The 63,913-nt window shown below is 40.7% G+C and overlaps 1 protein-coding gene across 1 annotated transcript; it reads left to right on the top strand.

The window, feature by feature from the left end:
- Positions 1-10,119: 10,119 nt before the first annotated feature.
- Positions 10,120-49,929, top strand: si:ch211-159i8.4 (matrix-remodeling-associated protein 5). The gene is made up of 17 exons (XM_038295943.1): positions 10,120-10,529; positions 24,452-24,577; positions 24,839-24,975; positions 27,627-27,756; positions 31,286-31,524; positions 31,653-31,804; positions 35,205-38,252; positions 38,351-38,589; positions 40,320-40,569; positions 41,765-41,956; positions 42,064-42,582; positions 42,664-42,835; positions 44,269-44,535; positions 44,641-44,767; positions 45,545-45,625; positions 46,720-47,866; positions 48,943-49,929. The coding sequence occupies exons 2-17, from the start codon at positions 24,491-24,493 to the stop codon at positions 49,494-49,496; spliced, it is 7,341 nt and encodes a 2,446-aa protein (XP_038151871.1). The 5' UTR covers positions 10,120-10,529; positions 24,452-24,490; the 3' UTR covers positions 49,497-49,929.
- Positions 49,930-63,913: the final 13,984 nt, after the last annotated feature.

Genomic DNA, 63,913 nt, shown 5'->3' with positions numbered 1-63,913 from the left:
AACTTGCAGGGCTTCTTCAGCTTCCTGTGACCATTTTCTTACAGTTACTTTTAATGCAGATCTCCTATAATCTGAGCAGAGAAGAACAACATTGCAATCCTATATCTGATTCCCCAGTAATATCCTGTTATTCACAAAACTATCACCTTAAAAATGTAATTATTCTGTTTCACTGTTTATTCTGCTGCAAAAACCATACACTTTAAATCTTTACTAAATATGACCTTTACCACAAAATGTCCTGTAATAAAACTTGAATGCATCCTCTTTATACCAAAGTGTAAATCTGCACATGTTGACCAATGACATTCTTTAAAGCTCTTCAGGTAACAGACAGGAACAGGATAAGTGCCGTCTTGCAAGCTGCTCAATGCTGGACTGTATTTTGGATTTTCTGCTTGCTTCCTCTCCAGCCGTCTGTCTGCCTGCTCCATGTCTTCACCTGCATCCAGACAGCAATGATTCCCTGCAGTGGAGGCTTTATGTATTATTTATTACAGAAGATTATAGGTCATAGTGAGTTCAACACTGCTGAGCAGTATACCCTGCCTTCCCATTGTCTCTGCCTAAGAATTTTGTGTGCAACTTTACCAGCTAACCTGTATGTAAAAACTCACCCAGACATAGACGATTGAACAACAGCTGGGCTCTCATGGCAGGAGGTTCTGAAGGTCTGCAGCAGAACCGTCATCCATGTTCTCCTCATCGTCAGTCAGATTTCATCTTCTCCTTTGACTGTTTTTTGTTTCACTCATACACTCATACACATGCCGGCAGTGGAAGAGCAGTGCTTGGAAGCTGTCAGTTTTTTAATGCATAGCAATCAGCCCATGCATGTGCATGTGTGGAAGCTTCATCCTTTGTTTTGGCCTCAGGGCTTAACTTCCTCTGACAAGCTTCTGTCTCCATCAGCTTGCTGGAAACACACACACTTACCATTTGTGGACAAAGTTTTGGAGGCAACATAATGTTATAGGATTTTAAAATATCTATTTTATTATTAGGCCGTGTGATCACATGCTAATTTTATGACTACAAAAAACTGCAGTCATTCGCCCCCATCTGAAAAAGCCCTCACTCGACCCTGAAATCTTGGCCCACTACAGACCCATTTCAAACCTGCGATTCCTATCCAAAGTTCCAGAAAAAGTTGTAGCAGCTCAACTCCACAGTCATCTTCACACCCATAAACTATATGAAAAATTTCAGTCCGGTTTTCGATTAGCACACAGCACAGAGACAGCCCTGGTCCGCGTCATGAATGACCTACTCATGACTGCGGACCAGGGCTCACCATCACTCCTCCTCTTATTGGACTTATCATCTGCCTTTGATACCGTTGACCACACCATCCTACTCCATCGTCTTCAGTCCACAGTTGGACTCTCTGGAACCACACTCAACTGGTTCCAGTCATATATCACGGGAAGGTCCGAATTTGTTGCCATAGGACAGTCCAATTCATCACCCCATACAATTACCTGCGGAGTGCCTCAAGGGTCGGTCCTTGGCCCGACCCTTTTCACCATCTACATGCTCCCACTCGGTCAGATAATCAAAAAACACAAGGTCTCTTTTCATTGTTATGCAGATGACACACAGTTGTACATAAAAATGGACTCCACTTCTCCTACAGTTCTGCCATCTGCTTTTCACTGCTGCCTGGGGGAGATAAAGACATGGATGGCTGAAAACTTTCTACAGCTCAACAGCAGCAAAACAGAAGCCATTCTCATTGGCACCCCACACCAAACCAAGTCCTTCTCCCTAAACAGTATCCCTATCTTCGATCAAAACATCCCTCTGTCCTCATCTGTTACAAACCTTGGTGTCAAATTGGATCCACACCTCACGTTCGACTCCCACATACGTCACCTCTGCAAGCTCTCTTTCCTCCACCTCAGAAACATCGCCAAACTCCGCCCCTCCCTTTCCCGACCCGACGCAGAAAAGTTAATCCATGCCTTTATCTCCTCCAGATTGGACTACTGTAATGCCCTCCTCGTCGGGGTCCCTGGCAAAAGTCTACAAAAGCCGCAGCACATCCAGAACTGTGCTGCCCGGGTCCTGACGAGGAGGCGCAAACACGAACACATCACTCCAGTCCTCAGGTCCCTTCATTGGCTGCTCATCCAACACAGAATACATTACAAACTTTGCCTCCTCACTCACCAGTGCATACATGGAACTGCCCCTGCTTACCTCAAGGAACTCCTCACACCTCACACCGCCTCCAGAACCCTCCGCTCCACCACCTCCACCCACCGACTGCACCAGCCAAGAGTCAAGCTCTGCACAATGGGAGATAGGGCCTTCCAGGCAGTTGCCCCACAACTCTGGTATGGCCTCCCAGAGTCCCTTAGGGTCCCACAGAGTGTGGAGGCGTTCAAGAAAGGCCTCAAGACATTTTTATTTAAAATGGCCTTTGAACATTAGTACTTTATCTGTGTGGTTTTATGGTTATTTTACTGTTTTGTTTTTACTACGCAAGTTATTTTATTGTAATGTCTCGTTTTAACTATGTATGCTGTTTTTATTGTACGGTTTTGTTTTAACTATGAATTTTGTAGCACTTTGAGATTTTGTTGAAATGTAAAGTGCAATACAAATAAAATGTATTATTATTATTATTATTAAAAAACTGTATTGGTTTAAAAAGTGTACTTTTAGGGTTTCCTCTATAAAAGAACAGTTCCCACACCTTCAAAATGAGTAAAGAAATATGATTAAACGATTTAAAAGGGCCAGTTGTGCAAGTGTTAAGCAAGTGACCCACCTACTGAGGCGCAGCTTCCAGTCCAGCTTGGTGACCTTCGCTGCTTGTCTTCCTCCTCTTTTTACTCCTTCTTCTATGTCTGCCTACTATCAATAATAATGACTAGAAATCATCTTTAATATATATGTATATATTTATATTGTAAAGATACTATATAAAAACTAAAATAATGTGAATAAATTATGCATATTCTGATCAAATCAAGAATTTGAAAAGTACAGAGCCTGTGAAATAAAATATGAAAATCTCTCTCTGTAAAATAACACCTCCTGTCGTCCAACTGACAGTTAAATTCCGGGAGGAAAGATAAGAATATGTTAATTTGATTAGTGCAGAGTTATCCAATTAAGCAGATAATAAATGCATTCATTACTCATCTGACAGTATCATGCACGTCCTAAAGGCAGCTGTTTTTTAACAGTGTGGCAGATATGATCACTGTGGAGAAGAAGCAAGCAGAAGAGAAAGGACCTTCTCTTTAAGGGTTAACATTAAAATGACAGAACAAAATTAACAGCACCTGTCCCCTAAAATGACTTGGAGCCTCAAACATGATAGGATGACTTGTAGATCATTAGCTAGATCTGAGTTTTATCAAACATTAAGAGTTTATTTCCATCTGCAGAGGCGGTTTAGGTGCATGATCTAACTGATCAGTTATCAGTTAGTTTCCTTTCTCTTCCTTCTCTACCATTTCTTACTCTAACCTTTGTCGTCAGTAATCATAGCAGCAGCTATCTAACCAGAGATTATTTCTCCTCTTGTTATGCAGGATGCCTCTGAAGGCTGACAATAAGTTGTTCTGTGATAGCAGATGCTTTTTTTTCTGTGACCTGGAAAGGCGCAAATAGAATAAACTAAACCCAAACAAAACAGGCGAGTTTTATGTTTGTTTGTTTTCCGAGACCAGATGTGGTCAACTATTTAATAAAGGCACCATATCTGACAGGGTGCAGCAATCAGAGGTTAATGGGAGAGGAAGATGATGACCTGCAAGAGAAATGGGAAGATTTTGCAGTCGTGTGGCTCAGGACGCACTGTTGAAAAAAATCATACTAAAGGGCCTTCCTGGGAGCCAAATTTGTGTTAAAGGGCCCTCTATGCTATATGTGCCTTTTTTTTTCTGCACCTGCCTGTGTAGCAGTCTGTGCATGCCACCGCAGTGTGCCCCAGGCCTGCTGTGGCTTTAGTACATCTTACCACCATTAGTATGTGGCTTTGTGTTTCAGTGGTTAAAATACTAATCCTACTGCTTCAGTGTCCTTGGTATTAATAAAGTGCCATGTAAACAGAGACCATTTTACAGACCCCCCCCCCCCCCCCCCCCCCCCCCCCCCCCTTTGAATTTTCAAATTAAGTAGCCACCTGTGTTCTGCTTTTTCGATGTCTGTTATTAAAAGGAAAATCAAATGACCAAAAGATACTCTGCCAAGTCAGTTCTTCTGAATCGGTACGGAGACGTGTGTCCGTGTCAGTTATATGTATAATCCTAATGTCGGGGTTATGATGATGAAAGCATGCATAAGTCATAGGTGTAAGTGTATATATGTAGGCCTACATGTACTGTACAACTGTAGCACACCCCATTTAGCCAATCAGTGCAACACTAACCAGAGCTGACAAATAACTAAGAATAAATACTTTGTTTCTGTACTTAAATGGCTTTATTTTGGGTATAACCGTTTTCCTCATTTGAAGACAAATATCTATACTTTCTCTATTTCTAACTTTCATGTTGATAAATGAGGACATAACAGCTGCAAGAAAACAGGGAAAATAAGGAAGAGAATCTATCCAAGACAGAAGGCTGGATATTCTGGGGCACAAACATTTCCCCTCTTTTCGATTCGAATTCAGTTTCTATTTTATCTGCAACTTTATTGCTGTGATCATCAAAGCTCTAAAGGTATTTAGCTGCTAATGAAGCCCTTCTCTTTAGTTCAATATATTCTATTCTGTCTGAAATTGTCATTTATAGCTTTTATGGCCTTTCTACAAAAACAGTGAAAATCAACCTTTTTTCTCTTCATAAAACAATTTTTACTAGAATATAGTTTTTAGATTATTTTGTATTTTTAAGAAAACATCTTTATTTTACTTTTTTACTTAAGCACAATGTAGACATACTTTTACCTAAGTAAAGGAGTTGAGTCCAGCCTATTTTTTAAACAGATATTTGTACTTTTACTTCAGAAAAGAATGCAAATATTTTTGACACCTTTGGCACTAAGGAATATTTCAGAAGCCAAACAAAATCCCACATGAAAATGTCAACAACTTCACAGTAACAATATATTAGCTTACCAAAAGCACCGTTTATACCATTTAAATTGAGAAAATTTGATTTTGGGAGTTAACATTTTTAACTAATATTTTTTTTTTTAAAAACCTTATCACTAACAAAAGCATATCATGTTTAAAGATCTTTGTAAAAGTATCGGCAGAATTTTAGCTGGCTAAACAAGCAACAGCCTCCCTCTTATGGCTTAAAGGCCATGTTAAACTGCTAGCACACAGTTTCTGTGCCATCTTTACTACAGCTTATGTAAATGAGAGGGAAGCTAATTCAAGGGCTACGTGGTTAAATCTAGATTAGCTGAGCCACAGTCAACAGACATCTGATCCAGCAGCTATGTGGAGCTAAACCTCCAGATTTACTAAAACTACAGAAGAAACCAGGACGTCTTTTCAAAGTGAGACCACAGAATCTCTTTCTCAACCCACAGGCTTCAACTGTGGGCTTAAGGGCCAGATTTGGCAGATTATAGAAGGAGGGATTAAACACAAAGTGAAAGTTTGAGCTACAGAGTATGTGAGATCGGAGGACCAGGAACAAAGAACAAGGATAAGACAGAATAACATAGCTGGACCTCCAGATGAGTCAAATAAACATAAAGCCTGTGTGAAAACCTAAAGAAAAATAAATATTCTCCATACATTTTCTGACACGCTTAATCCCAAGTGGGGTCGCGAGGGGTGCTGGTGCCTATCTCCAGCTGTCAACAGGCAGGAAGCTGGGTACGCCCTGGACAGGTCGCCAGTCCATCGCAGGGCAACACAGAGACAACCATTCACGCACACACTCACACCTAAGAAGAATTTAGAGAAGCCAATTAACCTAACAGTCCTGGTTTTGGACTGTGGGAAGAAGCCCCTGGGCCAGAATTCGAACCCACGACCACGACTGTGCCACTGAGCAGCCCACTATATTCTCTGTAGTTGATTTGTGATTTTCTTTTTTGAGTCTGCAACCAAGAGTTCATAAAGCATCTGCCTCCACCTGCACAGGTGCTTTTGATAGAAAGCATTTTTAAAAATCACTGCCTGTAAAATAATATGGACAAGAAGGTTGCATAGAATAGAATAGAACAGAACAGAATCTAACTAAAACATAAATAGAATAGAATAAAAAACAGAAACATTTTGGGGAAAAGTAAAAAAGTGATAGGAGTTCAAAGCAAGAGGATTCATGTTAAAATAGAATTTTAAATTGCATAAAAACAGAATAAAGAATAAAATACAGTAATGACAAAATTTGTCAACATAAATACTGTGCAGTTATTAAAACATTTTCAAATGTACAACTAGTGAAGGTTATTTAGAGAAGACTTCTTTTAGAGTGTAGTAGAAAAAAGGAAACTAAACAGACCCCAATTTTATGGCATTCATGCTGATTGATGGCATCTGTAGAAAGGGCTTCATAATAAAAGAGGTGTGAAGGTCAGCCTGGGAGGTCATGCACGGTGTGAAAAAGGAAATATTGCACATGCTGGCAACAGTTCATTACTTCAAAAATCAGATTTAAATAGACCCTTCCAGACAGAAGAGTTTAAAACTGATGGAACATATAAAAAAGAGTAAAAATTAGAATTTTTAATTGGTTCTCATGAAAAACAAGAAAAACAAGAGGCCTGAATAAAAGAAATCTTCCCTTCTCATGGACTGAATATCAGAGATTACGAAGAATTATCCAACGATCAGTGATTCAAGAATAAAGCCCTGCTAAATTGGAATAGAGCAGAGTACATATGGTTTTTCAGATGGTCAAAGCAATGGGATTATGATGGGATTAGAAAAGAATTACTTCAGTCCCATTTTTTTAAAGTTTTACGTTTGGGTGTAAATGTTTCTCTGCTGTGATAAACCAGCAGTGGTAAAAGTATCTGTTTCTACACCTGCATACAGTGACATGCAACGTTCTTTATATGTGCAAATGTTCATCTGTAGTTACTCAGACGCTGAGGGGTTTGGCATGTAGCCTGCTGCCTGGAGAAAATATCAGCTGCTTTGAGATTTTTGGCTGTATGAAAAGCATGGTGGCTCTGGCCTTTTACATAAAGTACAGTGCAGTAATAGTTTTCAGCTGATCCAAAACGCTACAGATGAAAACTACAGAGATCATATTTCTACATTTTTAGCTTCCGTTTATTGACTTCATGTAAAATCTTTAATATTTCCCCCTCTCCTATGTATAAAACCCTTAACAACCATCATATATCAGACATCTGATTATTCAATATGTTGAAACCAACTCTGGTTTTAGTCCATGAAGCGTACATCCTGTCTACTTAAGCTCAAGACTTTCTTTTTGGATAAAGCTAATAGTTAGAGTGTCTCAGGTTATCCTAAGATATCTCTATAGGTATGCTGCTAAAGGCTTAGACTGCTGGACGACAAAGGGGCCACTTTCCACTCTCCGCTTATTCTCCAGGGGAGCTTTATTTGCAGTTATTTCAGCTTATAACTTAATGTTTTATTTTTCAGTTTGTTGTCTCTTCATTGTAGCTACCTCTAGCCTGGCATTCTGTGTAGCTCCAATACTTTCCAGGTGGCGACCAACCAGAGATGGCAAAAGTACTCACTTTCCATACTTGAGTAAAAGTACAGATACTTGTGTTAAAAAATACTCTGGTAAAAGTGGAAGTACTGATTAAACTTCTTTACTCAAGTAAAAGTAACAAAGTACAGGCTCGTAAATTTACTTAAAGTATAAAAGTAAAAGTAGAAAGCACTTTTTTCATGCCGTTGCCTACATTTTAAATGGATGTCTGCCAATAGGACTAGATCTCCATTGTGTTCATTTTCAATCATCTCGTCGTCCATGCTACTATGCTAACGCCACCGCTACCAAGCTACAATGATTTGCCGCCAATGAATACCGCCGAATCTGTCGATTCATCTTTTAGTGGTGCGTCAAATGAAACGTAGATTCCCATCCCATTAGATTGAATTTGGTATTGATGACGTGAAAAATAATAACGGTAACTCCATTGAAATGATTCAAAACTAAAGTAACGAGCCAATTTTTTAAAATGTAGGGAGTAGAAAGTACAGATAATTGTGTAAAAATGTAAGGAGTAGAAGTAAAAAGTCGTTATAAAAATAAGTAGTAGAGTAAAGTAAAAATATCAGAAAAATCTACTTGAGTACAGTAACGAAGTATTTGTGCTTCGTTACTCCCCATCTCTGCGACCAACTAACTATAAGTGCTCTCCTTTGAACCATACAGCCTTGAAACCGGTTGAAACTACAGCTTATCTATTATTCTGTGTTCCTCTTTAAGTTAAAGCCCGTTAAGTAGCCACTACCATCATCCAGGTTTTAGTTTTCTCTCCCTTGGATTACTTAAGCTCTGGATTCAGGGCTTAAGTATTCCTTAAGTGTCTCCGTTCTGTTTTCTCACACCCCTAGTCATCGAGAATCAGGTCTGTTAGTTTTTGTTTGTTGGGCTGGGTTGTTGTTTGCCTGTCACTCTTTTTGCCACTCTTCTAGTTTTCCTCATCACTCCCAGCTTTTATCCTATATATACTGTACTTGCCTCTCAGTTATTTCCTGCCAGAATGTCACATCTTCTTTGCCGGTCAGTGCGCACCGCCTGCTTTCCTGTATTCCTGTGCTCGGCCTGCCCTCCCTGAATTCTCTTCAGCTTCTGACTATGGTCACAATCTGGAATGTTTCTACCTTTCACCAGTTTGCTCAGCCTGCTCCCAGTCTGCTAAAGGCCTGTCTTGACTTTCTTCAGTCATCTTCTGCCCTCTCAGCTCAGAAAATCAGCCACTTCAGCCTGTTGACCGCGTGTCCTGCCTTCCCCTGCCTTCTCAAGCCTGTTACCCGACTTTACTGCCCGTTACCAACATGTTCAAGCGTCATCCCCCAGCTCAAGCTTGCCTGCAATCTGCATGCCAGCATTCATCAACGTTCATGTATAAAATCTCTGAAAAACTCACTCTGTGTCTCAATCCGAGGTTCCCAGATAAACTTTTAATAACCTGTAGAAATATATTAGAATGTTTTCCAGATAGGATTTCATTTTGTGTTCATTTGTTTGAAGTTCATGTATCTTGGGGAAAAAATGCCTTAAGGAGCTTCTTTTTTAAACTGGTTTATTTGAATGCCTGTGATGCAGCTCACATATGAGATGAGGATGTTTTAAACAATAAGTTATAAACTTTAGATTTTTTGGGGGAAATTAAGTATTTTAAAGTAAACAGGTTTAAATCCAATTCAAATCCAGAGTCATTCATTAAAAAGTCAAAGTCAATAGAAAAGTTTATGACCATTTTTCTAGTCAAATCTAAAGTAATCTGACTCAGGTGAATCGAATCGAGTCGATCAAGTGATTCGATGGTATGTTTAATTCTAGAAGTTAAACAGTGGAAGATGTTTCACCTGGAACTGTAGGTTTCTAAGTCTTTTGGAAACAAGAAAAAAAAAAGAATTCAAAAAATATGCACAGTTGGTCTGCCACAGCCGCCTCTGTTACACGCTGGAGCTTGTAAAATCAAACATTAACGGCCTCCTCTCCTTCTGTGAGATGAAGTCAATGAAACATAATTAAACAGTGAGGTGGGGCAGGCTAACAAAATGCTCCTGTAACAAAAGATCTATTCACTTGGGCTTCTTTAAAAGTTTGACTGGCTGCTGGAGGAACAGATCAATTCCTAAAGTTTTCCAACTACAACAAGGAAACCTAATCTATTAAAGTCATGCAGGACAATGTGTGTTTGTCAGCCGTAATGGTTAAAAAAAAAAGGATTTTACATTCCCTTCCCATCTGCATTGATGACTCTGCATTGTTCCAACAAAGGGGGCTTAAGGTGCATTGGTACAGTTAAAGCCTACCCCTCCTGCTTCATTCACAGCAACTTTTACCCAGACAGATCAAATGAATTATTCTGACAGTCTTCCAAAGGATGCAGAGAACGCGAATGCGCTTGTAGCCGCAGGCTCCGGCTTTAAAACTATACATGAATTATGATAACTGACTGATCTGTATTCACATAGTGTATAGTAACCTCTGGAGGGGGAAGTGTGTGGGAGGGTTTGAAAGGTGAAAGAATGGGAGGAGAAGAAAGGAAGTGACACAGAAAGAAAAGAGGGACAATAAAAAGAAAAGAGAGTGATTATGTTTCCACCAGGATGGCCTGTGAGGTGAAAGGAGACTCTTAGAAGGGAGGCGAGGATGGAGAGGCATTCCTGGCTGCGCGCTTCAACGGCGAAGGAAAAGGAAAAGCAGCTAATCTGAAATCCAGATGCCTTGGGGACCAGCAGAGGGTCGAGCCTGATCCGCTCCATCCCCTCACGCTTTCTCCTCACAGTAGCTCAGAAGAGGACATCAACCGGATACTTGTTAACTCCTGCTTTTCTCCTCAAACTTTAAATCCTCTAAGAAGAACTCAAGGAGTTTGTTGATTGCAGGAGTTTGATTTCTGACTTTAACTGCTTGTTTTTCTTCTGGAGGAGGAATTCCCAGGTGAGTCCCTTTTTAAAAGCTCCCAGATGTAGTTTCTACTTTAAAGATGTTTTGTTTTTTTCTCGTATTCTTCCTTTATTTAGATAATCTCTTATTTTATAAATATATATATATTTCTAAATTAGGTCCATGCATCTTATATACTTTAGGAAAAACAAATATACAAAGTAATGTTTGTTGTTCTCATTAAGCTTCAGGGTTAAAGAACCTTTGCTAACTGGGACTGAAGTTTTTCAAAGTGATGGATCTAAATGTACATTTTCAGCTAACGATATAGGAAATATAGTGCTACTATACTATATTTATTACCAGGTGTCATTGACATTAGATCAATAATGTAATAAGCAGCAGCATTAGCATGCAAACATCAAACTCATTAAAACACATAACACAGAATCTAAAACATTTACACCAGAATAATGTTGAGCAAGTCTCCAAATTTATAGTTTTGTAGGGAGTGTACATCCAGTCATGTTGTTGCCTGTGAACACTTGAGGCAAAAAGAAGTTCTGCTGAAATAGAGCATTTAAAATTTATTACACTCTGCCCTGTTTTAATGCCCTAACAGGGCCAACCTCCAGTAATAACAAGCAGCAGGTAGAGAAGGCCAACAGAGGATGGTTGTGTTTAAGCTGCAACTAATGGGGATCATTATTAACTGAGCTAAAGTACAAACACTTGAAGATTTTAATACTCAGAGGGAACATTTTACAAAAGGAATCTGTGCTTTAAAGAAACCCTGATCATCAAAAAAAGTTTCTTCAACTGTGTGCCAAGCGCTGAGACGTGGAGAAAGATGCTGTCCAGCAAAGGAACGTTAGAAATTCTGATGAGGATGCAGAGTTTCATGGAAGACATGTGGGATGGCTGAGCATCAGCGCCATGCTCGCCTTTAAAAGATGGGCTGGCTTTGTTCCCACATTCTTTGAAGCAATCTGCTGGTTTTCAGACTCAAGAAACTAGAAGGTCATTAGATGGAGCTGGAAGCATATGGAGCGAAGTTTGTGCCAGTATTGTTACAAGCAAACAACACATTCTGTAAATAGAAATGTGAAAAGGCAGGCCAGAGATATGAAAAAGGTGTTTGAGAGTAACTTTGCTGTTTTCTCAGATTTTGTTATTTCATTTTTAATATAATGATTTCATTTTAAAAGCTACTTTTTCAAAAAAAAAAGTACACATTTCTATTTATCAGATTACGTTATAGGAATTGCATTCTTTTCAAATTGAGTTTCACAGGTCACATTCTTTTCACAACACTCACTCTTGCCTCACACATTGACCAATAAAAATGTTGTTGCAAACATCCAGCAGACCAAGAAATAAAAAAAAGAAATTTGATCTGGAAAACCCAATTTAAAGAGAATGCAAGTTGTAAAAATCAATCAGAAAAACTTCAATTCTGTTAAAAGTAAAATTTAGGCCAAAAATCATTTAAAAAATATTACATATGAAAAGTGAATAAAAACAAATCTAAGAAAACAGCAAAGGGGATCTCAAAACCTTTGATTAAAATATTTTTTAAAGTTTGATTTCTTGTTTGCATCTTTTTTAGTTTGTTTTCAAATTTCCATAAAAAAGCTGTTCTTAGCTTGCAACAATATATATATATATTTTTTGACTTAAAATTTAGTTTTTATTTTCTTCTTGCTTAAGTTTATAATACCGATTTCCCAGATTCTGATTTGGAAAGACTTTTTTAAAATTTATTTATTCTTTTTTTATTTATGCATTTTCAGAGTTAAACAGACAAGACAAAAAAGAGAAAAAAAATACTGCAAAACAGTAAACAAGTACAACAAAAACAAAAAACAAGACAAAACAGTGTCAGCAAACTGAAGAACTGATAAGAGAATAATTATATTATTATATTAATAGAGCATATTAAAGCACGAGGCAGAGTCAGAGAGGACAACAAATAATTCTGCAGACATTGTGTTAAGTGGATCAACATAAAACATGGGATATCAATAAAAAGAAGAGTGCAATAAAGGATGACAGTATTGAGATAATAATAAATAATAATAAAAAAGAATAAAAAAAAGAAAAAAGGTCTAGAAAAGAGTCATTTTAACCCATTATTTTGAATATGTCTATTCAATGGACCCCACACATCTAGGAACTTATCATCTGTCTGACAAAGAGTTTGAATTTCTTCGAGATAGATACAGGACACCATATCATTGAGCCATTTTTTAAAGCATGGAGGTGTAGAGGATTTCCATTCCCTCACAATAACCCCGTTTTGCAACCACCAGACCAAACATTAGAGCCTGCTGCAGAGACATGGGAAGAGTAACAGAGAATTTAGAGTTACCCAGAACTATCAAATGGTTTTCCGGATATAGAACTTTGCCATAAGCGTTACTTTAAGATTTAAATATTCTGTATCAAAAGTCCATAAGCTTAGGGCAAGAGCAAAACATATGACCTAAAGTCCCATTGTCTGATTTACATTTGTCACATATAGGAGAGACACTAGGAAACAGCTTATTAAGTTTGGTTTTAGAAAAGTGCAAACGATGGATAAGCTTGAATTGAATAAGTTGCAATCTGGAATTAATGGAACAGGTTTTGATCCTTGACAGACTAAAATTCCATGTCTCATCTGAAATTTCGACTAGTGTATCAGAAGCCCAGGCCTCTTTTATATGATTAGTAGAAGGAGATAAACTGAAAAGATTAACAAAGTGAGAGATTAGCTTTCTAGAAGTAGGGGGCTTTTTTATAAGCTCGAAGAAGCTATGTTGCACTGATATGGTTTCAAAGTGAGGGAAATATTGTCTGACAAAATTGCGAACTTGCAGGTACCTGAAAAAGTGGCTAGAAGGAAGACCAAATTTGGATTGGAGTTGCGTAAAGGAAGCAAAGCTGTTATCGATGTGTAAATGCTTGACAACAGCTATGCCTCTATCTAACCAGTGCTTGAAAACTACATCCATATTCCCTGGCTTAAATGCTGCATTCTGAAAGATGGGGGCATAAAGCTTGCAACAATAATTCAACAAAATTCACTACCAAAAAGAAAAGCTTGCTGGATCTCCTCCTTATCAAAGGTTTACATCCCATTAATTTGGGTTTTTCTTGATAGATTGACACAGTTGTGTAATGAACTCAGAATGTTGGACCCAGAATTCAAGGCAAGACAGGCAGTGGGAAAGTTCAAAGCGTTTATTTAAACAAACAGGAACGCGGGGCTGCTCGTCAGCTACAGGGTGACTCTCTGCAGAGATAGGAGATACAGGTCAGTGACTGGATTGTCGGGCTGATCACGACAAGGAGCAAAAGTCACGGACCTGATTCAAAGTTCAGTCTGATCCCGCAGGAAAGAGTTGAATCTAAACGGGAGGCTACTCCCCACCTTGCGGCGGGCGCTGCCCCCCCCAGAGTTCCAATAGAGAGAGAGCAGAGTAGGTGCCAGCCGACGCCAAGTAGCAACAGTGCCCTTAAGGGGAAATCCAAAGCCAGAGTCAGAAGACAGGTCCAAGTTCAGAACCAGGTAGAATCCAGGAATCAGTCCAGGACAGATCAGACTAACAGAGCAGACAGGGGCAAAGCAAAACTCAGAATCCACTGGGCAGAAACTGGTCACAATCAGGAAAAACAGAACAAGATTCAGATCGCTAGAGTTAATCTCACCAAACTGCTTAAATAACCTGGCGCTGATGGAAGGCAAGCAACATAAATAGCACAGGAACCAGGTGGAAATGATCGGGGTTAATCAGCTCCTGGACCAATTAGACAGGTGACCAGGAGTAAAGGAAAAAACTGAATAATCAGCGCCAAGGACATGAAAAGTTGATGAAATCCAAAAGCAAGAATAATATAGACATGTTTCTAATTTGTTAGAATCCAAAAACAGGATTAAGATTTTTACTCTGGGATGCTGCTAATGTATGGAGGTAGGGTGCATGACCCATTTGCCAACGGTCAAAACGGGACAGAAAGACCCAGTATTCAAGCCAAAACAGATAGTGGGATAAATCAAAGCCTTAATTTAAAAACAAACAAGCGGATCTGTGAATCTGCCGCGGCCTGAGTAGAGCATGGCACCGACCATCACTGGATACTCTGGTGGAGAAAAACACAGGTAAGTGACCATGATAATATGACGGTAGATGATTATCCATGTGAGTCACCTACCTGTTTTATCAGTTCTGTCCATGCCCAGAGAACACTACAAACCCTACAAAACACTACAAAATGCTAAAATCACTCTCTCCACAGAGCCAAGACAGAAACAGGGCACGCTCAGTGGATAAGAGGCAGAACATGATCAGGAAATCAGAAACCCCATGGAACGCTAAAAAAACCACTCTTTCCTCCGGCCTCCAAAAAATATGGCATCAGCTATGATCTAAAATTGTGATCTGGCTCCTATGGATGGGGCTTAGCCGTATATATGGAAGCAGCAGCAGGTGGATGACATAAGCAGTACCTGGAAAGAGTTAGGCAGGTGAATGAAATGAGCAATCAATGATCATGACAGCCACAGGCTCGAGTCCCGGTCCTGCTGACCTTTGCCAAATGTCTCTCCCCTCTCTTGTAAACCACTTTTCTGTTTACATACTTTCAAAAATAACAAAATAAAGACCACTAGAGCCTAAAAAAATGTATAAACTAATATTTAAATAAACGTTCCTCCACAAGGAGTAGAAAAATCTCAGTTTTTCTTGATGTAAACCAGCTTATCCTGATTCAGGTTGGATATTTAACCACTCTTCTCAAATTTATTTAGATTGATCGTTTGGTTTTTTTCTTTAAATTTTTCCTGTAGTTTAGTTCTTTGCTATGATACTAGCTTAGAAGTAGTCCACTTGTTCCAATTCAGAATATTCCTTACATGTTTTTTGAGCATGAGTGGTTCTAAACAGGGGACAACAGGGGCTGGGGACTCCCAATGAATATTTCCTTGCCGCTGTAAGAAATGTAATTGACTGGTCCATTAGATGTATGTCCTTTTTTAATTCTAAAACTTTAACCTTGCGCTGCAAGCTGGAATGTCGCAAGATCTAAGTTTTTAGTCTCGCAACATTGTTACATTCAGGACCCTCCATGGCTTCCGTAATTGTTATTATTAGCTTAACAGAGATGTGTGCTACTTGGTCGTTGGTACATCCTTTCATGCACCACCAGGTTGCAGTAAATTTTACAAACTGGAGCTTTAAGGTGTTGCACTTTTAGATGTATCATAGTTTTCCTCTGCTTTATTTGAGGTCTCCAGACCTGTAAATGACTTTTTGTTTCTGCATCTCAAATGATGAACTGCAGTTTTTTTGTTTTATTTTGTTCTGTGGGCCCCATATGGAAAAATGGCTGGCCCCACCCTGGCTCTCCTGGTAGATTAGGTCTACAACCACATTATGATCTTTGTCTTATTAGAACACTAACTGTGGCCAAGTGTCAGGAATCTACACTGCAAAAGTTAAAATATAAGTCATGTATTCTTGAAATAACTGTATTTTCACTCGATTTGAGCAGGTTAGTGAGACAGTTTCCAATGGCTTGAGATAATTTTTCTTTTACATAAGAAAAAAAAACCTCTTATTTTATTATAAGTGCGTAATTTCTAATTAAACATCTTTTATGGTAGGGTGACCATATTTTCATTTGGGAAAACCTGAACACCTTGGAGCCGGGGGGGGGGGGGGGGGGGGGGGGGGGGGGGGGGATGATGGGACAAATGTCTCATCATCGGGATTTGGTCCGTGATCAGAGGAAATGGTACTTGCCGCAGAACAGTTGTGAAAATTTGAAGTTCAGTTTAATATAATAATACAACTCTGTGAATAGTTCCGTCTGAAATGAATGAAAATAGTTGTTTTAATGGTTATTAAGTCAGATATGTGGCGGTAATGTTTGGTCTATCTAAAGGTTTTTATCTGTTACTGTGTAAATGAGTTTGGCTGTAATTTAAGGACAGATTCTAATAGATCTGCAGAGTGGGAACTATAAATCTGATAGGAGTTTAATTTTTTTATTGTTGTTTTGCACAATATGCTTAATTAAGTATTTTTTGTTGTTGAATATTAGAGATTTTGCAGATATATTTTGTAGATACATTGTTTAGATTTACTTATATATTTCTACTCCTTTTATAGAATAGAATAGAAAATCCCTTTATTGTCCCACAATGGGCAAATTTACAGCAGCAAAAAGATTATTGAAAATGGTCACACAAATGAGGACCTTAGAGAAATGTATAAGAATAACATAATAGGGAAGAGTTAAAATATAAAAAATAAAATTCTGTAAAGTGTTTTAACAATATAAAGCTGGAGAATTAATAACCAATATGCAGCTATGGACATTTTTACAATAATGGATATTTGAAAACAGCAGCAACATCAGAGATGTGCAGAATGACAGCAGCAGGTTATTTAACTGACTAAGGTTTCTATCATTACATTTGATTTGATTTGTTCCTGCTCCCGGTGGTTGGAATCTTTATTCCACTCTGGATTCTTGTGAGTGTAGTCTTTGTTCACTTTAACTTTTTAAAAAATAAATAAATAAACAAACAGTTTTGAAAACCTCGGTATTCATTCTTTTCCTGCTTTGTGTGTCAACTTTCACGGTTGCTAAGCAACAGAGCATACGGCGGTAAAACCCACCGAAGGGTGGACCTGTTGGAATTTACAGACAGAACTCTTCCGGCCTCCTTATTTTCAAGGACTTCGAAGGATCCAGTCTAGTAGACCGCGTCCTTGGAGGATGCAGCCCAGGTTTTCGAACAGAGCCTCTGATTAAGAGCAGGGCTGCCCGCACTGACGCGGCTCAGGGATTACGTCACACGGAGCGTCGTGCGCAGTGAAATCATGACATTTCCTCACTTTCTAAAAAAAACCCGGGACGCCCGGGACAGGACGTGAAATACGGATATGTCCCGGGAAATACGGACGTTTGGTCACCCTAGTTTATGGGCATATTTAAAAATGTTTAAAAGACCGGCCCTCTCCAAGTAAAAAAAAAAAAAATGCATGTGGTAGAGCGTGCACAAGCCCATTATTTGTGTACTAATGACAGAATAGCAGTGTAGTTAAAAGAATTGGGGTAGGCCTCTATTTTCAGTATCTCACCTGATTGTCAGCATGATGCTACCACCACCATGCCCCAAAGCTTTGCCACCACTCCTTTAAACAATTCTTGTAGTTCAGTCTTTGCCCCGTCGGACTGTTAAACTTTCTCCAGAGGGTGTTTGTCTTTAGGCTCGTTTATTCTGGAGGCAACACATTTTAATGGAGCTGGAAGGTTTTGATTTTAGAACCTGAGCTCCTCTGTCCGTCATGGAAATGTAAAATTTCCTCTCTGGTCATTTACTGTGGTGCCTAGAAGCTTTTGTTTTAGCTGGGTGGTTCCTGAAAAACAAAAACCTTTGAACAAAACCTTTTATTTAAAGTTGAATATAAGTTTGAATATAATGAATATTAAAACGAGATAATGACCCCAGAAATCTATTGAAATTAGTTATTAACAGCTTACACTGTCTTTTTAATGACCTCCCCAAATCCAAAAATACCTGATGGTAGATAAAGGGTTAAAGCTCAGACTGTGATGAAAGTTTTAATGGTTCATTTCTGAAAAGAGCATCAAAGAGCATTATCAGCCTTATGTTTCTGAAGTAATCCACAGAGAAGCACTTTGCAGAGTCAGAAGACCCTATGGAAAGCTGTAAAGTAAAGAAATGACTTATTATAGCTGGGCTGGCAGCATATGATTTTGATCCGCTGGATGTGCTCCTCCATAAGGACTGCACCACTTTTATCTGTGCCAGACACATGGGATTTTTATAGATCAACAAAATTCTTTTCCTATTTCTTTGGATCTCCTCAGCTGGTTTCTCTTATTATGCTGCTCTCTACTTGCCTTTTTATCTTGTTGATTTCTTGCTTGCATTATTTTTGGGGTTTATCTTCCTTTTTTCTTCGTCTTTCCTTCTGTTTTTCTTTTCCCACAGTGCTAATGAATATTGAGATGCCTTTAGTGGTACTGAAGGGCTGGGAACCTTTATCAAACTTTAAAACATCTGTCGGACCCATGAGCTTCTAGACAGGGGCCAATGGGGGCCAGTGCCCCTGTAGATCATGTCCTGGCCCCTGCTATGGCCCCTGCTATGGGCCCTGTGCTGAAGACATAATACTCAAAGAAATTCTAATGATGATTTGCACTGGAACCGACATGGTTAATGATAGGTTCTTTGGATCTATTTTATTTTGTTGTTTTTTTTGTTTAAAAATTCTGTTTTACTAATTATTTAAAAATAATAAGGTGATAGCTTCAGTGGTATTGAGATATGATCCCAGTTTTCATCTGCTAAATGTTTTTTTTTTCAAATAAAAAAAAACTAACTTTTAATAAATTTTTACGGCTCAATTGATGTTTTTCTTAAGTTTTAAAATTGTCATTTTAACTTAAATGAAGTCAAAAACGGAAAATTCCTAAATTATGAATGTATATTGACCTAATAAGTCATAGAATGTTAATTAAACCTAACTGAATATATAAATTTCACTTCACGCAGCTATCCTAATATATTTGAATCCTTTGCCCTGTTTTTTATTCCATGCTTTTTTGGGCCCCCATTAAATCATTCTGGCCCCCTTCTGGCCCACTGGTACATTTGGTCTAGAACCGCCACTGGTCGGATCTGTCGCAGATTTGCTGCTGTGTGCTAAAGCTCTGAAACAGCAGAGTTAAAAAGAGCCCAGGTAAAAAGAAAAAGAAAAAACAGTTGAGCTAACACTGGTATAACCCTGGATTTATTGTGACAGGAGAGCTTGTCCACCATTACATTTTTGTTTCTTGGAATGTGAAGAACGTGATGTTGGTCTCAACTGAGAAAGACATTAGACTGTAGGGGGCGGGGTTTAGGGTCTTTTCTTCTTGACCGTAACCCTGAATTCCAATGGACTCCGGAGGTTCAGGTTTGCACTTGACCTCTGACCCAATGTGTGCGAATGCTCTCCTCACTGGTAGGAGCCCACTTCTCTCCCAACAGGGAGATAGTGTGTGTTTTAGATTTGGAGCAACATGGAGTTTGGCTCAAATTTTAAATGCATTATTATCTCCTATGAAATGAAAATCTCAATCTTTATGTTTACCTATAGGAGAAAAGGTATATTTATAACTATATAGAAGTGGGTTTGCATTTGTGGAGGCAGACTACGGCATCGCAGAGACAAACTAGTAACTATAGAGATTGCCATTATGCTCCTACACAGACTAATAAAATACTATTTTTAAAATTACCAATGTACAATAGACTCACTCCGGCCACGACTGGCAACCACATGGTTTTTATGAAAACCAACAATTTCACGGTCTGACCTGCATTTATTTTCTATCATAACAGTATCCTCTCTCCATTTTCTTAGGGCGCGTTTATATCTGTGCATGTTTACAGCCGGATCTTATTTTGAACGTACATTACTGTTTTGGTCTGGTGAAGCTGAGCTGTTGATTACCTGATGAAGACACGGTTGCTGTACTGCTGCTACAGTAGTTAAATTAGCATGGTGTGTGTGTGTGTTGCATAAATACTGCGTTAATACAATGAAAGAGAGACAGTAAGCAGATGTCCCAGTCTGAGTTAGACACTGTTTGATCAGTCAAGTACACACTGTGCATTGAGGGTTAATTGATGGTAGTTGAATAAAACTGTACAAGTAGATCATAAAAAAAAAAAAATATATATATATATATATATATTAATCTTAGTTGAAGTTTAAATGAAACATTTCTACAACAACATAACAAAGATCTACAGCATCTTAGTAGCAGATAGCTTAATTACTTACACAAACAGGGTATTAAAACAACAAAGATGTAGAAATATCATATATTGTTAATGGCTAGCCTAATAGATGAAACAAATGGTGAAAGGTTGTTTCCTGGTACTCTGGTTATGCAGTGAGTCTGACATTACATTCAGCTGCTCTACAAATCCACTTTGTTTTGTTATGTATAGGTGAGGGGAGTGTTGGGCTAGTGGTTAGAGCAGTGCGCTTTTGTTCTGAGAAGGTTGCAAATACCCAGTTTGATCCCCACAGACTGGGTCCCTGTGCAAGACCCTTAACCCCACACTGCTCCCCGGGTGCTGCAAAATGGCAGCCCACTGCTCCCCAAGGGGATGGGTTAAATGCAGAGGTAAATTTCTCGAAAGTGAGATAAATAAATTTTAATGATTATTAGGTGTTGGCATGTAATTGGACTGATCGACTGTGTTTAACTTCACTTCCTGGTTCTAATAAAGCAGGAATAGATCATAGATGGGCATAGCTCTGGTCCTCACTGACCTCCCTGACAGTTTAATGTCTCTATCAGATCAGGAAGTCTGAGCCATATATGGATTTCTAGTGCAGAAAGAAAGTAAAACCAAAAGAGGAGGATTATCTGTCTACTGTCAGAGTGAAATCTACATTATAATCCAATCCCTCTACAAACGTTACTGTTTCTCTTTCTAATGCATATAAACACACAGCTGTTAGGTGAATTAGCCTGACTGCTTGGATGAAACCAGGCTGAAGTGGAAACCAGAAACCCCAAACTGGCCTCCAATGACTTCAGAAATGCACATGTTGCTGAATTTCACCTGTGAACCTTTTTCTTCCCCTACTTTAATAGAACAGTATGAGGGAGTATTGGGGAGAAGTGTGGGACAGTTGCATGTAAATAGTGTGTTGTTGACCTAAAGGAGGATGTGAACCAACAGAATGATTAGTTAAGCAGGCACAGCCACACACTGGTCTAGTGAAAAGTCTATGATCTGGTAAACATTAAAAGCTCGGTCTGATCATTAGCTGTCAGCTAAAGATATATTGCTGCAGTTGAACCCGATTATGGTGGATGACAAAAGATGAATCGGTTGTTGTCTCCGATGAGGAAACATGTACTGGAAGACCGGCAGGATTTATACATGGACTCAAAGCGTTTTGAGAAGTTTAATCAACCTGGAGGAAAAAGTCTTTGATCATCTCAGAGCTTCTGCTTCAGCCTACTCAGGCAAGGAGATTTTTTCTCACAGCTCTCGTATTTTCTTCTCTTTCTTTCCTTTTCTAATCTAATCTCCAGGAAAGAGGGGGAGGGGCTATGCGGTACGTTTTTACATCACATTAGGATAACTAATGATGAATCAAAGCTAAAATGAAAACAGAACCTATGATGAGAACCTTTGATCCTAGAACTTGTAAATGAAGCAGACATAAGGATATGAGAACTATGCCAGCTTTAACTTTTCAGAATTATTTTTTTTTTCTAAACTTGTCTAGCCCAGTCAGTAGAGCAGGGGTGTCAAACTGATTCCAGAAAGGGCCGTGTGGCTGCAGGTTTTCTTTCCAACCAAACAATAGTGCACCAGACTCCAGTCATCTCATTAAGGGGGTCAATCTGAACATGATGACTTGATGAGATGAATGGAGTCTGGTGTGCAATTGCCTGGTTGGAAAGAAAACCTGCAGCCACACGGCCCTTTCTGGAACCAGTATGACATCCCTGCAGTAGAGCATCTGCAGGCCTCAGATTTTCGATCCTCAGTTCCAAAGATTCTCTCTGCTTATTTTAGGGTGTTGTGTATTTTGCAGGTTTTCTTTCAGGATTGCACTGTGTTCATGCATGTTCATCTCTGAGCAGCTTCCTCTCTGCTCAAGATAAGCCTCTGGCAGTACTATGCTGCCACCACCATGTTCTAACATGAGTGCATTATGTATTCCAAAACACCCAGTCTTTTGCATATAGGCTTTTTAAGAGTAGGCCAAAAACTGTCTTTTTGATGAATAATGTTTAAAATTAAAGTGGCTCAAGTTAGGCTGCTGGAGGACAAAGGGACTAGAGTTGCTCTGATTCTGATAACAGTATCGGAAATGTCTATGATACTGCTGAAAATGTTGGGATCAATATAGGCAAGGATTGGTGTCCAGGCATCAATCCGATAGCGTGTAATTTAAAACAAGAATTAAAATTGGAATCTACACTCACCGGCCACTTTATTAGGTACCCCATGCTAGTAACGGGTTGGACCCCCTTTTGCCTTCAGAACTGCCTCAATTCTTCGTGGCATAGATTCAACAAGGTGCTGGAAGCATTCCTCAGGGAGTTTGGTCCATATTGACATGATGGCATCACACAGTTGCCGCAGATTTGTCGGCTGCACATCCATGATGCGAATCTCCCGTTCCACCACATCCCAAAGATGCTCTATTGGATTGAGATCTGGTGACTGCGGAGGCCATTTGAGTACAGTGAACTCATTGTCATGTTCAAGAAACCAGTCTGAGATGATTCCAGCTTTATCCTGCTGAAAGTAGCCATCAGAAGTTGGGTACATTGTGGTCATAAAGGGATGGACATGGTCAGCAACATTTCTCAGGTAGGCTGTGGCGTTGCAACGATGCTCAATTGGTACCAAGGGGCCCAAAGAGTGCCAAGAAAATATTCCCCACACCATGACACCACCACCACCAGCCTGAACCGTTGATACAAGGCAGGATGGATCCATGCTTTCATGTTGTAGACGCCAAATTCTGACCCTACCATCCGAATGTCGCATCAGAAATCGAGACTCATCAGACCAGGCAACGTTTTTCCAATCTTCTATTGTCCAATTTCAATGAGCTTGTGCAAATTGTAGCCTCAGTTTCCTGTTCTTAGCTGAAAGGAGTGGTACCCGGTGTGGTCTTCTGCTGCTGTAGCCCATCTGCCTCAAAGTTCAACGTACTGTGCGTTCAGAGATGCTCTTCTGCCCACCTTGGTTGTAACGGGTGGTTATTTGAGTCACTGTTGCCCTTCTATCAACTCGAACCAGTCTGGCCATTCTCCTCTGACCTCTGGCATCAACAAGGCATTTCCGCCCACAGAACTGCCGCTCACTGGATGTTTTTTCTTTTTCGGACCATTCTCTGTAAACCCTAGAGATGGTTGTGCGTGAAAATCCCAGTAGATCAGCAGTTTCTGAAATACTCAGACCAGCCCTTCTGGCACCAACAATCATGCCACGTTCCAAGTCACTCAAATCACCTTTCTTCCCCATACTGATGCTCGGTTTGAACTGCAGGAGATTGTCTTGACCATGTCTACATGCCTAAATGCACTGAGTTGCCGCCATGTGATTGGCTGCTTAGAAATTAAGTGTTAACGAGCAGTTGGACAGGTTTACCTAATAAAGTGGCCGGTGAGTGTATTTACTGGTTAGTTCTGCCAGACAGAACTAACCAGACAAAGTTAGTTCTGCTAGACAGAACCACCTAGTTTATCAGCCTCTTCCCAACTGAAAATAACGTGTTGACGCGTGTTTTTCAAACATAGGTCAGCATTTGGCTAAATTGTGATAGGAGAGGTTGTCCACCATTACCTTTTTGTTTCTTTGAATGTGAAGAACGTGATGTTGGTCTCAAGCTGAGAAAGACATTAGTCTGTAGGGGGCGGGGTTTAGGGTCTTTTCTTCTTGACTGTAAGCCTGAATTCCATTGAACTCTGGAGGTTCAGGCACCTTTTTATTGCCTAGCTGGAATGGGTGACAATAGTTGAATAAACTTTTGGCTCTCAAAATGGTATCGGTGCCCTATTTGTTGGTACTCTCCGATACCACCATTTTAGTGGTGGATTGGGGCCCCGCCCAATACTGATATTGGTGCCACACTAATAGGTTAATCCATATTTCTATGAACTTTATTAGATAAAGCATTTCACTTTAGACATACCAGGCGTCCTGATGATGCTTTACGTTCTGTGATCAATAGCAAAGTCTTTATTACAGGGTCTATTTAAAAAACAAAACAAATATTACTTGTAAACACTGAGCAATTACGATAAAATTCTAATATTTTTTGCTGTTTTATTTATGTTTCTTGTGGGTAAAACTGAATGCCTGCATGTAGTCTTTACAGAACTCTTTTGACATTAACCTGAGAAATCATCACTACTTGCAGGTATGTTCATGTTGGGAGCACTCTGACAGACCTCCAGTAATGGGGCTTTTGGTGTGCACCAAATCCGTCTGCAGGCCAGCCGCAGCCTGGATTGCCCTGGTCTTCTCATCACTACTATTGCATTCGGTAAATCCTTTTTTGCAGATGCTGTTGATTTATGGTGGATGGGAACAGTTCTATTAACGACTCTGTCCACCTGATTTTTTATGAAGAGCTGTGTGGGTCTATACTCTAGCAAACACGTGTTCTCAGTCTCAAACGGATAGGTGGAAAACATGTTTTAATAACGAATGGTTTCACGTTTTGTCTGTAACTTTCTTTAAAAACAAATGTAATTTCTTACATGTCACCTTTCTTTCTTTCATCTGCTTTTCACTCGTTCTTCAGATGGTCTCTGTCCACGGTGTCCCATCATGTCCACGGAGCTGTAGCTGTCCAGGTGCTAAAGAGGTCCACTGTACGTTCAGACACCTGACCACCATCCCAAAGACCTTCCCTAAAGCCACCCAGAGGCTCAACCTGGGGTAAGACTTGTCTACAAGCCTAAGCTCAGTGAAATACTGTGGTTATCAGAGCTGGTAGAAAGGATGTTAGAGCTATTGTAGAATCCCTTGAAGACAGCCCGCTGATTTTGAGATATCCAGACAACAAGTACCTTGTTGTCTAAAAGGGAAGCCTAAGAATTTCAACCTGACAGTGTACTTTGCAAAAGTACCAATTCTTCTGCATTTTTGTTGCATCAAATCCATAAACCTTAATTAATACAAATGAACACAATGGACCAACACAAAGTAACACATAATGTTTCAAGCTGACACTCCTAAATGGGATCTAATGCAACCACTTGCCAATTGGTCGACAGTATCCAGCTTTATATCTGTTGTCTTTGTAAATCCAGCATATCTGAGGCATCAGAGGTGAAAGCATTTGTTAACAAACAACGACACAAAGACTGAAAAAAACACAACATACAAGATCTGGGAGAAAGCTCTGGAGAAGATTAATATATTCGGGCAAGTTACTGTTTCTTGTTATTACATTGACAAGCATTTTTGCCAACAAAATATCTGGTCTGGTCCTGGATTTTATTAACACTATTGGCTTGAAATTTTGATTTTCAAATTATTTCACTGAGTGTCATTTGAAGGATTTTATTCTGAAACAATACCCTAGGTTATAAAAAAAAAAAAATGCATTCAAATGATAGGCTGGATGAGGCAGTCAAGGGGCCTGTGGTTAATATGCTGCAGAGATCCACAACTCAGGGTGCAGATTTTGAACACAAGAAAACTACAAATTATGCTAAGACACTTTAAAAGAAAAACCATGAGCAATCCTGTTTAAAGAAAGATTGAGCAAAAATGTAGAAGTGCAACTTAGGGGTGGCAGGATCATGCTGTGGGATACCTTAATCAGCAGGAAGAGCAAAGTTAGTCAGTCTTGATTTAACAAAGACGGAGGAAACGTCCCCGATGGAGGAAGTTCTTTGTGATGGTTCCCAGGTTGACAAAGATCCTAAAAACACCACCGGAGAAACAAAATCAAAGCAAAATGATTTGTCAGAATGTTCTAGTCAAAGTCTGGAGCTAAATATTACAGATTTTGAGCTATTATGCAGAGAAACTTGGTAGAAACATTGGTCTCTAAATGTAAAGAGCTGGTAGAGAAATACCACAACACATTTTTACAGTAAACACACACACTGCTCTTTCATTAAAACAGAAAAATAAAAGATTTTTTACAGCATTTTTTTTCGCTGAACAAACCAGCTGTATTTAATACTGATCAATATCAAAACTTCCCAATAAAATACAAAAATATGGACAACTTCAAAGTGGTGTGAACTTTATTACAAATCATTAGAGTAGCAAGGGGAAACTAAGCATTTCTATGTGAAAGGCCATTTTTCGGAATAATGAATGCTTAGCTATGGACAAGGGATAAAGTGTCTCAGGAAGTCATAAAATCTCCAACAGAGGGAGAATGATCAAAGATAGACCAAAGCAAACTGCTGCTTTAAACAGCAACCATACACAGTATGTTCCATACTGAGATTGTTTGCCTTTTTGGAACTGTCATGGATAAAGTTTAGATTTAAAAGGCACCATTAATTGCCATTACTCTAACAATTAAATGATAATATAACACTAGTATTGATATGTTGCATAATTAGATGGTGATGGAATTCAAGTGAAAGATGGCCCGAAGGAAGCCATCTATGTTAAGAAAGAAAAACAACCTTAAACAGAGGGGGTGGACTCAGGTTTCAGCTTTTAAAGAACTACAATTAAGTTGATTCCTTCCCGCTATTATCGCAGCCCCAGCCTCTGTACAGGAGAGCAGAGGACCTCGTTCATTCAGCCAGGCCAACAATTCCCTTTAAGACCGATCATTCAGACACTTAGACAGGTATGGGGCATTGCAGGCTAACAAATGAAGCCAAACGACCCCCATTCCAAAGGGGTGAACCCCTTAGTCCTTTTCAATTTGAACGTTTTCAAAACAAAAACAAGGCTTTGTTGGGTTACTGTATAAAACCTCAAACTCAACTCTATACCTTACATTTATTGAAAATTGAAAAAGCTTCCTGGATGAGAAGCGAAACGTCTTCAAACTTGGAAACAAAGTCCAGTTGATTGTTTTTAATTTTCTTTTTTTGGAATGACTATAACCTGGATGACTGAGAATCTTCACCAGCACTTTGTTATACTAATAAATATTTTGCTTTTGACTCTTGGGAAATAGTCTGAGAAGTTATATCTAGTTTCCTAGAAGATGATGCATTAGGATTGTGGATATAACTTTGCCCTAAATTTACACATTAACAGAATAAATCTGGTTTTGTAAAAGTAAAAAGGGTTGAATAGGGGAGCTCTAAGTCGAGTGGTATGAAGGTTCTCTGCCAACCAGATGGTATCGCTTTAAGATGGAGAAAATCCCCACAGGTCAAAGGTTGGCCATCTTATCTCAGCTACTCTTCCATACTCCAATCTTCCAGTTCCTCCAGTGTTTTCTTTTTCCTTACCTCTGGGTGACCCCATTCATCAGCCAAACAGTGGCAAGCAAACATTTAGTTCCACACCTCTCTGATCCCAGATGTTTCTTGTAGACCTCACTGATCCTGAAGGTTTCTCTTTCATTCCAGACTATTTATTTACTTTTTTTATCCTTACAGTTACAACAGTCTAACAGAGGTGGAGGGGTCAGAATTCAGGTCACTGCGCCAACTGGAAATGCTCATGTTGCATGGAAACGACATTAGCAGAGTCCACCCTGGGGCCTTCTACACCCTGAGGTCACTGCAGGTACTGTTTCATTGTGTTGATGTACTCTTTCAGACCTCTGTTGCATTTAGGTTAAAATTATTATTTTTATTTTACTAACATTAATTCATCTTAATGTAATGGAAAGTAATATGAATGTTTTGGAGGGGGTCTGTGATCTAAGAGAGAATTTTCTAATGATTAGGGTGATAGAAAGGAGGCCTTCCAACTTTGGAAAAATACCAGTGACATTCTAAAGTTTAGCATTTATAATATGGATTCAGGGTTTTTCCTATTTATATATTTTTTTCTCCCATAAGTTTTAAGCCATATATTACTTTCATACACCAGCTTTTTCCAGTCATCTCTTCTGGAAGTTGATTTCATTTGAGGGCAGCAATATTCAAGCTGTGAAGTAACCATGTTTCACCTCAAACAGGGAAAGTATACATGTTTGCAGCTGGTGGTGTCACACAATTCATCAGTTTCCAGCACACATCTAAAAACAAAAAGTGATTTACTGAAATCACTCTGAGCAATGGAAGCCAGAGTCCATCAGTGAACAAAAAATTCAAAATTTACAAGAGTAAAATCTTCATAAACAGGAAAAGGGATCAGACCCAGTTTGATCCCTGTGCTTCCAGTAGAAAATTATCACTGATTATCGATAAAGGTGTAAATTATTCGCAACCTGACATTTTATAAATAAGATATAAGCAAAAGAAGATAAATTATTTTGTTTAAATTGATCTTGGATTGGATCTACATGCATCTTTATTTTTTTGGTTTTCTGATGTTCCGAATGGTTTCAGCAGATCATAGTTAGTAAAACCCAATATAGTCTTTAATTTAAATAAAGCACTGATGTAGAACCTCCTACACTTCCTGCCCTTTCTGCCCATAATGGGTGACTTCATTTAGGCCTGAAACAATTTATCGGACCAATCGATTATTCAAATAATTGTCAACTAATTTAGTAATGCATTCATTGTTAACTGGAGCATAGAGACTGTAAAACAGGCCTTTAACTGACAGTGACCCACATAGAGCAGTAATTATATCAAGATTGTAAAAAAAATATGTACAATTTTTGCATTTAAAAGGAAAAAAAGATGTTTTTGCCTGACAATATGTACAATCCAGAAATCCACAGTTGGAAAAGTTTGAATTTCATCAGTTTAATTTCGTAAAAATCTTCTAAAAGAAACCTTTAGCTATTATTATTAATCAATTAATCAAAAAAATAATCAACAGAATTATCGATTTGCAAAATAATCCTTATAGTTGCAGCCCTACCTGGATTATCACTAAATGGATATTTGGTCATTAGAATATAAATTTGAATTGCTGAGAGTTAATCTGTATATACAAAATTATAAATTAAATGTAAAGATATGAGGGTGAATTTTAGTAAATTAAAACTGTTTTTAATTGTGTTAACATTTTATTCTAAGTATAAATGTTAGGGTTTTTTTTAGGCCACACATATGGATCCTCGAGAATCACCAGGATGCCAGTCTCACATCATGCCAAATGACCAGCAGTGAAAACTCTCAGGTTCTGAAACTTAAACTTATTTCATATTTTAAATCGTTATTTAATTAAATCTGAGCCAAACACTCCCATTACTTCCAGTATAATAAAAAAAAGAAAAACAATTCTTAGAAATGACTTACTTTTAAATATTTACGTAATGAGTAAATCATGTAATATAAAACATGGAAATAAAAATAAAGACAGAGGTCAAAAGACTGTTAGGCTTAGGGTTGCCAACAGTTCCTTAAAAAACGGAATCATTCCGTATTTAGAAATAGATGTACCTGTCCCGTATTTAGTGGAAAAGGAACGTACATTGTCGTATTACTGTGAGAGTTAAAAAAAAAAAGTCAGTAAAAAGCTAATGGAAAATAAAGAACAAAGGCACGTTAGATACAAAACTTACGGTAAACTTGTTCCTGGGCCCTGTCCTGCATTGTGACCAATGAGCTGACAACATATATGTAACTATCCAGAATCCCCTCATCCCATTGGTCGAGCCAAGAGTTGCTCATGGAGAAGATAGCGGGAGACAGCTTAGCAGTATGGGGGACAGACGGAGTCATTTAAATGCTGATGCTGCTTTTGGGGGGGGTGCACCTTCAACAAATATGTTTACAAGTTTGCACAAGGTTGCTGTTGAACCAAAAATGTGCACTATTTACCCATTGTTTTATATTCAATTTTACCGTTTACATGTTTAAGATACATATTTTATTCAGCAAAGTTTGTTATTTTTTATTAAAGTGAATTTCTGGATAATAATTTTTTCTCAATGTGTTGATGTCACTCACAAATATGCATCTAATTCAATGCAGATTTGGGTCAAATAGTTAAAATAATAATTTCACACACAAAGGGGGGCTAAACAAAAATCACCACGCCAGGAGGGGTAAAGGCAATCGGGTCAGCTGGTATGCACATGAAATGTCCGTTTTTGTTTTTTTTCGGGGAGTTGGCAACCCAAGTTAGGCTTCACTCCTCTCATCTAAAACCTGGCCCTTTTCTCATAGGCCCCGCCCACATCATCTGACAAAATAACACATGCTACCAAATCCAAAAAAGACTGTGTGAAACACATAGTTTAGGCTCCTACATGCACATTGGGAGCGACAGATCCATGTCTATATCCCCCATCATGGGTTCTATCCATAATCTATCAGGACAATGGGAGGCAGCATTGTGGAGCCATAAGGGCCACACGAAATGGCGAAAACTGCTGCACACTATGCTAATCTAGTATGCAAGAAGCAATTCTTATGTGTGTGATACATTTAACACAAACCTGAGAGTTTTGCTGATGGTGATCTTAAACATTGCAGAGCATCCACCACCCTGCCCCTCTGCAGGTCTAAAAGCAGCCGCATTGCTTCACCATCTGCTCAATGCAATCTGTGCTCGATTACTCTTGTCTTTCTGAAGGATCCCACCATTCGGCAAGATAAAAAATCACAATTTTATAACTGACAAAATCTATGTATTTTCAATCTCAAAACTAATAATTTTAATTTTGAAATTTGCATAATCAGATTAGCTCTGTGAAAGCTTCTGCCCATGTAAAACACCCTGACCCCGATTTTATTCTGATAAATCTCCGCTTTGAAGAGCTTTCCTCTTAGAAAGCTGCAAAACGTTTTAGGGGCCTTGAAAATCACACACAAAAAAAGAAAAATCACAATAATGAGGCCGGTTAAAGTGAATTTAACAGCATCCAGCTGAACAAACAGTCCTCACAGTGCTTTCCTACCTCCTAAAACTCTACTTTATAGAGTAGTTAGGTTCGCTTTGATTGCTTGTTTCATATGGCTTTGACTGCCTGAATTAGATTTAATCAGAGCTACAAATACATATAAAAAAACCATGGAAAAAACTAAACAAGTCACTGGACTTTCTGTGAGCTTACTTTACAAAACCAGACAAAGACAGATCAACATTCGTTGGTTCATTCTCAGTAACAGATTCTATTAGCTGAAGGTTAGCTGTTTCATTGTGTAATGGAGCAAAATGTAATCATATCCTTTTTTCCTATAAACAGATCCTGAAGCTCAGTTACAACAAGCTCACATCAGTGAACGCCGGTCTCTTCGAAGGTCTGCACAGTCTGATCCGCCTCCATCTGGATCACAACCTCGTAGAGTTTATAGAGCCGTACAGCTTCTCTGGCCTGACCTCTCTGAAACTCCTGCAACTGGAGGGAAATCTGCTGAAAGAGATCCATCCTCATACCTTCATAACTCTCTCAGTATTAGGAAGCTTTTGGACCTCTGGACTTAAGTAAGAAACCAATAAACTGTGGAAATGTTTTAGTAATTTCTCTAACTTTGGGTCAAAAAGGAATAAAGCTTCACAGAAAAAAAACTTGGCCAAAGAAATGATGATTTTAATTCAGCTTTTTGTCTCAGACACCTACACCTATCTGACAACCTGCTGGAGGAGCTCCCATCTGCAGCAATAAGAACAGCTCCGAGGCTGGAGCTCCTCACTCTCCATGGGAATCCCTGGAACTGTGACTGTCAGCTTCACTGGCTGGTTGAATGGAGCGCCACTCATGAAGGTATATTCATACTGTAGGATATTTTCAATCTTTGTACTCGGCTACAGCTCAAACATCTATTCTTACACTGTATGCTCTGATGCCATCTAACTGGCAAAAACCAAATGTCAGACTTCCTGTAGAGAGATGGCACTGATCAGCAAACCCACCGACAAGGAAGGTACAAAAGGGGTCATTTGTCCTAAGACAAAGGGGGGCCCAAAATTGACACTCTGCCATATTTTTTAGGAAATATTTTTGATAAAAATATTTAATATTGGAGTAACTAAATATATATATCTGCATTAGGTATATGTAATATGTTTAAATAAGGGACCATTAGAACTCCCCCCACCCAACATAAAATAGTTTGACCAGGACAACGGCGGGCTACAACTTTTAACCCATTATAGGGCACTCAATGAAATTCTTTGAAAATCAAAATGTCAAGCCTATAGTGTTATTGGAATCCAGACAAGACCTTATTACATTTGTAACATTCAATGTCAATGTAACAAGAAACACCAACTTGCCTGAATATAATAAGAAAAATAACATAAGTGCTTCTATAAGAAATTCATGAAAACACGCTGAGAGTGAAAGAAACACATTTTTTTTTTGTACAACATAACCTTAAAGGCATTAATGCTGATACTGGCACTTACATTTTTTTTAGTTTATAAACCTAAATATAATTGTTAACTAGGCTTATCAACTTTTAAATTTTTCAATTAGCTTTTAACCTTTTTTTCTTGACTTTTAAACTTTTTTTTCTAACTTAATTTACAGTAGGTAATATATCATTTAAGGGCTCATCTAATTGGTTAAATACCAGAATAAGATGTACAGCCATGTAGCAGCATCTTTGCTGAATGGTTGGATATAGATCTAGTGCTTCTAGACCTCATTGAGTGATGATGGGGACTCCATTTGTAAGGGGTATGCAACTGATCAAAAACAGTGACTGGCCCTATAAACGGTTGAAGTTGGTTTCGCTGCAAACTAAGAATGTCAGCTTTTCAGAACTCTGGCGCACAGAAAAAAAAGAGAAAAAGTGAGGATGACACCAAAGGCTTGAGGGATTTTATGAGTTAATATTAGAAATAAACTGAGGATGAATCAGGATTAGGTGGGGGGGCAAAAGGAAAGGGATGTCCCAGGCCTTAGCAAAGCTGTCAGCTGGCCTGCTGATCAGAGTCGCCTATCTGGAAGTAAAGTCAAAGAAGAATTACCATGTTTTCACATATGCAAAGTGGAGGTAGTTCTGCTTCAACAGCAGCATACGTCCACGATCACCTCAGGAGGGACGACTGAATATGAAACATTATTATCATCCGACAGTGCGATTCCTGATCAGGAGATTGTAGTGGTAGGCTAATCGGCCCTTGTATATAACAGACACAGGATGCACATGAAGCTAAATCTCATCACCATCCAAAAATGTCTCCTTCAGATTGCTTTTTTTCTCTGGCTGTCAAAGGTGTGCAGTTATATTATAGTTTGATAGAAGAACTCGGTAGGATTTTTAAGAGTAATAGCTTTTATAGCAAGAAATAAAGAAAATACATAGAATTCAGCCATTTAATAAAAACAATTGAACTTTATTGATCTCACATTGGAGAAATTTACCTCTTCATTCAACCCATCCCCTTGGGGAGCAATTATGTGCAGCACCCAGGGAGCAATCAGGGGTTAAGGGTCTTTATCAGGACCCAGAGTGGAGGATGTGGGATTTGAAACGGGTACTTGCAACCTTGCTTACTTGCTACCTGTACAAGCTCACTGCTCTAACCCACTAGGCCAGAGGCCATGGATTAGCGGACCGAGATATGGATCCGTTTGGATCTGGTTAATCCAGACCCAACCTGATTTAAACCATTTCTAAATAACCGCATGTTGTCTTACGTCAGTGTCTAACTTCACTTCACGCGGCGCTTCTCCTGTTAATATGGTAAAGCTCTCCAGAGCGTCCAGCACCAGGCTGTAGTTATATAAATTAGCCAATGAGCTGCTGTCAGTCTGGGTTGCTGCTGCTGCAGGGAAACCTGTGGCAAAGAAGGAGAAGATGATGAGAAAAAGAGAGCAGAGAAAGTGTGGACTGCTGGAAGAACTGTGGTGAACTGGTGAAAGAAAAGTGAAATGGTGCTCAAAGATGACTCTGCACATTTAGAGTATGTTTGGCTCAACCTGCTGCTGTGAAGCAGGATTCTCCACCATGAACAGAATCTAAAATAATTATGGATCCAGGCTCAAAATGAGCACCTTGATATGTGCTTTAGAATGGCTTTGTCTCCATTCAAACCAGGTTTAAAGCCTTGCAGGGCAGCATAAAGCCCACTGCCAACATTAAGACAGAAAAAAGAAAAACAAACAGTCAGTTCAGGTGTTTTATAAAATATGTGAATCAGGAAATTGTCTATATACCAAACTGAACGATTAATGTTCTCTACTTAAAAAAACACTTTAGATTTTAAAATGTAAAAACATATTCTATTTTTTTATTTATATTTTTTTATTTAAAAATTATATGTATTTTATGCATCCATGTATAACATGCATAAAAATAAATTTATTTCAGTGTTAAAGTTTGTTTAAAGTAACAGATTATAATTAAAAATGTCTCAGAAACTTTACTGGTTGGTGATTTTCTTTATTCGGTCCCCCCTTAGTTCCACACTACAAACCAGTTAAAATAATATTTTCTTTATCCTACTTTGCAATCTAAGGCAGGATTAGCAGTAACTTTGCAGATTAGTATTTAATTTGCAAGCAGGGCTCAAAGTGGAAAGGTTGTCTCTTTCTGCTGCAGCATCTATGCAGTCTGCCCTGCATGACAACAGTGGACAGTGAGAGATGGGGAGGTGGGCTACAGATCCACTGTGGTCATGATAATTATCCCCTCACAGCTAAATTTTATCTATTGGTTGTCTAGTTTCCAAAGACAGCAGACGGCATCTTTGTTTTGGTTTTAAAGTTCAACCTGAAACAATATATTGTTTTTTCTCCCCTATTTCCAATTTAAAGAACCTTTAGAGAGAATAGGTTCTTTAGAGCACTGGTTTTATGTTTATTTCAGGCCCAGTTTATAAGAAAAATCCAAAAGATTTTATTTCATCTTCTGTGATTTCATAACATCTTTGTCATTCATTTTTAAACATGGTTAATTGGGTCCATCTGCTTTCTGTTTGGATCAGCAGCTCCAGCTGATAATATATCATTAGGTTTTTTTCAGAAAATGTTTCTCCTCCTTTTGTTCATCTTTCTAACCTTTAAGTCTTTAGTCCTTGCATACTGTCCAACTCTGTAGATGTGTTCTTTGTTTTTCTTCGTCATTCATCCATTTTTATTGTGACCTTGACCAATTTTCTTTAAAAAAGCTAATATCCTTTTACTGTTTTCCATCTTCCCCTCATTTTTCTAGGAGTAGTAAAATGTAAGAAGGAGCGAGGCTCTGCTGAGACATGCCCTCAGTGCTCTTTTCCTCAACTCCTGAATGGGACTAAGCTGCTGGAGCTTTCTGCGGAGAAGCTGCTCTGTGAACGACCAGTTCTCGGTTCCCCCCTCAAAGAATGGGACAATCCACGTTGGGCGGAGTCTGAAGCCGATCCGGACCTCCCATACACTCGAGACTTAGAAAAACCTTTGGGCCAGCTGACCATCGTTCTCTCAGACAGCCATGGGAACCGTGCCTTTGTGACATGTGATGTACGCAGTCCAGGCGATAGCTCAGCCATTACATGGGCTTTAAATTCACAGTCACCCACAGAGTTATCTGTTAACGTGTCACTGGTAACAGTCCTGGAGTGCGAGATTGATCGAGAAACATTGCAAAATCTATGGCAACTGGTTGCCTATTACTATGAAACTCCAGCAATTTTAGAGAGAGGTCAGCAGAGGTTTAATACAAGCAAGGTTACATATCAATATTCTCAGGCTGTCAATGAAAACTCACCATATTTCACAGAATTAAAGGGGTATTTAGAAGGCGAACCATCATGGCTGCTTCAACCAAGAGTCACACTGAAGCTGAACCGGCAGCAGACAACAACAAAGAAACTTGTCATGGATTTCACCACTTTAATCACAAAAAACATCAACAGCCATGGTAGGCAAGGGGATGACAGTGACTTTATGTCTTCTTGGGCATTAATACGTAGAGGAACAACTGGGAGGGTCCAATCTGCTCTTGAAGGATCAAAGGTTAATCTAGAGTGCGGTGTTGTTACTTCTGGCCAAGAGGCAAAAGTAGAGTGGATGCTTCCAGATTTATCCACAGTAGAGGAGGAAACAGATAAGTTAGAAACATCTGAAAGAGGTAAACTTGTCATTTTAAATGCCACACTCTCTGACTCGGGTCTCTACCACTGTATGGTCCGAAGCAAAGCTGGTGTAGACTTGATGCCACTTAGACTCACAGTCAAAGAGCGCTCACTTGGTCCGACAGCCTTTAATGGTCAGAAAATGGTGATTGAGATGGGGGGCTCTTTGTCTCTTCCTTGTGAGGTGAGCTCAGCTCAGCCCAGTCAAACTTTGTGGTACCTTCCCAAAAACAAAGTTCTCCTGCCCACACAACAGACAAGAAGAGCTGAAGTGATGGAAAATGGGACCTTGGTGGTTAGGAAGATGACACATGAGGATGCAGGGGAATATAGCTGCTTGGCCTCCAATCTGTATGGAGTTGACATGCTCTCTCATATGGTGGAAGTTATAGTGAAAAGAACAGAAAAAAACAGAGTGCAGACAGAAGGAGAGCAACTTGTCTTGCCTCTCGCTGTGGATGACGGGGAAGGTTCTGGAGGTGGCTATCAAGAAATTATACGTCCTTTTGCTACACAGGTCCCAGAGAAAGTAGGACGACAGTACAAGAAGCCCAATGGGTCGATTAAGAGGACACGTTTGAAAAAACCCTATAAATCTGTGAAGGAATTGGATCCAAATCGCTGGGCAGAAATATTGGCAAAAACCAAAGCTAAACCAAATGTTCCTCCGCCTACTGAGCATTCATTACAACAACACAGTCCAGAAACTGTCCAAGCGAGCACAGTGAAACCCTTAACTATACGTCCAACTGAGGAGACTTTATTCTACTCTACTAGCCCTCCTATTGATCAGCGTAAAAAAATTAATTTTCAACTAAATGTTAAAACAGAATCCAATTTAAGAAATGAGAAAATGAAGGGTCAATACAAAGATTCTGAAGTACAGCAAAATCAGCAAAATGCTAGTGCAGAACCACCCTTAAAGCACGTTCAGCAGACTCCAGAAGCAGTAGAGGGTATTACAACTCCATCTAATCCCCTCTTCAGACAACCAGAAAGAAAAAAAACTGACGAGGGAAGACGAAATGTTGCTCCTGATGGGTCTAACAGGAGAATACCCTTTCAAAGACGTAGAAAACCACCAATAAGAAGACTCCATCCACACAAGAAACCCTTCTACCAAACACTTGACAAGCCCCAAAGAACTGTTCCTCCGAAGGCAATCACAACACCACCAACAACAACCACAACCATCACTACAACTACAGCAACTACTACCCCCACCCCTACAACCACAGTGACTACTACTCCCACCACTACCACAACAACCACCTCTGTCCCAATTACAGAAGAGTATAATGAACCCATATCTACTGAGTATGAGACAGATGAAGACAATGAAAAGTATGATGAGGAATATGATTATAAGAGCAGTGAAAGCTTGGATGCTACAGAAGATGGAATCAGCAAAAACTCTCCTAACACCCGTCTCCATAGCAGTGCTACCCTCTCTCCATTAGACAGAGAAAGAAGTCCTCATTTAAGTCAGCAACAATTACCTAATCCAAAGACCCTTCCAACTCCAGAGTTGGAGTCTCCAACGTTTTGGACTGCTAAAGATCTTGTAAACCTTGACAAAAGCCAGGCAGAGGTGGTAAGGGTAACAGAAGACACTAAACAAAATGTCATTAACATTAATATAGACAAAAGCCTTCCCACAGTAAGGGAGAATAACAATATCAATCCAGCAGGGGTGCAAGAAAATAATATGAGGGGAAGTGAGGGACAAAAAGAAAATTCAAAAATAGAGTTTGTTACTCAGAGATATAATTCACAAGATAGATTTTACTTAGTATCCCAAAACAGGCAAAGAGTTAACACTTCATCTTCCCCTGATCAAACCCTATTTGCACATCCGCAGACAGCAAAACCAACCAAAAAGCCTGAAAATCACCAGCTTAGAGTTATGGAACCACTTCACCCCTGGCTTCACCAGAAAAATCAAGAGAGAGGACAAACCAGCACTTCCAGGATTGGACATGTGGATCAGGACAGAAATGCAGGTAGATACAGTCAAGTAAATCCAAGCAGAAATTCCCAGCCTCCTAAAGTCCCTCCAACCTCCCGCTGGTCGGCTCACAATCCTCCTCAGTACTACCCCATGTATCCATCTTGGCCAGGTCAGAGACAATTTCCTCACCCGAGGCAAGGTACATACAAATTATACTACCACTTACTCAAACTTATCAGCTTAGAGTTATGAGAGAAGATGGGTCACTGAAAGTTACAACCTATGGTCTCTTTACAGGGCTGAAACCCACCCATCGACCCTGGCCTTACCTTCACCCATGGGGTCACGGCTCATTTGTCACCAACCCACCAGAGATTATAGCTGATACTGTCAAACCAACCCCCACTTTCTCTGGAACCCACATTTCCAAGCTTCTACCAACTAGTGTTTATCATCATCAAGCACACCATTTTGACAGCAGAACCCAAACAAGTGATCATCTCTTCATGTCGAAGCTCAGGAACCCATACAGACAGGTAAAAGGAGGGCTTTGTACATGGACTGCTTTGGTTGGATTCAGATTTACAGCCAAACTGTGTCTCACTGCTGTATAATTCCGGCATTTGTAATTTTGGTCGTTATTCACATAATGAAGTTAACTTTGTAAGCCCCTAGCAATGGTATATATACCTTTTTTGGGGTTCACACACAGGGCCAAATTTGAAATTCTGAATTAGTTTGGAGAAAGAAATCATTTTCTAGTTTCTTTATAGCATTTTAAATAATGTATTTACCTAAATTAATCCTGAGTTACCCTTGTTTCTTAATTTTATAATTTCAAAATATAACAGTTTAGTTTCTGGAACCATTTGTAAAGGAGATCATATTACCTAATGACATATTTTTTTTTTAGATATACCCATTTAATACAATTCAGTTTATTTCTATAGTGCCAATACACAACACTTATCATCTCAGGGCACTTTGCGGACAATTCAACCAGATCTTACAGTCAGATTGATTCAAAGTTTTCTATCTAAGGAAAATCATTGACTCAAAGGCAGTCCCTCCCACCAAGCATGCTTGTAGCGACAGTGGAGAGGAAAAACTCCCTCTTAACAGGAAGAAACCTCCAACAGACCCAGGTTCAGTGTGAGCGGCCATCTGCCGAGGCTGACGGGTTCATTTTTAAGGAGACAGAAGCAGACACCTAGAAAAGTGTGTTAGCCCCTGATTGCAATGAAACTGGGCCCATCTATTATAGGTCAGTTTTTAAATCTTCAATCAACTAGTCTGTAGTTGCTTTTAAGTAGGAAATTTAAGTAGGAAATTTAAGCAGAAATTTTTTTTGTTGATAAATGTTAGGTACAATGCAAAGTATTTGTATTTCATTAGCTAAGCCTTTTTTTTTTTTTTTTACATTTAATTCAATACAGAATAGGAACACAAACTGAATTATTAATATTACACGAAAACATTTCGAAAGAAAGTGTGATGGATGTTCTGTTATTGTAGGTGAGAAATTACCACCTAATATCTAATTTTTAACATAAAACGTGTATGTGGAACCATTGTTATCATCTGCAGAGATTTGCTAATTAGTTATTTATTCTGCTGACTACTTTGTTTACCTCATTGTATTGATGAGCAAGATATAAACTGTTTAAATTTTAATTTAAGAAACACTGAGTAACTTTTAGCCACTAGGGGCACTAGACCTCTAACTTACAGTTGTAGTCCCCATGAAAGAACCGACAGTATTGGAGTGTTGCTAAATGAATCAGGCTCCCTCTGTGTTTTGCAAACTGACCAGAGAAGAAATTAAATTACTTTATAAATACAATTGTATGTTTTTTTGTCTAACAATAACTGTTAGCTTAGCTTTAGTGTCATAGTCAGTGACAGATATGACCCTTTCAAGAAACATAGGTGAGGTTTTGAGAAGAGCAGCCTGGATGGAGCATTAATATACATCAGTGAATATTGAGCTAAAAAATCCTTTACTATATCTCAAATTAAGCTAATGTGTGGGTCAAAAGATACAGTGTTGCTATAAATAAAAAACAAAAAGGCAAACTGACTGTTCAAATCTGTGATGTTGGTCGACCTGAAAAATATTTGGAACATGGCTTTTGAGAGAGCAAATAAAAATATAATCTAATCAGGAAATGGTAACTAATTTCTAATGATTATTACAAATATTTTGCTCTATATTGTATATTTAGTGACAGTACAGAAAGCATAACTCTGAATTTGATGTTTTCAGGCGCAGCTTGATCGGATTGCTCAGCTTGGAAGAATAGCCACGCCCAAACCTCGGTCTGCCTACAATCCTCCAATCGCACCCAAAAAAGAGTCTCTCTCCAAGAGTAGAACGCTCTCTCTCAAACCACCAGCACCAACTGCTTCATTCATTTACTCAACGCAGCTCCTAAAGCCAGCTAAACCTTCATCATCATCATTCCATGTTTACCCGTCAACCCCTCCCTCACACCTAACACCTGCTATGTATGGAGGTAGGTGGACTGTGGCCTGTGCAGGGAAGTATTACTTAAGAATATTCAACACAAAATGTGTTTTATCAAACACAGATTTCTAAAGCTGGGAATACATTGTGCGATTTTTTCAATCGTTGCGCACAGCTACATCTCACACTGTACGACAAAACCTTGCGTCGTGACCTGTGTGAGTTCACAGGTCACGATGCATTTTCTCACATTGTGCAGCCTGATGCTCTGATGTGATCTACCTGCTCACATTGTACATCTGCCATTTTTTAGCCCCGCTACCGATACCTGATACCTGGCTGTGCATTAGCCGATACCGACACCATCTGTTTGAAATTTATGTGTGTCTGTGTATATAAAGAACTGCATACTATTTGGATGTAAAATAATAGCCATCATGGATTTCTCAAGCTGCGGCCTACTGTACCTTTGTGAAGCAGGGAAAAAGATTAAGACAAAGTGAATCCAGTAGAACTTTTTACTGCTTACCTGGAATAGGTGACAATAGTTGAATAAACTTTTGGTTCTCAAAATGGTACCGGTGCCCTATCTGTTGGTACTCGCCGATATTACTACCACTATTTTAGTGCTGGATCGGGGCCCTGCCTGATACTGGTATCGGTGCAACACTACTGAAAACCACATCGGACTCAGCTCCGCAGTTGATGGCGCTAGTCTGACTCGTCTACCTGGAAGCCAAACCAGTAGAAGAGGAATATGAATCTCACTAGAGTGAAAGACGCTGCCTTGAATATTTGTGCAATTTTGAGTGCTGAAAGCCCTAAGAAGAAAAGGCGGAGACTTATTTGGACAAACAAATGGCTGAGCAAATGGGGCTACTGTCAATTTTTCAGAAAGAACTCCATGAAGCCCGCACCCCCACCATGCTTCTGTTTTCATCTGAGAAGAAGAAGAAGAGTCCTTGTTTCCATTCTGAGTGATTTGCCCACAATGGTCGACTGAAAATCAAACATGTTTGTTACCTCATGACTCCTGATCTTGAGTTGGTTGTGAGAGGCTGATCGCCCCTTGTTATCCCCTGTACACTACACGATGCACGATCAGGCTGAAAGTAGGGCTGATCAAAAAATTCTCGCATGACTGGAAAGTCGGCCTGAAAAGAGCAAAAATAATCACACAGTGTACGCCTGGCTTAAGCATACTTTGATCCAAGTATTGTTTACTATGTTGAACTTCTTTTTAGGACGAATTAACTCTCAGAGTCCCACGGCTGCACCTCCTTTCCCGTGGCTGTTTGGGGTTAATGGGATGAAACCACGTATAACCCCAATCAGTACAGCAAGTGTGTCAGTACTGGCAGAGGATGACATGTTCCTGCCCTGCATAGCGACTGGGAACCCTGAACCTAACATTGCTTGGACCAAAGTCTCCACAGGTAAAATTATCATGAATCCAAAGAGGAAAGTGACATGAACAAAGTCAAAACAATACTGAGGGGTGTCACCATGTTTTTCCCTGTGGTGTTTTCTGTTTGTCCCCCAGGCGCCACTATCCCAGCCAACACCAAACATGGCCCCCGTTTTGAAGTCTTCAGAAATGGAACTTTTCTTATTAAAAACGTCCAGCTTCAGGATCGAGGACAGTACCTCTGCTCAGCCCACAACCGGCTTGGATCAGATCGTATGGTGATCACCCTGACTGTCCAGACGGAGGCCCCCCGAATCCTCCCCCCTCCGTCTGCAGAAGTATCAATCTACATAGGCAAAGCTGTGGCATTAGACTGCCTGGCTTCTGGGAAACCTCCTGCCCAGATTTCCTGGATTCTTCCAGACAGGACATTTGTCCGTGAAGTCGGAGCCATTCAAACCAACCTTTCTCCAATTTCTCTGCTTCCAAACGGGACGCTAAGAATTCATTCAGCCAATTTCTCTAGCAAAGGTGATTACAAATGCATTGCAAGCAATGCAGCCGGTGCCGATACAGTCACCTATCGTCTGCACGTGGCAGCTTTGCCTCCGAGTATAAGTGAAGGTGTTCAGGACTCAGTGATTGTTCAGCCAGGTGAGACACGACCAACACATTGCATCTTCACCCTGTTGAGAACTTGTCTTGTTTGTGGCTTACAGTGGTCTGTTTCCCCAGACAGGAGCGTGTTTATTCACTGCTCTGCAAAGGGTGAACCCATGCCTGCTCTGAAATGGATGCTTCCAGTGGGTGTCCATGTTAAAGCCTCACAGTTTCTGGGACACAGAATATTCGTTTTCCAAAACGGGACGCTGTTTGTAAAGAATGTTCTGCCATCTGATGGTGGGAGGTATGACCTGTATTTCAATTGTTTTATTGAAAATAACATGTTTTGGTCTAAAGAAACCCTACCTCAAACTCGGTGGATAATGTAAAAATCCCAGAGCAAGAAGAAGATAACATTTGCTCTACATGTGTAACTATGTTGAAGAATGATTTGTGGATCTGTGTCTCTGCGGAAGAACCCACCTGAGAAAGGATCGGCCAGTGTGATTGGCTACATTTCAGGAAACCCCGCCTCTTGAGACCAACCATTTCCTTCCTTGTTGTGGCTAGTAATGTTAGCCAACCATCTTTAGGCTGATAGCTGTTCGATTCAGGAGTTGAGTTCAGATTTTAATATCCAACATCCTTCTGTCATCAACTGAAAACTTCAATAACACAATGCTGGACATAAAGGAAAAAATGTTTAACAGTAGGGCAGGGCCATTAAGTGTGAAGGTAAATCTGTTCATATTTTAAAACAAATATAATCATAGTTGATACAGCAGCGGATTTAGGACATTTGGGGCCCTTTGCAAAGACAGGCATGGGGCCCTTTGTAATTTGAAGACAGCACATAAAACAGACCCATTATACAGATACGGAAACTTTAATAGAATAGACATACTGTACATTATTTGTTTTAGGTTTTGAACCTCTCTTCTTGTTGCTTTTCTTGTTGTTTTCCTCTCGCTGTTTTGTACTCCGCTGACTTTTCATGCTGTCTCAAAACGAATGAAAGAATGAAAGCACTAAGCTCGCTTAGCTGATTGCTCCTTCCTGTGTTTCCAAATAGATGACAGCAAAAGTAAATAACCAAGTCCTTCTTTTAGTATAGACAAGCCATGATCTGCTTATCTGTTCTCCATTTTTCATTTGGTTGAAATAACAGCTGTATAAATCATGACGGCAGGCAAGATAGAGGAGAGCAGGAGGCGGGGTTACCAATCTACTTGCTCTGGAGAGCAGATATCGCTGCTTTTAGATGTTGTTGCCAAAGTCTCCAGTAGCAAACAAAAAGTAGCTAGATTTGGCGCTAGGCGCTTTTTAGAAATCAAAGTGCTTGAGGGGTCTGAAAAGTCGCCAAATATAGTAACAAAATTGCTAAGTGGGCAACACTGCTCTTCTCATCATATGTTTTCAAATGGTTTTGCTGATGTCTGTTTGGACCTTTCTAAACATGTGCAGCAAATGACTGATCCAGTGTGGTGGACACTAAGGTGGGTCCTCTGAGACACAACATTCTAAGCGTTCTGATGGCATTTAGCGAAAGTATTTTTGTCAAAAACATAATTAATGTGCATAAATAAGTAATATCTGTATTAACCATACATGTACAAGGAGTTCTATGGAGCCCCCAGGAACTTGGGGCCCTAGGCAACTTCAAATTTTGGCCTAATAGTAAATCCGCCCCTGAGTGGATATTTGATAACATCACCAACCTGCCATCTGTCTGCACAGGTACGAGTGTTTGGCGACCAATGCAATGGGTATCGCCAAGCGGACAGTCCTGCTGGAAGTGAGAGAAGATCCTACCTCTTCATTTCGCAAACATCCTGCTCCTCTTCCCCTCCCGACGTCTCAGGCTGCTGGTTCTCCAACACGTAAACATGTGGTGTCAGCTTTGTATGGCTCTGCTGTCTTCCTGCACTGTCCAGAGTCCACTGGATCCTCTAGAGGGACTCTCTGGCAGCTACCCTCTAAGACCATCCTGGAGCATCAGTACAGGCAACTGAAATATCCTTTGACTTAGTTCTAAACTTTTAGGCTAATGAAACCCTGTAAAAAGCCAATGACGTTCATTGTTGTGATTCCTTTTTTTTCTTCCCTCAGTCCAGAGAGACCAATTAAAGTTTTTCGCAATGGGACCCTGAGGATACTTCAGCTAACAGAGCTGGATGGCGGGAATTATCAGTGCATCTTTCAGCGACCAAATGGGGAGGACATGGAACTCTTTCAGGTATTATCCTAATAAAATGTTATCAAAATATATTTTACTTTTGTACAGGAGTCGAATAAAGGTCTTCTGTGACCTCTATTGGTGTGTACAGAACTACCTAATTATTCATGAAATAGATTCAACAAAGTGTTTAAAACATTTCTCTGAGGTACAATTGAAGATGCTGGTGAAGATTCTCAGTCATCCAGGTCATAGTCATTACAAAAAGTTAAAAAAAACAATCCACTGGACTTTGTTTCCAAGTTTGAAGACGTTTCGCTTCCCATCCAGGAAACTTTTTCAATTCAAATAGTCAGAAATAACGTTGAGTTCGAACAGAAGACCTCCCCATTCAGCCAGAGCAACTATTCCCTTTAATGATCCCCCTTTCAGAGACATAGGCATGTATGGGACATTGCAGGCTAACAAAGAAGCCAGACAACCCCCATTCCTAAGGGGCGGACCCGTTCGTCCGGTTCAATTTGCGTGTTTCTTAGCCAAAACAAGGCTTAGTTTAGCTACTATAAAAAGCCTCGACCTCAAATCTATTTCTGACAATTTGAATTGAAAAAGCTTCCTGGATGGGAAGGGAAACGTCTTCAAACTTGGAAACAGTACATTATTTTTTTACATTTATGGAATGACTGTGCAGATTAAAGTTAGTGTTGATGACTCAAAATTGCAAACTTGACAGCTGTACATCTAGAATGTAAATGAATCAGTGTTTGCTAAGAATTGTTAAAAAGGGTTTGAAAACAGTAATAAAAGTTTTCCCTACTTGATTTGTGTCTAAAACAGGTAAAAGTGTTGATGACTCCCCCTCGAATTGAGCATGTAAGGACCTCACAGTCCAGAGTGACGTTTGGAGAAAATTTCCAGGTAACTGCTCATTTCAAATAAAAGACTAAATACTCACATTCAGTTGTCAGTTGCACTGTTTCAGTTTATCATTATTGCAACAACAGTTATCCATAGTTTTAGGGCTGATTGTTGACCCATACTCCATATCATACAAACAGCATTAAAGTCGTAGGGAAACAGCCGTTCCAACCTTTTCAGTTCGGAATCTTCGCGAGTGGTACACAACTTTACACGGGTAAATAAAGTGAATGTGATTGGTCGTTTATCAAGAGGGCGGGGTTTTTGTGGCGAAACACTCACAAGCAAGATTGATTGGGGCCAGTTTGTCGGAAGCATCTTGCTAACCAGTTAGCAACTTAGTGCTAGTAGGTTCCCAATGGGAAATTCCATTAGGACCAAGTAGCACTAAATTGGTGACTTAGAAACGGCACTGTCAAGGAACGCTATGGACAGCAGAAACATGTCAGAGGTGCAGTTTTGTGTTAGAGGTTGTCGATGAGTCTCCTCCGTCATACATTTTTTATTTTGAGGAGGATAGATGGAATAAGTTGTTGTGGAAGAGGACGCCAGGGTGGCAGAAGCTTCATATGGTGTAGAAGGCTTACAGCCGTACATGTTTGAGTCTGTGCTTCGCAACGCTGCCAGTTCTGTTAGCTCTACGCCTGCCGAAGACAGACGTCCATTCCCATGAACACTGGGACGGAACTCAATGGGAAAGTAATAAAGAATAAATTATTCTTATTTCTTATTTCAACCGTTGTGTATATTAGCTGCGCCAATATGAATCAAGATGGTATGACCGAAAACATTTGATTGACAGATGAACGTTGATATATGATTTGCCGAATTTAGGTGTTCAGGCTGACGTATAACTAACTGGCCTGCATAAGATTACGAAAAAAAACACTGATTTTAAGACAGGATTTTTTTTAAATAGAAATTATGTTCATTTTGGGACAATATCATCTGATAAAGAGTGCATTTATATACATGTTTCAGCCAGAATATTTTCACATTTAAATATGATTTCCCTACGACTTTAAAGGTGGATGACACTATCTAGGAATCCCTATATACGAATACCTCTTCTTCTTTCATTGTTATTGATCAAGGTGGACTGTGTTGCTACTGGCCTACCCAACCCAGAGGTTTCTTGGAGTCTTCCAGATGGAACATTAATAAACAATGCGCTTCAATCTGATGACAGCGGCCTTCGCAATCGACGTTTTGTGATGTATGAGAATGGAACTTTACTTCTTCGTCAGATGGGCAGAAAAGATGAGGGTGACTACACGTGCCACGCAACGAACAAACTGGGCAAAGACGAAAGAAGACTCAGTGTCAAAGTGGGACCAAATGCTCCACAAATTGGATTGAAATCACAATCATTGGTGAAGGTTAAACTGGGAGAGTCGGCTACATTGAGCTGTCAGGCAACAGGTGAACCTAAACCAAAAATCACATGGATCTCACCTAAAACGGATGTGATACCACAGCTGTCAGACAAATACAGGGTTATAGATGATGGAACTTTAATTTTAAAGAAAATGACTCTGGCGGATGAAGGAAAATATGCCTGTGTGGCACGTAATTCTGCTGGTGACGACATTAAAAACATGATAGTCGAAGCTGAACTCCAGGAACCCTTTATCAATGGTGTTAGAGGGAAGCTGACTGCAAAGTTATTGGCTGTTTCTTATCAAACAACACTTTTAGATTGCAAAGCCGAAGGAAAACCTGAACCCAGGGTCTGGTGGCTCACTCCCTATGGTCACGCACTAACAACACCCTACCTAGGAGGTCGCTTCCAAGTCCACCGAAATGGAAGCCTAGAGCTGAGGGGGGTAAGGAAGACGGATGCTGGCAGGTACAACTGTTTTGCTAAAAATCACCTTGGTGAAGCGTCCCTTTCAGTTGAATTAGAGGTGGCCTCACTTGCTGAGAAACCTAGCTTTGCTAATCCTAACATTGAGATCTTACCAATCAAGCAAGATGGTGGCGAACTGATCCTGGTGTGCCCTGCTCGTGGCACTCCGATCCCGGAGATCTCTTGGTTGCTACCTAATGGGACGGTGTTGTCACCTGGGAAGAGACTTCACCGCTTTACGCACCATTTTGAAAATGGGACTCTACGAATTTCTCAGCCGGTGCCCACTGATAAAGGAATTTACCGCTGCCTAGCAAGGAATGTAGTGGGACAAGTGGAGAAACGTTATTCCCTGGAGGCCGGCTGGAAACCTGTGATCAGAGGAACCACAGGTATGATGTTGCTTCTAAAGAAATAAACTTTTATGATTTTAATTTCATGAATAATAAAGTATTCTGTACCTAATATGTTATGATGACCCAGAGAAAGACATGTTAGCTCTAACACAAAGGTAGCACACTTGAATCTGAAGTATTACTGGCACAAAATGTTTAGCTTCTCTAAAATTCCTGTCATTAAATCACAACAACTCTCCAACTCCAACCTTTGCAACCCTTAAATTGATCCCCCTTCTAGCACATTTATATAGATCTAATTGCTCCTTGCCAGGTCCCTACTCAGTTTGTTGACATGTTGAAGAGGTATAATAAAGCAGTATTTCATGATAAAGGAAGATTTTTCTTCCTGACAAGCCTCCCTTGGCAAAGCAAAAGTGGTGGGCAGAGCACGGCACCCAGATTGTTGCAAGATATGAATTTCCAATCTCACAACAAATCCACCTTGAAAGACTTCTGCTCCGCTAATACATCCGTCCCGTAACCACCATCCATTCAGAACAATGAAAGGCCAGCATTGTTTTATGGGGCGGGACGTGTAGGAATGACGACAGTCTAAAAGGCCTTGACTCGATTTTGGCCATAATAGCGACAATTTCCTTTTTTTTTTAATTTGCTTAGAGTAGCACTTTGTGCGTTTGTAGATAGGAAAGATGTCTGTGATTTTCTTCACACAGGATTTGGAAAAAGTTTGATTTATCAGCTTTCTCCCATGTTGTGAAAACACAAAAAACTGCAGACAAATCAGGCTGCTGCAATTGGCTAAAAGCGTATTATGGAAGGCTGCTTACTAGCCTGCACATCACACAATCAGCTCAAAGCATTGTACTAAAAATCCCTACTTTTCAAGGACAGACTAAACAGCAGCCATCCAAGATTGATGATGTAAAACTAGACTCAGTTCTACACATATCAATCTGGCTATTTCCAGGTTAGTTGGACCATAGAACAATCCAAAACGTTGCAGGACAGTGGATCTTGGGGACTGAACTTGAAAATAGCAACCAGGTCTAATTGGCTTAACCTATCTTTGCAAATTTTAATCTAAATCTCATTTTATTTTATTTCTCCAGGTGGAATAAAGATTACCTATGGCCATAGCCTGAAACTTCCCTGCACTGTTGATAGTTGGCCGCAGGCAGTGATTACGTGGACCCTACCCAATGGTGTGGTTCTGGACAAACCTCAAACTACCGGCAGAATATCTTTCCTCACCAATGGAACCCTTCACATCAGGCAGATTGCACCTTTTGATAAGGGAACATATATTTGCAGAGCCTCAAACTCTTTTGGATCGTCAACGCTATCTTACCCACTCATCGTAATGGTTTTCCCTCCGAGGATCACAAGCACAATGGCTTCCATCACAAGAGTCATTCGAGGAACCCCGGTAATGCTACGCTGTGCTGCGACGGGTATTCCAAAGCCAGATATTTCATGGACGTTGCCTGGTCGCACCACGCTGGTACCTCACATTCGGTACACGGTACAGGGAGGAATTCGCATGACCGACGGGGGAAGTCTGGTCATACCGAATCCTGTGCTGACAAACTCTGGAATTTACAAGTGCAATGCTAAAAATGCTCTTGGCACAGATTTCAAATCAACATACCTACAAGTAATTTAAGGGTGAAAAAGACTATGACAGGGTAGAAAACCTCTCTAAAGACTGACTTATCATAGTAAAGATGCTCTGCTGGCAGATGTAAAACAGCTTTACATGTGGCTTAAAGCTTGAGATATCACAGATAACATATTTTTGTAACTGCATTTTTTTTTTTTTTTTTTACAAATTTTTGTTTGACTACATTTTTTGTGAAGAATATGTTTCCATTTGAAGCCATTAGCTCCTTGGCCTCTGACTCTTAATGACATTTAAAACTCCCCGTATGGCATTGTCGTTGATCTTCAGCGATTGGATATGTTTGATATAGACGGGTGTAATCTGGTGCTTAGATCTAGAATTGTTATCTCTATTATGGCCGAAATATAATTTACTATGTTTTCAACTGTTTCTATATTTATTTAAAAAAACAAATAATAAAGATACATCTACATCACATAATGTGCTATAACCCACAGGTTCCACATCCTCCATGTTAGCTTGAACATCTAGGACGTTCGCTCGACGGACCAACTTCGTTTTTATGTTGATTAATGAAAGAGTTCCTCATTCACTGCTCCAAAGTTCACCATTCACACAAATCCTTCACAGTCAAATATATAAAGTACATATAAATATATGGAGCAACTCCATTTTTCTTTCCTGCTGTGGTTTGCCTGGTTCTGACTGGACCTCTCATACATGCTCTCCTCTGACTCTGAGAGTTTGGAGCCGAGCTTAGCGGATTATCGTGGATGTAGTAGGGGGCGGTGGTGGTCTAGTGGTTACGTCAGGGGTCTTCAATGTTTTCCAGGCCAAGGCCTGGGATTATTAAAGTATTTCTGATTCTGATTCCTGGTTGATGGGACAGGTGTTGTGAATGAAACGGTGGCCAGCTTGAAAGAGCTCCTGTGTGTCGCTGAATGTGTGCATTGATGACTGAAAGACATCTTCTGCCTCCATTTATCTGTGTACTACAGTCTGTTGAATTCATGTTAATGTGTATTTAAAGACATTTCAGTTAGTGGAAAAAATTGCAGGGGGGAATATAAAAAAAAGTTTAATCAACCACACCTGTTATGACCCCCATGCAGTACCTCCAAATGACCCCCTAGTGGTCACTGACCCCCTGTTGAAGACCTCCTGGTTATGGCATTGCGCTTTGGTTCCAGAGGTTCTGAGTTCAAGCCCCACTCCCAGAGACTGGCAGCCCCCTGCTCCTTAAGGGGATGGGTTAAATGCAGAGAGTAAATTTGTCCAGTGTGAGCAGTGTTGCTTTTGACAGCCATCTTAGATTAAGTCTTAGTCTTCAGGACGAAAACTGTTATTAGTTTTAGTCACATTTTAGTCATTACGATATGTGATAGTTTTAGTCGGTTTTAGTTAACTAAAACAAATAGGTTTTAGTCTAGTTTTAATCAGTTTTGTGTTACAAAAAACCTAGATACTACAATTGCTGGGTATAGAATGCTGCCATGCAGTTCATTATTGCTGTTGGTCAGAAAACTTTGATTTATAGAATGCAAATAAACTTATTTATGAATTAAGGCCCCAATTTATAAAAAAAAGTCTCACAAAAGCTGTGAAAATAGCAGATTCAGTTCAACACATCATATTGATTAATATAGCAAACAAACAAGCTAACAAAATGTAAAATAAAGGAATAGTTTTAGACATACAAGGTTTCCATCATAAAGCAAACACTTCCTGATCTACGATGGATTATGCATTACACACAGATAAAAAAAAATCTCCATTGCTCCAAAAAAGAAAATAATAAAAACTTTATTCTTTCTACTTTGGCATATTTGGCTTTATTTCTGAGAATTTACCGCTTAGTTATCGCTGCTCAGGGGTCAAAGTAGATTTAAATTCACAGGATTTTAAAATAAAAAAATACAGAGAGAAACTATATAATTGCCTTGTATTGCCATGACAATGCAAACCTAAATCGAATAAATGTGCTAACTAAAATGTTTAAATACTTTAAGTAAAAATAGAAAATGTTTTAATGACAATACAAGGAAACATTTACATCATATTTAAATAGACAGAAACGAGAAAAATCAGAGAGAAATATTCAAAGATCTCTGCACCTTTTCATTGGGCTCTTTATAAAAAAAAAAACAGAATGCAATGAAATATTTTATTTGGATATAATTTAGGGATTCCTTAAAAAATGTTTAGTATCTCCTCTTGTGAGCTGGAAGAATAATATATTGATAGTAAAGTTTTTTTTTTTTAAATGCTTGGCAGAGGATGATCAGCCACAAAGTTTATGAAGTAGTGATGGAAGAGCCATACTGCTAGCGCAGACTCGCTTCACGATTTCTGTACAAGCACAGATGGAAGATCGGAGCAGTTTGTCAGAGTTCAGCACGCAGTACCGGACCCTTCCAGGTTATTTTCTCAGACCCTGCAGCTGCTGCCATGATCCATCTGTTCTCCTGCAGCATGTGTAGCAGGTGAGCAGCAGGTATCGTTGCCAACTCCCTGAAAAAAAAGGGACACCTCATGTGCATGCCAGCTGATCCAACTGCCTTTACCTCTCCTGGCATGGTGATTCTTTTTTAGCCTATTTGTGTGTCAAAGGGATTTTTTAAATATTTGCGTCAAATCTGCATTGAATTAAATGCATATTTTTCATGAACATGTGAAAAACAAATTATTATCTAGCAATACACTTTAATACAAAATAACAAACTTTGCTGAATAAAATAAATATCTTAAACATAAGCCTGTCCTGCTTAACTTCAGACTGTAAAAATTAATATAAAACAATAGATAAATAGTGCACATTTTTGCAAACTTTTGCAAACCTAAAAACATATTTGTCGAAGGGTGCTACAGAGACAGATCATAATTGAGGCTGACAATGAGCTCAGCTTTTATCAATTCAGTGAAACATTTATTCTGCACATCAGTCCATTTGTTCTTTATTAAGGAGAAAATTCTCTCCACAAAACCAGTGGAAGATGGGATGCTGAGGACAAAGTACACAGCAGCTTGGATGTTGGGAAGGACAGCTGCCTGAAGAACCTCCATCCACCTTTGTGCTGTTCCTTTGGACTGCCAGGATTTATTTTCCTGAGAAAGTGTCATGATTTTACTAAAGATCAGACCCAAATGCAGAAGACCAAACAGGCAGGTTTAACAGGTTTATTAAGTGATTGTGAAGAATCCATTGTTGCTCTGAACACTGCTCAACTGGCACTGAAAGGTGAGGGGAAGACACTGCGGTTAGTTCAGGCTCAGAGGGAAATTTCATTCGTGAACTTGAAGAGGAGGATTTGGTTGCTGACTCACGTTTCCAGAGAAGTTGTTTACTCTTTGACTCCAGTCTGTGTGCTGTTGTTCCAGTGTTTGTCTGACTCGGTGGAGGGCGGAACAGGATCTACCCAGAATGCGGTTGTTTGGAGGTGAACGGAGAAGCTGACTGCGACTCAGATTTCCTGCGGTACTTGAACGGGTCGTAGTGGAGATGAATCCCTTGCTCAGTGTGAAGCTCAAACGATCTCTTGGGGAAAAACTGATTAAAATCTTTCAGTTTAAATCCTTAGCTCAGTTTGAAGCTCATATGATCCTTCCAGGGAGAGAAGGTCCGAAAATATCCAGTTAGCAGGATGACGTCCTGCCGAGAGGCAAAGACAAAAACAAGATTAAAACTCAGGTTGACAGGAACTCAGTTTGACTCAGCAAAACTCAGCTTGGCTAGAGTACCCAAAACTGGCAAACACTCTGGTGTCGAGATAGTGGCAGTCAGCAGCTTAAGAGCACTCCGTTAACAAGGTAATCTTCTGCAGGTGTGTGAGGAGGCGGACCAGAACCAGGCGCCTCCTGGTGGAGGAAGGTAGACAAACACAGAAACACAAACACACAGACAGGAATCCTGACAGAAAGGTGCTCCAAAAGACTGTTTGCAGTTATACATTCTTCATTCAGATCATCCATGGACATGCTTAGGTTCCTCTGTTGTCTCCCGCTATCTTCTCCGTGAGCAACACTTGGCTCGACCAATGGGATGAAGGTATTCTGGATTGTTACATATATGTTGTCAGCTTTTTGGTCACCACACAGGACAGGGCCTGGGAACAAGTTTACCGTAAGTTTTGTATCTAATGTGCCCTTGTTCTTCATTTTCCATTAGCTTTTTACTATTTTCTTACTCTCACAGTAATATGGGAAAAGGGTGCGTTCCTTTTCCACTAAATACAGGACAGGTTCTTCTATTTCTAAATACGGAATGATTCCATTTTCAAGGGACGGTTGGCAACCCTAGCGGCAGGATTATGCAGTTTAAACGTCTGACCAATGACCCGCTTTTTTTTATTTAGTCTCGTCTCGTTAACTAAAACTCAAACCTATGACTCGCCGTGTTTTAGTCATCAAAGATCCATGTTTAGCAAGTCAGTTTTTGTTCTCGTCATGAATCAAAGGAGCGTCAAGGAAATTATTTCGTTACCTCATCGTTGATGAATACAAAACTGAGTGCAAGATCAATAAAGTTCAATTATTAGCCATTATTAACAGGTGTTCTACAATGGAACTGACACATACAGGAGCAGAGGATGAGGAACCCTGGAGTAGGTCTAATTATTATTTTTCAGTCTATTCTGTTAGGGTTCATTCATATCAGACATGATTCCAGCTAATTCTTCACCTCAATCCCGTGCTGTTGCTCCCTTGACATTATGCCAGAAATTTCTGCTGCCAGGCGGGACAATGCTTCATCAGAGATGTAGAGCCAACAAGTCATCTCCATTCTGTACAGCCAGTGAACCAGGTGAGTCCAATCTGTATGATACAATTCCCTGCGCATATTGGACTCACCTGGTTCAGGGGCTGGACAGAACAAATACCTGACATAAAGATGACTTGATGGATCCACAGCCCACTTCTCTGCACTTCACTTTACACCAAATAGGAGGAACATCAATCCATTTGCCTGTTGGCTCAATATGGTGGACCTGAATTTTACCAAGTGAGTTCCATTGCTGCTATAATGCGGGGGTCATCAGGGAGGACAGCAGAAAATCAGTGCAGGGGTGCATCTGAGCCGAAAAGAGGTGGCTGCTGGCCTGGACCAGCTCTGAAGATACAAGAGGAGGACGATTAATTAATGATTTCAAAGTCCTTGTAAGGGCTAAATTAAAACAGCCACCCACAGCCACCCCTCTTAAGAGCATTCCTACTTCCCTCATTTACATACATTTTTCTATCTTCACATTTTGATTAAAAAAGCTCGGTCTCCGCTGGGCTCTTTCACCAAAACATCAAGTCTTTGACTGGTTGATGTAACAAGACTTGGAAAAAAAAGTTCAAATGTTTGAACTCCACCAAAATTAATGTGTCTGGGGGTTTCTTTTCACTCTGTTAGCTCCAACTGTTCACATCGCCTTTATATAGGACTAAACTATCAATCAGTCACTCCAGGTACATCATTTGCGTTCGATGTGAATGCAGGGTATGAAAATGTTACGTTACTGTAATGAGCCAGTCAGAAGACCCAAAGTTTCAGCCAGAACACAGAATAATGATTTAAACAGTTTATTAAAAACTCAGGACATCAGGAGCACATCCACCGTGGGTCAGGGATTTCTAAGGAGGGAGATTTAGGTTAGTGGCTTGAAGGAGTTCAAATAATGAAAAGCATGAAACCAACAAAACCACTAACCTTAAAAGAGTCCTCCCTTCAGCAGCATGAATAGAGCAGATTTCTCCTTAAAACTGTTGTTGGGTGGCCAACAGTTGGGTGGCTTGGAGCACAGAGGCAGGAATTAGGTCCAGGAAGCCAGACTCAGGCTTTAGTGAACAGGGAGCTTGGCAGGAGGCAGAAGTCAAGAGGCAGAAACAGGGTCGTTGTCCAGAGGGCAGAGAAATCCAAAAGGGGCTAGGCAAAAAGGGAAAATCCGTGAAGCAAAGACTTGGTCAGGTAACTTTAAGTGCTGGATACTGCTTGCTAGTTGGTTTGCAATTATCTGGCCCTGTCTGCCTGCCACAGGCTGTCTTATAACTGCTTGAACACAGGTGAGAGACATTCTGCTGATTGCACTGCAGTGCAGCAGGCAGCAGCTGGAGATGATTGCTCACAGGGAGAGCAGAGCAGGCAGACAGGCCAGAATCATAACAGTACCCCCTCCTCAAGGTCCGGCTCCGGACGGACCACCAGGCTGATCAGGGTGGAGGTGGTGGAAGTCCCTGATGAGAGTCCGGTCAAGGAAAAAACGGCCTGGAATCCAAGTCCGTTCCTCTGTACCATATCCTTCCCAGTCCACCAGATATTGGACCCCCCGTCCCCGCCTCCTGGATCGGAGGATGCGGCGGACCGTGTAGATAGGGTCACCATCCAAAAACCGGGGCGGAGGAAGGGGGTCAGAGGTGGGCCCAAAGCGAGGTGGGACATAGGGCTTTACCCGGGACACATGGAATGTAGGTGTAATCCGCATAGACCGGGGTAACTGGAGACGGACAGCCACTGGGTTCACAACCTTGGCAATTGGGAAAGGGCCGATAAAGCGGGGTGCCAACTTACGGCATTCTACCCGCAGGGGAAGGTCCTTAGAGGACAACCAGACCTTCTGGCCCACCTGGTAATCGGGAGCGGGTAGACGATGGCGGTTGGCAGACCTGGACTGAACCCCAGACATCCTGATCATGGACCTCCTGGCCCTCCTCCAGATACGTTGACACCTGACGGCAGCGGCGTAGGCAGAGGGGACTTTGGCCTCCCTTTCTTGAATCGAGAACGTCGGTGGCTGAAAACCATAAACAACATAGAAGGGGGAAAGACCAGCGGTACAGGACGGGAGAGCGTTGATAGCCTGCTCCACCAATGGCAAGTTTTGAGACCATTTGGTTGGGTCAGACTCACAGAGAATGCGAAGCTTGGTTTCGATCTCTTGGTTGGCCCTCTCCGTCTGTCCATCAGTCTGTGGGTGGAAACCAGAAGATAAACTGACAGAGATGCCCAGCGTGGAGCAAAACTCCCTCCAGAACCTGGAAACAAACTGTGGTCCTCTATCCGAGACAATGTCCTTGGGCAGGCCGTGAAGACGGAAGACCTCACGAGCTAAGACCACCCCCATCTCCTTAGCAGATGGTAGTCCCTTGAGGGGCACCAGATGAACCATCTTGGAGAACCTGTCGATGACAGTCAACAGGACAGTGAAACCATTAGAGGGGGGCAGACCTGTGACAAAGTCCATGGCGATGTGAGACCAGGGACGGCATGGGATCGGAAGGGGTCGCAGCAACCCCGAAGGTGGGCGGCGGGAGGGCTTAGCTTGGCAACATCTTTGACAGGTAGCAACAAACTCCTTGACATCCTTTGTCAGGGATGGCCACCAGAACTGCGAGCGGACCACCTGTATCGTCTTACTGACTCCTGGGTGACAGAAAAGACGGGAGCAGTGGCACATGTCCAGTACCTTGGGGACCAGGCGGTCTGGGACAAACAGTCGATCTGGAGGACATGAAGTGGGAACCGGAAAGTCCCTTATGGCATCCCTGACCTCTCCTTCCAGTTCCAACATAGTAACAGACAACCGGACTGCCTCTGGGAGAATGAACTCCCCAGCTCCACTGGTCATCAGCTCAGAAGGTTCATGAATTCTGGACAGGGCATCCGGTTTCATGTTTTTGATTCCGGGTCTGAAAGAAAGGACAAAGTTAAATCGTCCGAAGAACAGGGCCCATCTGGGTTGCCTGGAGTTAAGGCGCTTAGCAGACTTCAAGTACTCCAGGTTCTTATGGTCAGTCCAGACCAGAAACGGTTCCTTTGACCCTTCCAACCAGTGCCTCCATTCTTCAAGGGCTAATTTAACTGCCAGGAGTTCCTGATTCCCCACATCATAGTTACGCTCAGCCTGTGACAATGTCCTAGAAAAAAAGGCACAAGGGTGAATCCGACCATCCGAGGTCCTCTGGCTCAGGACCGCACCTACCCCAGTGCTAGAGGCGTCAACCTCCACTATGAATTGTCTCTCAGTATCAGGGGACCGGAGAACTGGGGCAGTGGTGAACAGTGTCTTGAGCTTGGTGAAAGCCTCCTCTGCTTGACTACCCCAAACAAACTTAACCTTAGATGAGGTTATGGCATGAAGAGGGGCGGCAACCTGACTGTAGTTGCGGATAAAACGGCGGTAAAAATTAGCAAACCCCAGGAACCTTTGTAGTTGTTTTCGATTAGTAGGGGTGGGCCATTCTAGAACCGCCGTAACTTTGCAGGGATCCACAATAACCTTATTGGGAGAGATGATGAAACCAAGGAAGGAAGTGGAGGTGGTATTAAACTCGCACTTCTCTGCCTTGACAAAAAGGTGGTTCTGGAGTAGGCGCAGGAGGACTGACTGAACATGCTTTTTGTGGGTCTCAAGATCCTGGGAGTATATCAAGATGTCATCTAGATATACAAAAACAAATTGTCCCACCATGTCCCTCAGGACATCATTCACCAAGGCTTGAAACACTGCTGGGGCATTGGTCAGCCCAAAAGGCATGACCAGGTACTCATAATGGCCAGTGGGGGTGTTAAAAGCTGTCTTCCACTCATCTCCCTCTCTGATGCGAACCAAATGGTAAGCATTGCGTAGGTCCAACTTGGTAAAAATCTGGGCTCCTTGAATCTGGTCAAATGCAGAATTCATGAGTGGGAGGGGGTACCGGTTCTTAATAGTGATTTCATTCAGCCCCCTGTAATCGATACATGGTCTCAGGGACCCATCCTTCTTACCAACAAAGAAGAATCCAGCCCCAGCAGGAGAGGAGGAAGTTCGGATTATCCCAGCCTTTAGGGAGTCCCCCACATATTTCTTCATAGCTTGGTTTTCTGGAACAGATAGAGAGTAAAGACGTCCCCTAGGGGGTGAGGTACCTGGAAGAAGCTCGATGGCACAGTCATAAGGTCTATGAGGTGGGAGGGCTTTGGCTCTAGACTTGTTAAAAACCTCCTTGAGGTCATGGTACTCTGACGGAACCTTGGACAAATCCGGGTAAGTCTCTTCCATGGCGTAGTCTGGAAGAGGCAAAAAATTAGCAGACGATAAGCAGGTGGCTGAACAGGACCTGGACCAACCCAGGATCTCCTTAGCTTGCCAGTCAATGTGGGGATTGTGCTTCTTAAGCCATGAAGCTCCCAGAATAATGGGTAACTGGGGGGAGTGGATAACAACAAACGTAATCTCCTCCAGATGATTTCCCCCCAAAGTTAGCTTAACCTTCTCAGTGACCTCATTTGAGCTGTTTATTTGGTGTCCATCCAGAGCGAGGACAGTCTGGTTAGAAGGTGCGGGAAGAAGTTTGATGCCATGGTTCTTGGCAAAGGATTTATCCAAAAACCCAGTATCTGCTCCTGAGTCAATAAATACAGAGACCTGGTGGGGAACAGAGGAGACCAACATGTTAGCAGGGAAGGAGAGTGAGGAGACAGTCATAGAGCCACGGCTCAGTAGAGAACCCCTCACCTCTACTGAGCCTGGCCTTTTAGCGGGCATTTGGCAGCAACATGACCCTGTCCCCCACAGTAAAAACACAGGTTTAGTTGCTTACGACGAGAACGCTCCTCTAGAGAAACCTTAGTTCTCCCCAATTGCATGGGCTCTGGATTGGATGTTTGGGAAGCAGGAGGAGAGCTTCTCAGCCAGGGGTGAGATCCTGAGTGGGAGGCTGGGGTAGACAAAACCTCCTTATGTCGTCTCTCTCTTCTCCTCTCAGTGAGCCGGAGATCAATTTGAGTAGCCAAATCTTCCAGTTCCTTCAGTGACTTGGGATACGCTTGGGTAGCCAGTTGATCCTTGATGTTATCATTTAGTCCTTCCATAAAGGCATCCATTAATGCCTCCTGATTCCAACTGCTGTCGGCAGCTAGCACATGAAAATCGATGATAAACGAAGTCACACTCCTCTCCCCCTGCCTTAAGGTATACAACCTCCTGGCGGCCTCACGGTTAGGGAGAACAGGGTCGAACACTCTAATGAGCTCCTTAGAGAATTCAGAGTAAGAGGAACAGGAAACAGAGTTATTCTGCCATTCAGCTGTGCCCCATTGTTTAGCTTTACCTGACAATAGTGAAATGACGAATGCCACTCTGGAGCGCTCAGTAGGGAAGGAGGATGGTTGCAACTCAAAGTGTATCTCACACTGAGTCAAAAAGGCTCGACACTGCTCCGGGTCTCCTTTAAATAATTCTGGAGGGGTCAGCTTTGGTTCCTTAACAATGGTAGAAACGGTATGGGGATTAATGGCAGCTGGCTGTGGTGGGGCCTGAACAGAGACAGGAGACAAGGTGCGTAACATGGAAATAATTTCATTCATTCCTGCATCAAGACGAGCGATGGAATTATCCACACTGCTACGCCACTGCTGTGCTGGCGAGGGGTCCATTTTTTGGCCAGATAATTCTGTAATGAGCCAGTCAGAAGACCCAAAGTTTCAGCCAGAACACAGAATAATGATTTAAACAGTTTATTAAAAACTCAGGACATCAGGAGCACATCCACCGTGGGTCAGGGATTTCTAAGGAGGGAGATTTAGGTTAGTGGCTTGAAGGAGTTCAAATAATGAAAAGCATGAAACCAACAAAACCACTAACCTTAAAAGAGTCCTCCCTTCAGCAGCATGAATAGAGCAGATTTCTCCTTAAAACTGTTGTTGGGTGGCCAACAGTTGGGTGGCTTGGAGCACAGAGGCAGGAATTAGGTCCAGGAAGCCAGACTCAGGCTTTAGTGAACAGGGAGCTTGGCAGGAGGCAGAAGTCAAGAGGCAGAAACAGGGTCGTTGTCCAGAGGGCAGAGAAATCCAAAAGGGGCTAGGCAAAAAGGGAAAATCCGTGAAGCAAAGACTTGGTCAGGTAACTTTAAGTGCTGGATACTGCTTGCTAGTTGGTTTGCAATTATCTGGCCCTGTCTGCCTGCCACAGGCTGTCTTATAACTGCTTGAACACAGGTGAGAGACATTCTGCTGATTGCACTGCAGTGCAGCAGGCAGCAGCTGGAGATGATTGCTCACAGGGAGAGCAGAGCAGGCAGACAGGCCAGAATCATAACAGTTACCTGAGTAAGAAAAATGATTGTGAGACATTTTCTCAGTTGCCCCAGTTCTAACTTTTCAAAGAGTCTGGCTTTAGCAAATGTTTCTCTAAGTCACTTTCTATCACTATGACCTATCAATTAGCAGCCATCACCCTAGTACACAGCGCCCTATGTGAGATCACTTACACACATAGAGCAAAACAACATCTTCAACTTCAGATTTTCTTTTTTAGCCAGGCATGTCCAAAGTCCGTCCTTGAGGGCCTCTGTCCTGCAAGTTTTCATTGTTTTTCTTCAGCACAGCTGATTCAGGAGATTGCAGTTCAGCAACATTCTGTTATTCAGCTATCGATGGAAATCAGCTGTGCTGAAGCAGGGAAACATCTAAAACCTGCAGGACTGCACCCTTTGAAGTTGGGAAAGACCTGTTCGAAGCAATGAGAAGTAACCTTCGAGAAATATGTCAGCTAATAGCCAATTATGAATTCACCACATTTTTGACCTTTCTTCGTCTTCATCCAAAAAGTCCAAAATCCCTCCTTTACACACAGCATCTAAATCTTCTTTAACTTTCTCTACAAACTGCTTCCCCTCAGCTCTCCTTCAGATGCACTCTTTTTTCTCCAGTCCGTTTTGTTGAGCCTTGTTGTATTTTTCCTCCCTTTTGCCCCTTTATTTTTTTTTTCTGTCTCTAAACCAGACAAAATAGAAGGTCAACTGAGGGTTTGTTATTTTTCCAGACATTCTTCTGTCACAACTCCTTCATGACATTATCTTAATTACTTCCACGCTGCCTGTTCATTGGTCTCCCTCTCCATTGTTCATTTCTATTCTCTTCAGAGCTTACCTCCATCTTAATATCTTTATCTCCCTGCTTCCTAATTGTACATACACAAAGTCTTCTTATAAACAGCAAATCTGGGCTTCTGATTTACGAAGGTCACATACTTGCTTAATGAATGATTCATTAAGTTATACAGGTACTCTATGAGACATGCAAAAACTTCATAAAAAGGCAACAAATTATGTAACATAAATGTTTTAACAGAAATGAACAGTGACTCACCACTAAAGCTAAGAGTTATGTAAACCTGGACAGTTTGAGCTGTAGATAGAGAGATTGTATAATCAGCTATGAATCAAGTGCACGGTCGTGTAAAAGTGTTAACCCCCTTTTAGATTTTTGTTTTCATCCTAATTCAGTGTTTTAAATTTCCTCTTAATTTCAGACAAAGATTGGATGACTAAGTAAGTACAAGATTCAGTTTTTAAGGGATCCCCTCTTCTATCAGAGGGACACATCTTCCCAAACGAAATTGACCCTATATGTGAAGAAATGGGATAAGCTACACTTTAAAAATGTTATTATCACTATGATTGTTCGCAAACCTCCAAGAGATCCGTTAGAGTACCACCACCGCATCACTCTTTTTATTCAAGTAAAAGTAAAATGTAGACATTTTACTAAATACTCAGCAGGAGTTAAAAGTATTCCCTAAAGTACCAGATCTTGCACATAAAAGTTCTATGAATACATTGATTCTAAACATTAAAACAGATGTTAACAGATGTTAAAACAGGGAGTACTTTAAGTATTCCCTAAAACCTCTACCGAAGTAGTAACTGTTAAACGGCCTGTACTTATAAAGCGCTTTTTTAAGTCAGGATACTTGACCAAAGTACTTTACTCTACATTCAGTCAATCACTTACACACTGATGGTGGAAAGCTACATTGTAGCCACAGCTGCCCTGGGGCTCTCTGACAGAAACAAGGCTGCCGTACACTGGTGTCACCGAGTGTCTCTGACCACCATTAGTAGGCAATACAGGGGAAGTCTCTTGCACAAGGACACAACGACACAGAAAGCCGGAGCCGGGGCTTGAACCGAAAACTCTGCTATTGCAGGGCAAACTCCAGCACCCGACGCCACTGTCGCCATAACAGTTCTTTTCTCTTGTCAACAGTGTCCTACCTAGCAATGTGGCAATAAGAATAATTGTCTTGATGCCAAAAAAGGGGACAACAGATTTTGCTTTCACAAGTGGAGCAGTAGGGTTAGGGTTTATCGCCATAGTGTTACGCTTGATTTATTAAGATAAATAGCTTTATTATAATTCATGCAAGGAGTATTACAGATTATATGGACTCTGCCATGAGAAAGTAGAACAGGAAAGGAAAAACAGGAAAAAATGAGAAAAGATGAAAGAGGAGGAGATAAAAGGGAGATAATGAAAAAACCTCTTCAGTCTGCTTCATCACCTGCAAAGAGATGTAAAAAGAACAACACAACCAACAGATATAGTATAAGAGATACAATAAAGTGGCATAAAGTGAATCTCTAAATGCCTGGAATCAAGCACCTGTAGTTGTTTGTGAGAGTGCACTTGTGCATGTAAAGTTTATCCAAAGGAAAAATGCTCAATAGTGGTTGTGAAGAGCCAAAGGCGTGCCCCTCCCAGAGCACCAAGGCGAGCACCAGGGGAGCCAAAACCTTCATTTTTGATGCCTTTATAAGTTTAGTGCTGACGCGTGGCTGAATCATCTTTGCTATAGCTGCGCCATCGAAAAGTGAGTCTGATGCGCGTTGGGTGGAGCTACCCTACTCCTTTGCTTGTAACAATGGCAGATATATTTGCTGTTATAAGTGGGTAAAAAGTACTTTTAATCTTTTTAAGTGCGAAAGTCCACCTGAAAACTTCATCAGTGCAGTCAGTTCATCCAGATTACCATCCTGCCTAAATAAATATTATTTCTCTGTCAGAGCCGCTCAGACCCCTGTACACCGGCCATGCTCTGTCATTAGGAATCCCGTTCAACAGCAGCCTCTGGGCTGGCCGCCTCTTCACGATTTTCCGCTACTGTTCGCGGCGGCTGGAAGGCGTTTTTCACGTACGGAATCCAAACTGCAGGCTCCAGAATAATAAAATCGAACATATTTTGCCGGCAGGTTTCGATATTTTAAGTTAGTTTTTAAGTTAAACTGTTAATTTTAATAAACTTTTCAGAGGAGTGATCATAGCGATCTGCATCAGCACTCCTGTGTCTGTCTCCCTACCAACTCCCAGATCAGCTTCTCTGATTGGTTGATGTGGGGCTTCGAGCAGCAAAAGTAAAATTTTTCCAACTACAGCAGCTGCTGCTTCTGTGTTGCGCACATCAGATGCTCTGAAGCTCATGAGGCGCTGCTTCAGCTGCTCAGATGCACTGTAAGACCTTTTGCTGCACCTTGCTGCGCATCAACCATTGACTTTGCATGTAAGCTGCTTCTGCTGCCTCTGTTGCTTTAGGTGTGAACGTAGCATTACGTTAATAGACTATATTAATTAGGCTATGTGTGCTTAAAAAAAAAAACAGAAATTCCACCATCCCTCTTCTTTTATTTTTACAACTACACAACTGGTTACTCAAGTA

This window comes from Cyprinodon tularosa, unplaced genomic scaffold, assembly GCF_016077235.1.
Source record: "Cyprinodon tularosa strain WSP-4 unplaced genomic scaffold, ASM1607723v1 ctg363, whole genome shotgun sequence".
Classification (NCBI taxonomy): Eukaryota; Metazoa; Chordata; class Actinopteri; order Cyprinodontiformes; family Cyprinodontidae; genus Cyprinodon; species Cyprinodon tularosa.
Note: the sequence above shows the minus strand (reverse complement) of the source record. Positions and strands in the feature narration are given on the sequence as shown.

Coding starts and splice junctions, on each gene's coding strand:
- si:ch211-159i8.4 (XM_038295943.1), top strand. CDS start 24,491: ATGGGGCTTTTGGTGTGCACCAAATCCGTCTGCAGGCCAGCCGCAGCC. Junction 40,570..41,764: donor AACACCTGCTATGTATGGAG/GTAGGTGGACTG, acceptor ACTTCTTTTTAG/GACGAATTAACTCTCAGAGT. Junction 44,536..44,640: donor ATCCTGGAGCATCAGTACAG/GCAACTGAAATA, acceptor TTCTTCCCTCAG/TCCAGAGAGACCAATTAAAG.